This window comes from Bubalus bubalis, chromosome 1, assembly GCF_019923935.1.
Source record: "Bubalus bubalis isolate 160015118507 breed Murrah chromosome 1, NDDB_SH_1, whole genome shotgun sequence".
NCBI lineage: Eukaryota > Metazoa > Chordata > Mammalia > Artiodactyla > Bovidae > Bubalus > Bubalus bubalis.
Genome location: NC_059157.1, coordinates 200,308,777 through 200,380,865, shown reverse-complemented (window position 1 = coordinate 200,380,865; position 72,089 = coordinate 200,308,777). Strand labels below are relative to the sequence as shown.

At 41.8% G+C, this 72,089-nt stretch overlaps 1 long non-coding RNA gene across 1 annotated transcript; it reads right to left on the bottom strand.

Moving 5' to 3' along the window:
• Positions 1-33,560: 33,560 nt before the first annotated feature.
• Positions 33,561-71,636, bottom strand: LOC102405522. The gene is made up of 3 exons (XR_003111745.2): positions 71,406-71,636; positions 34,407-34,506; positions 33,561-34,051 (listed from the first exon to the last, which is right to left on the bottom strand). It is a non-coding gene; the product is annotated as an uncharacterized LOC102405522 (long non-coding RNA).
• Between the last annotated feature and the right edge of the window lie 453 nt (positions 71,637-72,089).

Below are 72,089 nucleotides of genomic sequence, written 5' to 3'. Positions count from 1 at the left end.
CAACCTTATTCATTTTTTTGAAACTGAACTTTTACATTTAAATTGATAACATAGAGATGATACGTAACCAGCTACATTAGTCCAGTTTACTTTCTTCCAAAAGGTAAGAAATTATTATTTATCTTTCCCTAGCTTTTGCTCTTGACAAGGCCACAGCATGGTATACATGTTGAGAAAGCAAAGCATGCACGCACGCGCACACACGCACACGCACGCGCGCGTGCACACACACACACATGCGCATGCACACACACACGCGCGCGCGCACACGCATGCACACAAACGCACATGCACACACACACACGCACACACGCACATGCACACACATGCAGGTGCACACACACACGCACACACACATGCGCACACACACACGCACAAAGTTTCTACAAGGCCCCTTTTCCCGTTGCCATGGTTCCCATTGAAGACTAGCGCCTATGGTGATCCTATTTGGATGATGTTCTCACTTCTGTTTGGTTGCTTATTTGTTTGCTTTAAGTTTCACGTCATCGCCATACTCTATGTCATAGACTAGGACCGGGAAGGGATTTAAAATTCTCTTCCTCGGTAGCTTGTCCTCTCACCCTAGTCTGCTTTTGAAGAAGCAGTTTACATCCAAATCCATTTCCTTACTTAATTCATAAAGATTGATGACATGTCTTGCATTATTTAGATCTTGAGCCCAACAGAAATAAGTTCTTCTCAAAGTTACAAATGAGAAAATGAGTTTGAGATTTACAGTTACACATAACTATATATATAACTGATAAACAGCAAGGACCTACTGTGTAGCACAAGGAACTGTATTCAATCTCTTATAATAATCTATCATGAAAAAGAATCTGAAAAAGAATAGGTATATGTAAATATGTAAAACTGAATCACTTTATTACACACCAGAAACTGACACAATATTATAAATTAACTCTGTGTGTGCTGAGTCGCTCAGTCATGTCCAACTCTCTGTGACCCCATGGACTGCAGCTCGCCAGGCTCCTCTGTCCATGGGATTCTCCAGGCAAGAATACTGGAGTTGGTGGCCATGCCCTCCTCCAGGGGATCTTCCTGACCCAGGGACGGGACCTGCATCTCTTCTGTCTCCTGTATAGGCAGGTTCTTTACCAATAGTGCCACCTGGGAAGCCTGTAAATTAACTATACTTCAATTTTTTAAAAATGTTTTAAGTTACTGATGAACTCTGTATTATCAAATGTAATGACTAAATCCCTTTAAATGATTCTCATCTTATTAGAGCTTTCAGCAACATTTGAAACAACTAATCACTGTTTCTGCATTAAAACATATTCTTCACTTGTTTTCCAGAAAATCACACTCTTTCTGACCCCTCCTTCTCAGCTTCACAGGCTGATACCTCCTTATCCCTCTGAGTCCCAAGTTTTAATCCATAGACCACTTCTCTAAGACATGGCCAAAGTGATCTCATCCCATCTCATGACTTAAATCACCTATCTGCTGCTCATCCTCAAATTTCTACCCCCAACTTGAAACTCTCTCTCTCATCTCCAGACTCATATATTCAAGAGCTTACTTGGTAACTTCACTTGGATATCTAATAGATACATCACTTTTAACATATTCAAATGAGGATCTTTACATGCACAAACGCACACACCCTCCTTCTCCAATCTTGCCCATCTCAACTGAAACTCCACTCAATTTGTGAATTCAATACCTGTTTACATCAATATTTTGAAGGAATCTATAGCTCTACCCATACCCTAAGAGCCATCATCAAATCATATTGTCTCTACCTTCAAAGTATATCCAGAACCGGACCTCTTACTGCCCCCATTGCCAACAACTTGATCCAGCCACCCAGTATCATCCTAACTGACATCTCTCTGTCCTCGCACTTCATCCATCTGTTCTCAGTCAACATAACATTCAGAGCCATCCTGTTAACAGGGAACTGTGATCATCTCAGACTTCGGCACAAAACCCTCCAGTGGCTTCCCACGGGACTCGGAGCCAAAGCCAAGGTCCTTTCTGTGTTTTACAAGGTCCTATGGTCTAGTGTTCACCACCCCTGTGCTGTCACCTCCTATGACTCTCTCCCTATTTTGCTCCATTCTAAGAATCCCAGCCTCTTTGCTTTTCCCCACAAAAATGTCAGGCTTGCCCCAGCCCCATGGACTCTGCACTTGCTGCTCTCGAGAACGCAAAACAGAGCTAATGCAGCTGAAGGAATCATGCTCCCTGGCTTCAGACTATACTGCAAAGCTACAATAATCAAGACAGTATGGTACTGGCACAAAAAACAGAAATATAGATCAATAGAACAGAATAGAAAGCCCAGCAATAAATCCAAGAACCTATGGTCACCTAATCCATGAGAAAGGAGGTAGGACTATGGAATAGAGAAAAGACAGTCTCTTCAATAAGTGGCTCTAGGAAAACTGGGCAGCTACATGTAAAAGAATAAAATTAGAACGTAACGCCATACATAAAAATAAAGTCAAAATGGATTAAAGACCTAAATGTAAGGCTGCACATCATAAAACTTTTAGAGGAAAACACACTCTGTGACATAAATCCCAGCAATCTCTTTTGTGACCCACTTCCTAGAGTACTGAAAATAAAAACAAAAATAAACAAATAGGACCTGATTCAACTTAAAAGCTTTTGCACAGCAAAGGAAACCTTAAACAAGATGAATAGACAACCAACCCCCAGCACAGGAGAAAACATTTGCAAATGAAACAAGGGATTAATCTCCAAAGTATTCAAACAGCTCATGTAGCTCAATATCTGTTTTGTTCTTTACTGAATCCCCAGCTTCCACGGCTGGAAGTAAGTAGATACTTAATGAATATTGGTTGAATGAATGAGTCAGTTCAGTTCAGTTCAGTTCAGTCACTTAGTCGTGTCCAACTCTTTGCAACGCCATGAACTACAGCATGCCAGCCCTCCCTGTCCATCACCAACTCCCGGAGTTTACTCAAACTCATGTCCATTGAGTCAGTGATGCCATCCAACCATCTCATCCTCTGTCATCCCCTTCTCCTCCTACCTTCAATGTTTCCCAGTATCAGGGTCCTTTCCAATGAGTCAGTTTTTCACATCAGGTGGCCAAAGTATTGGAGTTTCACCTTCAGCATCAGTCCTTCCAGTGAATATTCAGGACTGATTTCCTATAGGATTGACTGGCTGGATCTCCTTGCAGTCCAAGGGACTCTCAAGAGTCTTTTCCAACACCATGGTTCAAAAGAAGCAGTTCTTCAGCACTCAGCTTTCTTTATGGTACAACTCTCACATCCATACATGACTACTGGAAAAACCATAGCATTGACTAGACGGACCTTTGTTGGCAAAGTAATGTCTCTGCTTTTTAATATGCTGTCTAGGTAGGTCATAACTTTTCTTCCAAGGAGCAAGCATCTTTTAATTTCATGGCTGTAGTCACCATCTGCAGTGACTCTGGAGCCCAAGAAAATAGTCTGACACTGTTTCCATTGTTTCCCCATCTATTTTCCATGAAGTGATGGGACCAGATGCCATGATCTTAGTTTTCTGAATGTTGAGTTTTAAGCTAACTGGCTCCCCTGATAGCTCAGTTGGTACCAAATCCACCTGCAATGCAGGAGACCCCAGTTCAATTCCTGGGTTGAGAAGATCCTCTGGAGAAGTGAAAAAGCTACCTTCTCCAGTAATCTGGCCTTGAGAACTTGTCCATGGGGTTAGTTCGCAAAAAGTCAGGCAGGACTGAGTGATTTTCACTTTCATTGAGGCTTCCCTGATAGCTCAGTTGGTAAAGAATGAATGAGTAATGCTTAGTAAATGCAGAGATAGTTTTATCTGCTTGCTGCTTAGTCACTTCAGTCGTGTCCGACTCTGTGCGACCCCATAGACGGCAGCCCACCAGGCTCCCCCGTCCCTGGGATTCACCAGGCAAGAACACTGGAGTGGGTCGCCATTTCCTTCTCCAATGCATGAAAGTGAAAAGTGAAAGTGAAGTCGCTCAGTTGTGTCCAACTCTTAGTGACCCCATGGACTGCAGCCTTCCAGGCTCCTCCCTCCATGGGATTTTCCAGGCAAGAGTACTGGAGTGGGGTGCCATTGCCTTCTCCTAGTTTTATCTAACCCATCTCAGATATCCAAATCAAAAGAAGATGCTCTGGGAATGGATACAAGAATAGTCACTGGAGACCACACCCAATCATTACTAAAGCAATAGAAGGTATCAAACTGAAACTTATGACCTTCCAACTTTAACACGCTGCCATATGCATTAGTCCCTGGGTGCCCCTGGTTGGGAAGAAGTGGATCGCACCCGACTCGTCCAGTACGTTAGGCTGCTGAGCACTCACACTCTATTCGATGACTTGCTGCAGCCTTGCCGAGCCCTCAGCCTTTTCCCACTGGGTGAGGGTAGCAAATCTGCCATCCGTTGGCATCACTGTTACAGGACCATGTCACTGTGCCCTTCTCTATGTGAGCATACAGTTTCCTGACCTTGATATATCAGAGAATTATGTGGAGTTTTGTTCAAAAATGGAGTTTTATTAAATTGATGACACAGTAGCTCCTCCAGCATGGCCATTCAAACCCTTTGCCTGATTCCACTGCCTTTGTTTTCCTGATGTTTTCCATTCTCCTCTTTGCAAAATGTTTGTTTTCCTTTTGCTCTTATTATTATTTTTTAAATCTGAAGGTGCCTAGCAGGGATTCTGCACAGCTCACCTGAAAGCAACAGAAAATGAGTCAAGGAGTGAAAAAGTAGCTGCACTTTTATTACTCAGAAGAGACCCATTTAGACAACTTTTCAGAACTGTGGTAAGTCTTCCAATTGTGTGTGTGTTTGTCTTTCTGTGTCTCAGATTCCATCGTACCTAAGACAAGGGGGGCTTCCCTTCCCCTATTGTCTCACCTGCAGGCTTGGCGTTACCTACAGGCACTCGTGTGCATTAGCTGTTCATCTGGTGATTGGGGATATTACTATTAGGGTGTGGAAGATTTGTTTCATACAGGGAGTTACGTAGCATCTTCAGGGGATCTGAGACCTAGAAAACAGCAGTCCTATTCAAGGAAGACCATGTTACCAGGGAGTCCAGATATCCATCAATGTACCACAAAAATTAAACGTCTCTTATAACAGCAGTAGAAGCACCGTGGGCAATGAATTCTTCGGGGGTGGCAAAGCAGATGAAATCCAGTCATCACATTTTACAACAGATCTGCTGCTCGATAAAGTACAACTGGAGAGCAGGCTGTTAGCAATAAGGCCATTTCTAAGAATAAAATGAAAGTTTGTAAAAGATCCGTTTGAATTATTAGCTCCAAAAAAAGTGGCTGGAGAAGAAAACGGTTGCGCGTCTCACTGGCTGTTCTCACGCGCGTGATTAGAACAAAGGGAGGCACAGAGGAGCAGGGGAGAGCAGGCAAAGCGAATTTCCCTCCGACAGAAGGAGGCACGTCTTCACGCAGTGCCCCGTCAGGGCGTGGAGAGGCCACCCGCAGGTAAGGAGGACACCGCTGCCTCTGGAAGCATGCAGATGCGCAGGCAGGGGGAAAGCGCGCTCCTTTCCATCCAACGCGGTTCCTTCTTTCGCTTACAGAAGCATTTTGTTTTAATACCAAGAGGACACCTCTAGCCTTTACTTTATTCTGCATCCTGTGGAGTTCCCCTCGCTGCTCCAGACACCCCAATCCAGATTCCACTTCAAATGCAAGGCATTTGGAAGTCACAAGGAGACCATTATGATCTTCGCTTTGCTGATTTATTCTTGGCTGCACTGGGTCTTCCTTGCTGCGTGGGGCCTTCCTCCAGCTGCCGGGGAGCGGGGGTTATTGTCGAGTTGCTGTGCACGGGCTTCTCACTGGGGCGGCTTCTCTCGTTGGGAGCAGAACCTCTAGGGTGCCCGGGCTCGGGTGTGGCACCCAGGCTTCAATGCTTCGCAGCACGCAGGATCTTCCTGGACCTGGGAGCAAACCCACATCCCCTGCATTGGCAGGCGGACTTTTAACCCCTGGATCACCAGGGAAGCCCTTCTCTCTGGTTCTGATGGTGGACTAATTGACATGGAGTATTCGTGTTTTCCAAGTCAGTATCTGCCACCACGTTGATCATGAGATGTGCAATCTTTCATCCAAAGAGCAGAGAACCGTGTTCACAGGTCACAGTGGCCAACACCCTCCTTTCACTCCGTGAACATATTTCTCCCACGTTGTATGGAGATAAACAGACGCATCCTGACTCCAGAAAATAAGGTGCTTCGTTATGGAATCCAGTCCAGTGAAGGAAAATGAGAGCCATACTTTTTCCTGATACTGAAGATCCTGGCATGTAAAGATCCTTCCCTCTTCTGGGGGATGCTCTCAGGACCCTTCCGTGCCCTCTTTTTCAAACCTTTTGAGTAGAAAATGCCAAAATTTTCTTTGAAGAATGTATAGCAGGGCCCTCCAGAATGTGTAGGTTCGATCAATGGCAAATAGTATCAAAAGGTCATGTCAGTGTTTGCTGCTTTTCTCATTGTTAAAGGTGCATCCCTTTCTCGTATAAAGCAAGTGGGTGCAAGATACGTTTAATAATACTGAAGACCATGAGGACTAATTCTCTTTCTACTCAAAAGACGGGGAAGAGAGTATATATCAAATATTGCAGGTCTGATACGGGCACTTCAAGAAGACAATACAGGCCCAAGATAAAGGGAAAAAACTCTCCTGACTTGCTCAGTCTAAATACTTGGAGGCTGAAAGTCACAAGATCAAAGGTTATGAAATCTCCACAGATAAATAGACTTGTTTACTGTATTCTGAAAAAACAGGACCAAAGTATTTGAAAGAAGTAGTTTGGGGCTGAATTATCACAATTTTTGGTGTCGGGTTTGGGGTTTTTTCCATATCACAGGATGAATATAGATTTAGTAAGCAGGATTTTCTCTAACGTTGTATTTAAGATCCAAAGAAGATTTGGGTTCATTTTATTTTTATTTTGTTTTAGACACTTTTCTACAATTTTGGAGTTTCCCTGTTAGCTCAATTGATAAAGAATCTGCCTGCAATGCAAGAGACCCTGGTTCGATTCCAGGGTCAAGAAGATTCCCTGGAGAAGGAATCTTGGGCTTCCCTCATGGCCCAGATGGTAAAGAATCTGCCAGCAATGTTGGAGACCTGAGTTCGATCCCTGGGTTGGGAAGTCATGTCAGACTCTTTGTGACCCCATGACCATAGCCTGCCAGGCTCCTCTGTCCATGGGGATTCTCCAGGCAAGAATACTGGAGTGGGTTGCCTTGCCCTCCTCCAGGGGATCTTCCTGACCCAGGGATTGAACCAGGTCTCCCACAGGGAAACCAAGCACAGCACAGCACTATGCAATTTTTAAAAAATTAAATTATGAATCCCCACTCCGTGTGCAGTAAAGTAGGTATTCTTACTATCCTCATTTTTCAGGTAGGAACTGAGGCTCAGAGAGGGTAAGTAACCATCTTGACATCACAGAGCCCATAGGTACTAGAGTCCAGCCCCAGATCTGTGCTGGCAACGGTACCATCCACCTCTGACTCAATCACACATTCAGTGACTGTGCAGTGAGCACCTCGGAGGGGAAAGGGGCTGTGTTACGGTACTAATAAAGTAAAGAATGTCCTTTCTTCAAAAGGAAGAAGTTTTTTCTTCACAGTTAAGAAGAGAGATGAGACATGAACACAGATGCCAACATCCTAAAGAAACGTGTGACAAGCTGATAGACACCTGGAATACAGCAAGCAACCTTGTGATTCCTACGAGTGGTCCAGGGACAGAGGGAGAGGGGCATGGCAGAAGCAGTGAGAGGGAGATTTAGGAGCAGGGACCGGCCGTCACACTGGGGATCATCAGAGAGGAAGCCCGCAGTAAATACCCTTTCAGTGTTGAGAAGAGAGAGTTCCTTGTGGGAGAGCAATCAGTTCTTACAAAGGGCAGGGGTTTGCCAGCTTCAACATGCTGTTGTTTCCACGAGGCCAGATCTCTGGGAGCCAAACTCGGCTCCTGCCTTTCTTCCCACTTGGACGGTAAGGAAACTGACCAAGTGTTCACACACTTAAAATATATAATTTAGCTACAACATATCCATGAGACGGAGTAAAATTTTTTTCTTAAAAAAAGGAAGACCTGCCCGTACTGACAATACCAGTTGTTGCCAAGAAAGAGAGGCAGATGAGACTCTCATAGGTTGAAGGTGTGAGGGTGGAGAATGTTACACCTCTTTGGAAAAAGGTTGAACCATTTCCTATAAAACTCGACATACACCTACTCTATAACTCAGCAATTCTATCCCTAGGTATTTACCCAGAAGGAATAAAGAAGTCCACAACAAGGCTTGTACAAGAAGCACAATAACATAGTTGAATCTTGAAAACAGAAAGCTGCATAAAAGTAGCCAGACACAAGACTACAGGCTCTTTGATTCCATTTATACGAAGCTCTAGACTTGGAAAAATGACCACTAGGTGTTCAAGTTGGAACAAAGGCCGGCCCTGGGAGGTCAGTGCAGAAACCACTGGGGAGGAACACGAGGAGCCTCCTGGGCCACAGTGATGGTCTAGATTCTGCTGGAGCTCGGGTGGCGCAGATACATGGAGTCGTCAAAGCTAATTAGTGTCACTTAAGATTGATATATTCCATTGCATATAAATTTTACCCTGAAAGACATAAAAAGAAGTCTAAAAGATACTGAGTTCTAGTTAAAGATCTGCATGAGGTAATATGTAGAAGTGAAATGTCCTGATGTTTGCTACTTACTTTAAAATGTATCAAAAGATAAGATGGACTGATGGATTGATAAATAGATAATGTGACATATCTATCCTTCCATTATTAAAATATTAATTATAGCATCTAACTATAGATCTATGAGTGTTTAATATTCTTTCAGCCCTTCTAGATCTTTAAAAGTTTTCATCATAAAATATTGGGGAACTGTAACTCAAGAACATATTAATGCATGCATATTTTTAAAAGAATTTGGAATATTTGAATAATGTACAAATTAAAGGTAGAGTATCCTGCAGTGAGGGAAACTTAGGTTCTTATTTTGTTAAGTACCCTCCTTCCTTGAAGTGTGGTATAGAAGGAAATAACCAGAGAAGTAACACCGCTAACTACGGAACAGGACTGAAGGTCCCCAGTTTCATGACACAAGATACATGACTTTTGTGTTTCAGAAATAATTCAACTTTAGACAGCAAATGGCCTTGTAATTTAAAAAACTAAGTAGATTGACCAAGAATATTGGAATATAAATACAGTCTCTGGATACTTAAGAATTTGTTAAAGACATTTTTTGCTTTTGTGCAGAGAATTTGGAGAAGCTCATAAGTGCACAGTGAAAAGAAAGAAGCCACCCACAGCCCTATCCTCCCAGCAAAAGGAAATCACTGTTAATAGTTTGAGAAACTTATTTCTAATGATTTTTCTTTCCACATGTTAACAGAGTCAGAATGGCAAATATAATATTCTAGTATAATGTAAATATATTTCATGTAAATAAAAAATTCATAAATAATGTTAATAACTACATAATTTAATTTTAAATAGATATGTTATATGTATTTATTAAGCACATGTTGTATTATACTATGGACATGTGGGCATATATGTTATTTTATTTTATTTTGCTATAACAATGTTGAAAAAACATCTGAGTAAAAAGTTCTTAACATATTAATTGTTTTTAGGGCGGAGAGTTTCTGGAAATGTACATTTAACAGGGCATGTTAGTTGGCCTATGGGTTGAGAATAGCCCCCATGGATTCATGACAAAGTGCCCCGTTGCTGCGTGTGCTCAGTCACTCAGTCATGCCCGACTCTTTGTTGACCCCATGGACTGTGGCCCGCCAGGACCCTCTGTCCATGGGATTCTCCAGGCAAGAATACTGGAGTGGGTTGCCATGCCCTCCTCCAGGGGATCTTCCTGACGCAGGGATTGAACCCAGGTCTCCTATGTCCCCTGCACTGGCGGGCAGGGCCTCTCCCACTAGCACCACCTGGGAGTCCTATGCTGTAGACAGCTCAGCGATATTGAGTGTAAGATGGACCTCATCCTATGGTTTGTCAACATCCTAGGAGCTCATGGAGAGGGGACTGTGAACCGTCTATACCTGCGTTTCATGCAAACACAGATGTAGGCACTGGCCAGGGGATGGGACGGGAAGGAGGAGACAAGGAGCTGTCTGAAGTGTTCCTTCCAGTCCAACAAGGAGAGAAACATAATCTAAGCAGGACACGAGCCCGGTGCTAGAAGATGTACTAGAAGCGGGGCATGGGGTCAGCCTGACCTCCTCCCTCCCTGGACAGAGCGACCTCTGTAAAATCCACCAAAGCATAAAGAAACTGTATCACGGCAACAGGAAGATGGATACACCACGGTGCCTCAAGACCATCTTTAAGGAAGTAGACATAAGGCGGTTAGGTTTTCCATTTTACGGCAGAGAAAGGTGAGAAGTGTGGAGACACACTCAGAAGTGGGGATTCACAGCAAAAGAACAGAAACTCAATGTATCCTAGGCAAGAGGACCCCATGCAAGGTGAAAAAAGATCTCTTTTTCTCTCCTTTTCTGGCTCAGCCAGTGACTCAGAGCTAGGAGCAGCAGGCACCAGCTGGAGGGAAAGCTAAACACTAAGTAATCAGGAATTTTGCAAACTGGTTTGGTAACCTGAAACTGACCGTGTTGGGAGTATTTACCGCATGGAAATCAGCAAATGCCACATATCACAGCCTTTCTCCCTAGCCCTCCTGGAAAATCTGATTTACCACTTCATCATAGCTCAAACCCAAAGCTTCTTTTCTGATATCTCTCCCGCAAATCCCGGACCCATTGTTGTCAATTACATTCAGACCATCGCTACTCAGATTCATTAAGTCTGAGAGAGAACACATCATATTGTCTCCCAGGTATGACCTTACTTCTGTTAACAAGTTATCATCTTAACGTCGAAATTCAAAACCTTACAATTGTATTGCACCTCTGCTCAGTAATAACAAGAAGGGGGAAAGAGAGAAATATTTGAGTGGTATTAATTTCTTAACATATGTGTGACCTTTGTGATAAACTCTTTACAAATATTCTCACAACATCTCTTGAAAGAAGTTAATACTGCAGTTCTGCAAAGGGAAGACTAAGGTTCAGGGAAGTTTTGCTATTCACCAAAACTTTCACAGCTAATAAGTTTCAGAACTGAGATTTGAATGCAGGGCCCTCTAAGAACAAAATCTACTCCAAACACATGTGCCATATTTCTAACCAATCAATTGCTAAATTCAGCCCTTGAGGACATTTTTTCATTGTTTATATGGACGTTTCTCTTTCAATTGTTTTAAAAATATTTATTTTCTTACTGTATTATTTATTTTTGACTGTGCTGAGTCTTCTGTGCACGTGCTTTCTCTAGTTGGAGACACTGGGGGCTGCTCTCTAGTTGAAGTGCACAGGCTTCTCACTGAGGTGGCTTCTTTTGTCACGAAGCACCAGGCCGAGGGGGCACGGGCTTCCGTAGTGCAGCTCGCAGGCTTAGCTGTCCTGCAGCATATGAAAGCCTGCCAGACCAGGGATCAAACCTGTGTCCCCTGCGTTAGTAGGTGAACCCTCAACCACTGGATCACCAGAGAAGTCCCGGAAGTGTCATTCACACAGAGTGAAACACACAGATCTTAATGGGCTGTCACTGTGTTGACAAATAGATAGACACCTGTGTCAACTCACACTCTTATCAAAATGCAGAATATTTCTATCGCCCCAGAAGGTTTCTTCCTTCCTTATTCCAGTTACTCCCCATAGAGAGTAACCATTGCTTTGATTTATCTCATCAGAAGCAAGCTTTATCTGTTTTAGAACTTCATATAAATGAAATCACACAGTATGTACTCTTTTGTGGAAGGCACCTTTAGCTCACCAGTTTGAGAATTTATCCATATTATTCATGAATATCAGTATCTTTGTGTTACTATAGGTAGTACGCCATGATATCCCCTGGAGGAGGAAATGGCAATCCACTTCAGGATTCTTGCCTGAAAAATCCCATGGATGGAAGAGCCTGGTGGGCTACAGTCCATGGGCTCAGAGTCAGACATGACCAAGCGGCTAACAATGACTGTGCCATGCTATGGATAAACCAATGTTTTTTAATTGTCTTTTATTGATGAACATCTAAATAATTGGCTATTATGTTTAAGGATGCTATGAACAATCTTACACAAATCTTTTTGTTGACATAATGTGTTCATTCCCTTTGGGGTAAAACCTAAAATTATAAGAGTTAATCCATAGGTTAGGTGCATTTTTACCTATATGAGAAGTTGTCAGACTGATTTCTGAAGTGATTCCATCATTTTATATTCTGACTAGCAGCAGACGACCATTCTAGTTGTTCCGCATAATTGTCAACACTCAGTGTTGCCAGTCTTTTTAACTTTAGCCATCCACTGAGTGTGTGGTCATTATTCATTGGCTTTAATTTGCATTTCCCTAATGACAGTTCCTTAATAACTTACAATGTAGACCTGGAGATTGAAGAAAACACAAGATTATCAGAAATATATCTTTGTGACTTTAAAGTAGGCAAAAATTCCTTTGACAGGGCCCAGAAAATGCTAACTATAAAAGAAAAAATATACATATATATATATATATGACATCGTCAAAATTAAAACCTTAGAAAAAATGGATAAACAAGCCATACTCTGGAATAAGTACATACAAAGGACTTATTCTATATAAACAACTCTTTCAACTCATTTTCTTTTTTTTTTTAATCCAATAAGAAATTATGGGCCAAAGACTGCCAGGGCCTTCACAAAGGAAGATATGCAATAGCTAAAAAGCACATGAGAAAATCTCTCATAACACTTCATCTTTACTTTTTGGGGAGCCAATCATTTTGTATCTTGTACTACAATTTGCGTAAGTACAACTCACAACCCAAACTGTAAACCACTTGAAAGTAAGATGAGTATTTAAGGCGTCTTTGTACCCCGAGGTACATATGGACGTGAAGACGGAACGGGCTCATAGACACTCTTGAATGGTTGACCAAACGATTTAACAAAGTCTGTCTGAAGTCATTTTAGCTGGCTATTAACATTGTAAGCAAATGAAGCAGTCATATTAGTGCAGCACCAAGAGAGAAGAAATAAAACAGATCAGGAGAAGACTAAGCCGAAGAGGAGGAATAAAGGATTTCCCATAGGCAACTGAAATGACATTTCAAGGGTTAGTGTAAAATGTAAGAGGAAATAGCGTTAGTAGAATGAAACGACACAGATAACGTGAAACAAGTGTTTCCAAAAATAAGACACCTACTCTTTTGCCTGGGCAAACCATCTCCGCGTGGGTAATTCTGCATCTATGAACGCCCAGGGGAAGCTATCAGACCAAAACAGGAAGCTGTGCATGCGCTATCAGGCGGAAGTCTCCAAGACATGCCTCCTGTGTACTCTGAGCTGCGTCCTGCTTGCCCGAAAATGCAGATTCCTTGTCGAAAAATAGACCCAGAAGATGCCCATGGCATCAGCACTGCCCTGCAGCGGTGTTTTCAGATCCTGCTGGCACCTTGGAATTCCCAGCAGGCATGACTCCTCCAGGGTATGTTCTCCCTGAAATAAAATTTGTTCCCTGGGGCCCTTGTAACTGACTTGTGTGAAACTTGCTCATGCCCAGACTTCATGAACTATTGTTCAATATTTACAGTAACTCTGAAAGGAATTTTCTAGAAATAGAGTTACTCGAATCACATTCATAATTATTTTAAAATAAGAATGTACCCTCTGTTCCAGATGATGACGTCAAGAATCAGTTCTTTTCAGGAAAAAAAAAATCCCTGAATATATTCCAGCGATCTTATTTCAGTCCTAGATTTCAAACTAATTTGTATAGATCATTCAGTTCCCATGTATTGGTTTTTTTTTTTTTTTCTCCCTTTCCTGATCACTACTTTGACACATGGAGAAATTCTGACCAATAGGAGCAATTTTCATGACTCTTCCTTTTTGAAATTCTCAGGAGAAAAGGAAAAAAAAAAGGAAACTTACTGAATAAATTAAATTACATTTCATGGCTAGAGCAGTAAACAAGAGGATTAGAGGGACACTCTGGGTGGGGTTCATACAGGTCCTGGGAAAAGAAGGAAAAATACAGAGGCTTTTTTTTTTTCTAAAAAGAGAGAAGAGTTAAAGGATTCGGAAGACCCTAAAAAATAACATTCCAGAAATATAAATTGTGTGTGTGTGTTTATGGATGTGGAGAAAAAAGATGTATGAGAGTCAGAGAAAAGAAAACCTTAAGTGAAAAATATAGGTTTGTCAGGAAAAACCTTGGAGTAAATGTATTTATCTCTAGTCAAGCAAAACACACCCAGACAACTTAGCAGAACTTCTTAAATAATATGATCTCACCCGAGATACCACCTCAGAAACGCAACTCTCCAACTGAATAGAGCCACCTAAAACACACACACACACACACGCACACACACACACGCACACACACGCGCACACACACACGCACACGCACACACGCATGCACGCACGCACACACACACGCACGCACACACGCACACGCACACACACACACACGCACACACACACGCACACACACGCACTTCAACAGCAGACTTGACGCCAGAGTAATAAGGGTCAGTAATAAGTAGGAGAGGTGGTGGAATCACAGGAGGAAGGTGATGAAATAGCAAAATGGCAGAATCGTCTTAAACACATTGGGTGGACATACTTAACCTTCAAGCCACTCTTGATACCACACTTCTTTCCCAAGTTTTCTCAATGAAAAGCTTAAAAGAAAAGAAAGTACTGGCGGCCAGGATTGGGAGAGAACAACAACAACAAAAAAATGGTTCAAAACTCTACAATGACATCAAGGTAAAGGTACATCATTCCAGTTATTCCATTCTTTGTTCTTCCAAATGGCAAATAGACAGGATGCATGCTCAGAGCTCCTCAGCTCTCTCCCTTCCTTAGAGCAACATTGGATTAGATTTCTCAGCACATTTGATGCATTCCTATTAAAGACATATGTATACATTTCTTAGATCTGTCATATATTTTAAATGTTCATGGAGATCCTATTATGTAAAGGATCCCCCTAGTGTGTGAAGATCCAAGTTCCAATTCTGCTTCTTCAGACTCTGCTAAAATGCAGCTTGTCAGAATGGCAGTCCATCTCAGAATCACTGAATGGGTCTCTTACTCCCTAATGTCAGGCTTCAGCGTGTCATTTTTGTATTTTAATTTGCATCCCTTATGTGACTACCTATCCATTTCTAAGCTGAATTTTGCTGGGTGGTTTAAAGCATTTATATTGCTTTGCATTTCTTCTTCAAGATGCTTAGTTTCGCATCTAACATTTTCCCGGCAGGATTTTCTTTGTGCATAATTCTTTGGCACTCCAGGCGGCAGGCTCTGAAACAGTGGTTGGGCTTCTGTGGCCCCCAGACTTTCCCAAGGAATATGGGCAACCTGGGAGCCTCCTGAAGGATGTGGTGCCTGGGGTAAGGCGTGCTCTTTGTTGGGTGAATTACCACCTCAGAAAAAGATGTAAAGGTTTTCCTGGTGGCGGGAAAAGCAGAGGCAGGAAGCCTCATCAGTCTGCTTGGGGGCTCCGTCAGCACCAACCATGTTTTAGGCTCTGGTTTGAAATGGATAACCTAGATGTTTTTAGCCAGCGTGGACACTGAAGTTATGATTTAGGAGGTGTCAGTCGGAATCCACGATCCGTGTGGTTTATTTTGTCTTGGAAGATTCTCATGCCTGTCTTGCCTCTTTATACACCCTTGTAGAGATTGGAGCACAAATTTTAGGGACTTCAGTCCTGATGTAGGTTTTTTAAAAAGATGTGTGCTATGGCAATAAATCTATAATGACTATTTTAAGGTCTAAATCTGTGAGACATAAGTGGTGAAAAAGACACCTGCATTAAGGTAGTACCAATAACAGCTACCAGCTACGTGATGCTAACCAGGGTGCAGCCAGAAACTAAGCTATTTCCATATACCTAGTCTTTAGAATAATGCCACAACTTAGGTACTATTATTTATGTTTTAAATATATATACGTTACAAAGAAGTATACTGCCTTGACTCCGAAGCCGAGGTTTTTGGCTAGTGCTCTATAGCGGCACTCTGTGATACATTTAGGTATACTTGGAAAACATATCCCACTCTCCAAGTGTCAGGCGGTATTATCACGGTTGTTGGAGAAGAGTCTTAATCTCACACTATTCTCACCGCTGCTCTCAAGAGGAAGAAATGCCTTAAAGTGGTTTGAATGGTACAGCCATCCTGTGAGTCGTTTGAGTGAGTGTAGTTAGACCTTTTGGAATCAGGTACAGGAATACTTCAAAACTACTGCTTTACCATTTCAAGAACTCCAGATATGGGCCCAAGTCATCAGAAGCTGCTGTTACGCACTCCTGAGTGTGGAGAAGGAAAGGCCTCCGCAGGAAAATAACAAGCAGAACAGCTACTTCCAGGCTGGCGGTGGTCTGAGAGTCCTTCGTTTTCCTGCTGCGGAGGCAGCGGAAAATGTTTGCGTTCCGAGAGCACTTCCAAACAAGCTTAGTTACCTACTTCTTGGAAGGTCCCTGTATGTTACGGTCTCTAAGATTTTGTTTCTGTAACAATGCAAGTGAGACACATCTGTGTTCATCATCTATCGCTGTTATTTTGAAGTGAGAGATGGATTGAAGGTCAAAGGTCAAGACTCCGGAAGCACCAACCTCAAACAATATGTTCAGTATTTCCCTAACCCTCTCCAGCTTGCGTGGATGTGACATTTCGTGCTTTAAGGTTATGGTTTCCTGATATATCTCTATGGAAGAAATATTATATGTCGGCCTTCCGTAAGGTAGAAATACACATCAGTATTGAGACAGGAGACTGCTTTTGCTAATAAATTGATAATTTGGGCCGCGGTAAGCAATTGCAAGCTATCAGTAGTTGGTTTATTAAACAGGTTTCAGCAATATCTCGCCAGTAAAATGTTGCATTGATGACATCAATCCTTTTTTTTTTTTTAATTTCTTTACTGAAGTACAGTTGATTTACAATATCATGTTAGTTTCCGGCATACAGCTGTGATTCCGTTTTATATATGTTCTTTTTCAGATTGTTATTCATTATGGTTATTACAAGATATTGAATATAGTTCCCTGTGCTATACCATAGGTCCTTGTTGTTCATTCATTTTGTATATAGTAACATGTATCTGCTAATTCCACGCTTCTAATGTATGCCTCTCCCTCCGTTTTCGCTTTGGTAACCATAAAGTTTGTTTTCTATGCATGACATCAACCCTTTAGCTGAAAAGAGAAATTAATCTACTGTTCAGGCAACTAAAGGGATCTTAATTGTAGTTGTGAATTGGTAGATCTTAATTGTAGTTGGTCTCATCCATAGATTAGAGAAACTACTTTGTTGATTTCAATGGATTCCCGAATTTGCAAGGATCTGTCTTCCCCCCTCACTCTCTCTGTCTCTCTCTCTCAGTGAGAGTCCTTTACTGTCCCAACATCACCCCCAGGCTTGCAAATCAAAAGGAGCTTGCCATGGTGTGACATTATATTTAATTTGTGAGGAAAAGATGTAGGATGAAAACAGTCTATAACACAGAGCAAATTCTAAAGTCATCCCACCCAGTTGTTCATGTAAAGATCATAGAGCTATTAATACTTTGGGTTGTCACAAACAGCAAAAACACTGCAATATAAATGATTAAAAGGAGTGGAAGAATGGTCTTTGAAAATTTTGCTTAATGAAATGTTTTAAAACTTGAGACAAAATATCAAAGAAAAGAAAATAAGGATGAAATATGTATAAAAAGTACATGTCATTTAATTCAATTTTTTTTTAAAAATGCATTGAACTGTATACTTTAAAAAATTTTTTTAATTTATTTATTTTTGGCTGCACTGGGTCCACATTGGTTTGAGCGGGCTTTCTCTAGTTGCGGAGAGTGGGGGCTGCTCTTCATGGCACAGTGCAGGCTCTTCCGTGGGGGGCTTCTCTTGTTGCTGAGCTCAGGCTCGGCACACAGGCTTCAGTGCTTGTGGCCCTTGGGCCCAGTAGCTGTGGGTCCCGGGCTCTAACGCACAAGCTCGATAGTTGTGGCCCACAGGCGTGTGGGGTCTTCCCAGACCAGGAATCGAACCCTTGTCTTCTGCATTGGCAGGCAGACTCTTTATCACTGAGCCACCAGGGAAGCCCTAAATTTGATGTTTATTCATATACTCCTTGACATCATAAAAGAAATTGTTTCTTTTGTAAGACATTATTAAGTGTGACATTAAAATTAAAAATAAAATAAATGAGTCCTCAGGCCTGAGCTGATGTAGTAAATGTCTATCATTGCATTCATATGTCTACCCCAACTACTGAGCTCTGGAGCCAGCACGGTTACAGACAGCCTTTGCCACCTGAGAGGGATGCCAATCCATCTTCTTGGTAAGGTAAGATACCTGTGATCACACACCCTCAGGACAGAGCAGATGGGGCACGTTTGGGTGAAAAGATGACTGTGCCAACTTGGGCACCATCCAAGTCAAGACCAGCCCAAGAGCTGGAATTGAACCGCGGAGCAGAGCTAGCGTGCGGAGCTGGTTTCTGTCCCTTTTTGATTTTTAAATTCTGTCCACAGTCCTTTTTCGGCACTTTTTCCCTCTGCCCTAAGGAAGTCTCACCATTGCATACAGTTCTAGCTTGCTTTGTGTCCTTACCGATTTATCCCACTTTATGTTAAATTCTACTCTCTTTTGTTCTGGAGGGGAAACCTTGACAAATTCAGCCTTCCCAAGGACAGTGTGACGAGAATCCTCAGCGGGTTATGTAATTCTTATCAGCCTCCATCTAGAGACACAGTTTGAAACTTGTGTGAAGTATTATTCCTCAGTTAATGAGACAAGGGCTTTGACCAATTAACACGTACTTCTTAGCCTTTAAAACAGTGTGGGATCGTGCTTAAGAGATTTCTGACAGAAACAGCTAAAACATTGTGTGTGTGTGTGTGTGTGTGTGTGCACGCGCATGTGTTTGGGCACGAGCACACAAGTGTGCACATCCCTCAAACTTGGGTTAGAAGCTAGAAAGAGAGTTAAAAATTAAAAATAATAGGCAGAGTCTTGAAAGTCTAAGTATTGTTTTCAGCTTGAATCTTAAAGAAGGGTTTGAGTGGTTCATATTCTATCTAAAATGGCTTGTTCATAAATAATGAATACTAGAAAGAAAGGCAGAATGCTGAAAGCCCCTTTACATCCAAAAGGAAATTTATGATCCCTTCAAAATTCTAAATCATTTCAGGCTGTGTAAAAAGAATACCTTTAGGTATTATTCCTGACCTTAGTCCTACTCTGCAAACTTGATAGAATTATATTCCGTATAAGGCAGAGTTAATCAACCTCAGCATGACTGATATTTTGGACCTGATGCTTCTCTGCTGTCCGGGGCTGTCCTGGGAATGATGGGATGTCTAACAACATTTCTGGCCTCTACCCACTAGATTCTAACAGCAATCCCACCATCAGCAGTGAGAATCAAAAACGTCTCCAGACATTGCCAAATGTCCCCTGGGAAATGGAGATAGTTTTGATTCTCACAATTGATGGTGGGAGAGTTTTATGGATTACTTGTCAACTTGGCTAGGCGGGAAGGATTTTCCCAGAATATCCGTTCACTTATAGTGCTAGAGGGAAGTTGACCAAAAGTTTGCATGAGGTTTTTGAAAGGTGTAGAGGAAGCTGTAGCCATCATGCCCTGCCGGTTTTTGTAGTTAGATTGAGCAAGAGACAGACGCAGAGATGCCGATGGAGTCTGCCATGTCCCGGCTTCATCAGCACCCTGCATCCAGCTTTTCTTCCCAACGGCTGGTCCTGCTGACCAACAGCTACCCCAGGCTGGGCTCTCTGATTCTTCTTAACTTCGGCATCTGGATGTTCTAAGCTTCCAGATTTTCTGGTAAGTTATCCCTCCTCCTCGTGTACATCAGAAGGGCTGGCTGGCAGAAGGATCTATCTGATCCTTCAGCTCTTTTGGACGTCTCTCCAACTTCTCCCCATTTGTGCAACGTCTTCCTAATGATGATTCTTTATTCATATTCTTTATCATCACTATAATACTCATAGGGGGTTTGACTTCCCAGTGGAATCCTGGAAGACAGGATAGCGCAAACAGTTCAGAAAGAGGAAATGCTTAGAATAGATTTTGCTCTGGCATTTTCTATGTGATCACAGATAATTTTGAGGATCCCAGTTGGTTTGATTTCCTCGCATCTGTGATGCTGGAAAATATCCCTATGTTATCCTGTACACACAGACCCCCTCATTCCTCACTTAGTCATGGAGAAGCAGTGGATGGAAGAAAACATTAAAATTCCCCCTGCTGAGGACTTTTCTGGTAGTCCAGTGGTTAAGACTCCATGCTCCCACTGCAGAGGGCTGGGTTCCGATCCCCCCTGTTCGGGGAAGTAAAATCCCACATGTCAAGCAGAAAGGCCAAAAAAAAAAGAAAGAAATCACTCCTGTTTCTTAGTTGTTGCAGTTATAAATCCAGGAGGACGCAAGAGGTAGCAAAGGGTATTAATAAATTGTCTAGAGAGATAAAGATCTCATGGGATAAAATCAAAAGTAGAGAAAAAGTAACACTGAGTATGTGGTGAAATGAGATGATGTTTAAGGCATTTGAAGGGAGATGTAGCTCAGAAATAAATAGGTTTCAGTGCCTGCCATAAATACCAAAAAACCCAAAGAAAAATCTGTAGGCAAATGTAACCTCGAGAGGTATAAATCAGTAAAGAATAAAAAAATTTTCTAAGACAGACTGAAATGTGTCAAGGAGAAATAAATGCTACAAGTTCCATGTTTAGTAAAATTGAGCATTGGACTTCAGAAAGTATTGTATAAGCAAAAAAGTTACAGTGTTCATGGTGTATTCCACAATGGTTGTAAGGAATTTTGAAATTATAAAGATGAAAAAAAATGAGGCTGCAAGACTAGAATTCTGAACCGTAGAATTTTTTAAGCTCAGTGGATCAAGTCAAACATGTGCTACCTGTCTTCATTTGTATTTGGCTCTAAATGGTTAACTCTGGACCAAACCGAATGCAGGATGACAGAGACTCTAGGAGACGTCAGGTATCGCCTGGGGGCATGCTGAGCATTATCTGCATCAATGCTAGTCTCCCAATTCGTCCCACGTGCCCCTTCCCCTCCTGTGTCCACACGTCCGTTCTGTATGTTTGTGTCTCTCTTCCTGCCCTGCAAATAGTTTCATCAGTTCAATTTTTCTAGATTCCATAAATGTTATTATTAAAGTATAAAAGTACCACATTATGTCAGATACGACACTTTGCTGAAGAGAACATACCACTTGCTTTGTTTCAAAGTAAGATGCATGAAGCTTATTATTTGTGTGTGTGTGTGTGTGTGTGTGTGTGTGTGTGAACATCCTGCACTAATACTCCTGAGGCTGTTGGCAGCTCTGTCTGAGATGTAAAGGCACAAGCGTCTCAAATTTGCTAGCAGACCCAAGAAGATGGCCCCAGGACAAAGTAGAATTTTTGTCCCATTAGAGTATTCCTAATTCCACAGAAATGTATAACATTACCCGTGTGACTGTGTTGATCAAGGAAAATCTGTATTTTCTTTCAAATAAAGTATATTTAGGAAAATCAAGGACAACTTCAGTTCACTGTGAAGTTCACTCTGACTTTTGGCAAAAGGGGAGAATGTGGAAACATACAGCTTTTGAGAATGGTAAAGGAGTTCACATTTTGTATTTGAGGGTTTTGCAATAATTCGGATATGGAGTCATTCACACGTGCCGCCTGCATTTTTTCTGTTTTTTCACGACTGGAACCGTCATTGCACTCTGCGAGGGTGAGCGTTTCAAACGTCCCCTCAGGCATCCTGGCTGTGTAGACTCTGCTCTCTTTGAGATGCCTTTCCTGTTCCTTCGTCACGTCACCACGTCCTGCTTTCGCCAGAGCTTCAGCTCAGCCTCACCTCCCTCCGGGGCTTCCCTGGAAGCTACCCCCACCCCCCCACAGTCAGTATGGGCTTCCTCTTCACGGCCCTGTCACTCTGGCATCTGCAATGTGTGTGCCTCCACCTGCGAGTTCAATGAGATCAAAAGCTGTTTCTAAGCAAATTGTAGGGTTAAAAATACGCATAGTAAGTGGATCTTAAAAGCTGAAATTCTTAACATTTGGCAAAAAAATATCAATAACCTCAGATATGCAGATGACACCACCCTTATGGCAGAAAGTGAAGAGGAACTAAAAAGCCCCTTGATGAAAGTGAAAGAGGAGAATGAAAAAGTTGGCTTAAAGCTCAACATTCAGAAAACGAAGATCATGGCATCTGGTCCCATCACTTCATGGGAAATAGATGGGGAAACAGTGGAAACAGTGTCAGACTTTATCTTCTGGGCTCCAAAATCACTGCAGATGGTGACTGCAGCCATGAAATTAAAAGACGCTTACTCCTTGGAATAAAAGTTATGACCAACCTAAACACCACATTAAAAAGCAGAGACATTACTTTGCCAACAAAGGTTTGTCTAGTCAAGGCTATGGTTTTTCCAGTGGTCATGTATGGATGTGAAAGTTGGACTGTGAAGAAAGCTGAGCGCCGAAGAATTGATGCTTTTGAACTGTGGTGTTGGAGAAGACTCTTGAGAGTCCCTTGGACTGCAAGGAGATCCAACCAGTCCATTCTGAAGGAGATCAGCCCTGGGATTTCTTTGGAAGGAATGATGCTAAAGCTGAAACTCCAGTACTTTGGTCACCTCATGCGAAGAGTTGACTCACTGGAAAAGACTCTGATGCTGGGAGGGATTGGGGGCAGGAGGAGAAGGGGATGACAGAGGATGAGATGGCTGGATGGCATCACCGACTCTATGGACGTGAGTTTAAGTGAACTCCGGGAGCTGGTGATGGACAGGGAGGCCTGGCGTGCTGCGATTCATGGGGTCGCAAAGAGTCGGGCACGACTGAACAACTGAATTGAACTAAACTGAACTGAGTGAATCCTAATGGCATCACTGACTCAGTGCACATGAGTTTGAACAAACTTCGGAAGAGAGTGAAGGACAGGGAAGCCTGGCGTGCTGCAGTCCACGCGGTCTCAAAGAGTTGGACATGACTGAGCGACTGAACAACAGCAACAATGAATTGTAACATTAGTGCCTGAGTGTTGCATGTATACAAAAAACCAGAAGGTCATTCATTGCAAGACGTTTATCTACATCAAAAGAATTGAATATAATAACATGCTGCACACCCACATCAGGAAACAGGGACATGGACACTTTATAAGTAGTATGACCGATGGCCTGCCGTGTTGAACTGCTACAAAGTGTGATCAGAATGTGTTTTCCCTATTACACTGCAAAATACACACACACACACACACACACACACACACACAAAGGCAATACGATTCTCTGGCCCTTGTGTTTGCTCTGTCTAGCACTCAGCACAGAGCTGAGCAAATATCCATGTTCCTGTTTCCTTTGCCCTTCTTACTAGGAACAGGTTACTACTATTCTCTGAGACAAGTACAGATTCTCTGATCCAAAAATAAGAAAACAAGTACTTGATTTTCAAAGAACAGGCATAGAGTATTTCTTTTCATTGATTTATTTACTTAAAACACAAATTTATCACTTAATTAACGCTGTTTATTTGGGAACAATTTCACATCTGATTTTACTGTTCAAAACTTTTTTAAGGTGCAGTTTACTTATTTTGTTTTGTCTTCTTTTCTCCTACCATGAGTTGAGCTGTGCAAGGCCAAACTATGATTAAGAAAATGAGTTTTGCTTTTAATCAATCAAACTTAAAAGTTGTCATTTGAAGCTCATAGCTACTTAAAAGAATGACTACATAAAGAAGAAGTGGTTTAATATTTAAACAGTGAGACAATAATCAGAAAATAATGGAAACAGATAACTTTACATAAAGTGACAATCCTATATAACGCATAGGGTTTCTTCCAATAACTTCCAAAATCAGTATCTCACAAATGAGTGCAAATCACTTACTCAGTGCAATCAGACTGAACCTGCTGTCTGACTATAAAGCTATCGTTGTTGAGGTATTTATATCCTAGCAAATAAATATTGTTTGGGTAGGAAGATGAACACATGAGGAAAAAGAAATTTGTACATATTTCAAATGAAAAACTGTTCACTGAATTAAAAATATAAAGAAGACATTAAATATTTTGAACCCTTCATTAACCCCCAAGTCCCTATATCATTTTATTTTTAATCTTACTTCTTAATTCTTAATCTTCTATCTTAATTCTTAACCTTACATCAAAAATTTATTTTGTCAACACAAATATTCCTGAGATTTCTGTACATTGTATTATAGAAACTATTTCTTGCCTCATAGTTTATAGACCTAAAGATATGCATATGGAGAAACTCATTTTTACAAGAACATCTTAACAAAATACATGACTGACGAAACTGTGTTTACTTTGCAATAGAAATTTTAAATCTGAAATCTCTGCCATAAATTTTACATTAAAATTTTTTCTTCTTTTTTTCCCAGTTTTATTAAGGAATAATTGCTACATAGCATTGTATAAGTTTAAGGTATATAGTATAATGATTTGACATATATATTATGAAATGATAACCTTATATGAAATGGTTACTTATATTTTATAACATGAATTTAATTATCCATCATCTCATAATCTTTCCAAAAAAAAGAAAGAAAAAACTTTTTCTTGTGATGAGAACTGTTGGGATTTACTCTCCTCACCACTTCAAATACACTGCACGCCAGCGCGAGGCACGTCATCCTGTTGTACGTTATATCACCAGCTCCCACTCCTGGGAATCACCAGTCTGATCTCTTTTCCATGGGTTTGTTTGTTTAGACCCCACGTATAAGTGAGATGATGCAGTGTTTGTCTACCTCTGACTCACTTCACTTAATGCCCTCAGGTTCCACACTATTGCAAATGGCAGAATTTCCTTCTTTAACACTCCAAAATCATGGGTTCCAAAATCACCGTGAACAGCGACTGCAGCCATGAAATTAAAAGAGGCACGCTCCTTGGAAGAAAAGCTATGACCAACCTAGACAGCATATTAAAAGGCAGAGACATTACTTTGCCAACAAAGGTCTGTCTAGTCAAAGCTATGTTTTTCCAGTGGTCATGTATGAATGTGAGAGCTGAACCACAAAGACTGAGCACTGAAGAATCAATGCTTTCAAACTGTGGTTTTGGAGAAGACTCTTAAGAGTCCCTTGGATTGCAAGGAGATCAAACCAATCAATCCTAAAGGAAATCAGTCCTGAATATTCATTGAAAGAACTGATGCTGAAGCTGAAACTCCAATCCTTTGGCCACCTAATGGGAAGAGCTGACTCATTTGAAAAGACCCTGATGCTGGGAAAGATTGAAGGTGGGAGGAGAAGGGGATGACAGAGGATGAGATGGTTGGATGGCATCACCGACTCAATGGACATGAGTTTGGGTAAACTCCGGGAGTTGGTGATGGACAGGGAGGCCTGGTGTGCTGCAGTCCATGGGGTCGCAAACAGTCGGACTCAACTGAGCGACTGAACGACAATATATTCCACAACTTCTTTATCCATTCTTCTGTCAATGAACACAGGTTTTTCCCCCCATATCTTGGTTATTGTAAATAATGCTGCAAGAAACATGGGGGTTCAGATATCTTAGTGAGTTAGTGTTTTCACACATTGTTTTGAAAGAAACAATTGAAAGACACACGTTCGTGACTCACTTCGCACACCCATTTCCTTGACGAGCCGGCCCACCAACCACTAATCTATTGCACCCATAGCACTAAGTCGTCCTTTCAAATTTCAGTACCTGCTCCATATCTCTTGCCAAGATGATCTCAGTGCTTCACCATACATAGGACTCTTGAGCACAGCAAGTGTTTTTGTTACTTTTATTATTACACTTCTATACATTTTCCAAGTAACTTTTATTATTGCTGCTAAGTCACTTCAGTCGTGTCCAAGTCTGTGCGACCCCATAGACGGCAGCCCACCAGGCTCCCCCGTCCCTGGGATTCTCCAGGCAAGAACACTGGAGTGGGTTGCCATTTCCTTCTCCAACGCATGAAAGTGAATAGTGAGTGTGAGGTCACTCATTCGTGTTCGACTCTTCGCAACCCCGTGGACTGCAGCCTACCAGGCTCCTCCGTCCATAGGATTTTCCAGGCAAGAGTACTGGAGTGGGGTGCCATTGGCTTCTCTGAACTTTTATTATTACACTTTTATCAATTTTCCCAGTTTGATCTTTCTAGTCAGAGAAATGTGACCTTGTCTATTGATTCTACTACTGTAGTAATGGGGATGTCCTTGACCTTTAGGCCAAGTTCTTCCCAGGAACATGGTGTGTGACTACCCAGCATGAATTTCGGAAAGAACTGAAAAGTTCACCTTGGAATTTAGGGCTGAAATGGCGTACCCTTTCAATATCACACCTGGCTACTTGAGTTCATGATTTGAAATGGAGACCACGATTCCACACCACCAGTATTCAAGGAACCACACAAACGTAATATAGCTTTGTCTTCTAGGAGCACTGTGAGTCATCTATTACACAAGAAACAGGTGATCCGACTCCATCAACATATTAAAGTCACAGAAATGTACTGGCTCACAGTGTGGGTAAGAAAAAGGCCACAAAGCAATACCAAAAGGTGACCACTGTGATTGTTGGCCAGTGGGGCAGCTCTTTACATGGGGTCTCGGGCCATTTTTAATAAAAGTGCATACAGGTAAAGTACTGGGCCAGGTATATCATGCCCCTCCTCCTGTCTGATGTCAGTGCAAAAGTTCAGGTGAAAATGATCAGTCATCTCCTAAATGACTTCTCTTTCCCAGCCCAGCTTTTTCCTTATATCCTCCATAATATTGACAAAAATACCTTCCTAAAAACTTTTAATCCCTTGTTAGCTCCCTACTGCACATAAAGTCCTAACTCCTCTGGAAAGTACACAGAAAAAAGCATTAATGATGCAACACCAGCATGTTCAGACCGCACCTCTCTCCACTGTCCCCTGCCGTCTCCTGTGCACCCCAGAGGGAGATGCTTAGTGCAGTAGGTGGTTATGAGAGTCCACCTGACTAGGAGCGCTGTGAATGTGCTTTGTCCATCCAGCGACTGACATGGAACTGACATATCAATGCAGTTCAGTCACTCAGTTGTGTCCGACTCTGTGCGACCCCATGGACTGCAGCACACGAGGCCTCACTGTCCATCACCAACTCCCGGAGTTCACTCAAACTCATGTCCATTGAGTCGATGATGCCATCCAACCATCTCATCCTCTGTCAGCCCCTTCTCCTCCTGCCTTCAATCTTTCCCAGCATCAGAGTCTTTTCCAAAGAGTTGGTTCTTTGCATCAGGTGGCTAAAGTATTGGAGTTTCAGCTTCAGCCTCACTCCTTCCAATGAATATTCAGGACTGATCTCCTTTAGGATTGACTGGTTGGATCTCCTTGCAGTCCAAGGGACTCTCAAGAGTCTTCTCCAACACCACAGATCAAAAGAAGCAATTCGTTGGAGTTCAGCTTTCTTTATAGTCCAACTCTCACATCCATACATGACCACTGGAAAAACCATCGTTTTGACTAGGCAGACCTTTGTTGTTAAAGTAATGTCTCTGCTTTTTAATATGCTGTCTAGGTTGGTCATAGCTTTTCGTCCAAGGAGCAAGTGTCTTTTAAGTTCATGGCTGCAGTCACCATCTGCAGTGATTTTGGAGCCCCCCAAAATTAAATCTGTCACTGTTTCCGTTGTTTCCCCATCCATTTGCCATGAAGTGATGGGACCAGATGCCATGATCTGTTTTCTGAATGCTGAGTTTTAAGCCAACATTTTCACTCTCCTCTTTCACTTTCATCAAGAAGCTTTTTAGTTCTTCTTCGCTTTCTGCCATAAGGGTGGTGTCATCTGCGTATCTGAGGTTATTGATATTTCTCCTGACACATATCAGACATTAAAAAACAGAGTCCAGATGCAAGATGGTTGATGAAAACTTTTAACTTCCTTTCTATTCCAAATTACAGAGGGGGAAAAAATGAGGGTGAAACGTGTCCATGGCAGCACTGGAAACACAAGAAGAGTATAGACAGTGAGCGAGCTCAAGCAGGAACCGGAGGAGGAGATCAACGCTGGCCAGCAACACCTGGTGTGGCTGAGGAACCTATGAGCTCAGGCAGGAACCAGAGGAGGAGGTCAACGCTGGCCAGCAACACCCGGTGTGGCTGAGGAACCTATGACCCTTGTACATTTTTAAAAGGCTCTTATAAATTTTCATGATTTCCAGTTATTCAGGAAAATCTATTTTTAGTATGGACATAAGTGGTGAACAAATCAGTGACCTAGAAGACCAAGCAGAACGATTCTCTCACAAAGCACTGAAAAGATAGAGCTATTGAAGAAGGAAACGGCAACTCACTCCCGTGTTCTTGCCTGGAGAATCCCAGGGACAGATGAGCCTGGCAGGTTGCAAGAGTCGGACGCGACTTAACACCTAAACCACTCCCACCATGGAAGGCATGGGTGTGTATTTCTACTAGGAGAAATAAGATTAGATTAGAAAGAATAGATTCAGAATTTCCAGTTCCCATTTAATAGGGATTGCAATTCCAAGGGAAGAAGAAGATGCAGGGTTGGAATAATTAAAACATAATAGAAGAAAAGTTCTCTGAGCTGCGAAAGAAAAAAAATAGAAGATGTAAATCTTTGGTTTGAAAGGGTTGATATTGCCAAGCTGGAAAATTCTTAAGTTAGTGAAAATTCTGCTTCAAAGGTAAAGAGAAAAATCATAACGCTGAAACTGCAAAAATATGAAAAGAATTTCCTTCAACTTCAAAGGAGTAGAGTTAGAATGAGAATGCTGATGTGTCATATGCAAATCTGGATGCTGGAGTGGAAAAAAATTCCTCTGGGGTCCTGAGATATAATTATTTTGAGCCTAGAATTCCATATCCAGGAAAATTATGAACCAAGTATAAGAGCAAAGGAAAAATATTTAGGGGCCAAGGAAGACCCAGACAGCTTAAAATCCACAAATTCTTTCTGTAAGAGTTACTCAGAGCACTACTGAGACGAGACAACCAGTGATGTGTGTAATAAAGGGAAAAGCACAGCCCAAAGGGAAAAAATAAAAAAGGCAGCAGGTAAACTCCTTATTTCATTCCCATAGCTATGATTATGGTTGACTAAGATATTGAAGAAAATTCTATAATTCCTGTGCTCTAGTGATTCCTAAGAAAAAAACAAAACTTTGAAAAGAGCAAATGGAAAAAAAAAAAGCATCAGAGAATACTATATATTCCTTTATATCAATATTTTGGTAAGTTTAGAAATCTAGATTCTAAAACCATAGATTCTAGATTTCAGAGGGCCCATCGTCTTGGATTGTAAAAGAACTTATGTCTCTATCTCCACTTGCCTCTGACTGAAATTTTGCGTGACCTTCAATCATGAACTTTGCCAAGAAACACAGCGGTGTAAGCAACACCTATGACTGTCCTCTGTGCAAATCATAGAAACGTCTGTATCACTTTCCTGCTGGTGCAGGTAACAAAAATATCATTAATAAGAGTCATTGAATCAGCTGTAGATTACACATAATCCCCAAGTTCCCTCTACAGACGACCCTGCAAATGGGCTGACCATTTTTAGAATACATAGGGAGAGAAATGATCCTTTCTTTGCAAGTTTGGTAGCAGCATTTTGGCTGCTACCCACTCCCCCACCCCCGCCCGCTCCCCCGCCCCGGCAAACGTGCAGTTACCCGTTCGGTGACTGTCACCTGGTTACTCTCTGATATTCTTATCTCCCTCTGTTCAATAGTTGAAAGGGGGTGAGCTTTTCCCCTCACTTGGTAAAGTTTTGTAAAACTGGACAGCTGGACAGTGTAACTCTCCATAAGGCAGGATGGTGTTCTGTAATACAGACAGTATAAGCCTTGCAAGTGCAAACACATCATACGACTGAGATAACTACTGAAGTATTATTTAAAGCAACTTATTAGTAGTCACAGATTGTGCAGAGATACAGGCCATGCGTGTTACAAGTACCAAGAAGCAAAAGTTCTTTTCTTTATTTGGATTCCTCTTCAGTCCCCATTTTGTTCTCTGTTGGGAAGCTAGGTTCTTACTATAAGCTAGCCTCTTAACATATTATACAAGCAGGCTTTGTGCATTTTTATTCCATTAAAATACTGCGCATGTTGAGAAGAACACTGTGAGAACCTCCTAAACATAATCGGGAAAAAAGCCCACACACATTATTTGCAGGAAGGCATGGAAGGTCGTGTGACTCTGCTCACAGTAGAAGTCAAATTCCAGGAAGAACAGTTTTCAAAAAGATGTTAAGAAGTGGTCCATATAGTTCATCAAATGGCAAAGGGGTTTGAGGCATTTAAAAAAAGAAAAAGGCAAAGACTCCCCGATCCAGATCAAGCTGATGTCTTGCATTAAGATAAACATTTACCAAAACGAAATCAAGAAACAAAGGAGATGGACTAGACCAATAATTATAGGAAAACCTGAAGGGTAAGCAAAGATGTACATATCCACCTCTCATCACCCTTACCACCCTCATGACTACCAAAGATTTGTGCCAAAATGCTGCTACCAAACTTGCAAAGAAAGGATCATTTCTCTCCCTATATACTCCTAAAAAGAAGATCAATATATATTCAGATTCATATGTATTCAGATATATGTTTCAGATTCTTATCCATTTTAGGTAACTACAGGATATTGAGTAATTTCTGTGAAAGCAAATCACATTTGTGTACTGTTTATAATCAGCTTTTCCCACCTTTTCATAGCATTAAATATTTCTATAGTATCATTTTTAAGGGCTAAATAAAGACTTGTTATTAAATATTTATGCTTCATTCAGTTCTTGTTTCTATCAAAAACACTTCCATAAAAATCTTGTAGCTCTAATTTTGCAAACATCTATGACTATGTTCTTAGTATGAATCCCCTAAAGTAAACATGCTGGTTTGAAGGTTGTAATGCAAAATTCTGAGGCATTCAATAGCTATGGCCAAACTGCCTTCCAGAAAGATTTTAAAAATTTACACTCTTACCAACAGCATATGACAGTGTCTCTTCTCATGCCATTTTGCCAGCAATGAGAATATGATATTTTTCATCTGTTTTTAATCTGAGGTCCATAAAACTAGATTTATCATAAAATTAAGATTTTTTTCTACTCTAACTCTATACTAAATTGTATTTTCAAACTCAAGTATCATATTGATAATGACCTGAAAGCAGCTTCACTGTGATATAGAAATTAGAACATTTATTTACCTCTTACAGACTTTTTTCCCTAAGCTTCCCTTCTTTGTCTATCAGTTTTACTAAAAGATTGAAGATTAGGTTTTGAGAGTTTGCTTTTAACTGCCTCCAATGAGTAAAATTATTAAAATTTAAATATAACTTTAAAAACCATGCATTGGACCTTTGTGCCACTGAAGAAGGTCAAGTTCAAGCCCCTTATTTAAAAATACCTCTCCCTGAGAGATCACAGAAGGAAGTCTATTAACATTACATCTTTCTCCTTTCTTTTCCTCTTTGTTCATTTTAAAACAAGGCTGGTACTGCCTGAGAGCAAAGACTGCAGGAAACTTGTCATGACTTCTGCTATGTTGATCTGGCATCAAGACTGCGCCTGCGTTCACTGAAGCCACTACACAATCATTAGGGCAAATCCTTGACGAATTATCCATCTAAACAAAGCCTAGCTATTTCGTTCTCTAAACAATCCTGGAAAGGACTCATCCAAGATTGCCAACTTGGGCGTTTTGTGTTTTTATTTTCAAACAAGCAATTTAGAGTTTGGTATATTTGGAGTTCGGTTACTAAACATTTTCATGTTCCTGTAAGAGACAGCGATGAGTTTTCAAACAGAAATGATGTTTGAAATGCTTTGACACTAAACTTTCAGACTGTGAAATGGTCTAACATTTTAAAATTATCTCTTTTGGAAAGAAAAAGAAGAAATTCGCTTGCTCTGGCTCCAATTGTGCTGCAGACATGCAAATAAAACAACCTACTGAAAAAAACTTGAAGATGATGGTTGCAAGTGATTTTATGTGTAGATGCAGCCATATTCTTCAATTAATTATAACAACAGTGTTAACTTTATTGTTCATTCTCATATAAAAATTGCAAAAAAAAAATGCTACAATGCTGAAAAAAAAGAGTAGTTGAGGGAGATCAAAGCAGATCAAAAACAATCGAAACCTCTGTTGTCTTAGCAGTTATCAAAGGAAATCACACAGCTCTGAAGACATCTAATACTTATTTATTTCATTAAAACCCATACAGTTGAAGTCAAAAGAGAAAAAGAAAAAAACCAAGATAGCACAATAAAACATGATTTTTTTTTCTGTAGCTTCACCCAGGATCTTTTCAAATATTTGATGGCCTGCATATCTTATTTAGAAAATAATTACAAACCCTAAAACCTAAACGTTTGCTTTACATGCTATTTGCCCGGACATGGACCTATTTCTTTCATTGCCAGGCTCTAGTGATAAAAGGTCCATATTAGCCATGTCAGTTTTATTTCTTCCCAGCTCAACTTTTTGTAATATATCAGCTCAATGAAAACATTAAGTCTGTAGTTTCCAGTGAGTCACAACAGTAGAACGAGGTCACGTGACAAAGGAGGTGCTAGACCATAGGAAATTTACAAAAGAGAGGCGCTGACACTTGGTTACATGCTTCCTGGAACCCCTGCCTTCTGCAGGCTTGTCAGTGGGGTCAGGGGTGGGAGGTGAAAGAGGAATTTTGAGGGGAGTAACTTGGAAGAGAACTCTAGAGTCTAGCTCACAAGGGGGAGAGACAGACCCCACCACTACCCACTACCCCAGACCTGACGACAGGGCCTTCCGTGAGACCATTCTTATAGGCTGTTTAGGCTCTTTCTTGACACGTATTCTTTGCAGCTGGGGAACTCAGAGGTCCTTTGCTGAACTCCTACAGGGGAAAGCCAAAGGATCTGTGGATGGCCAGCGAGGGGGTCCATTGCTGATCTGGGACATAAACTGCACTTCCTGTGGACAATGGGCTCAGCTCAGTTCAGTCGCTCAGTCGTGTCCGACTCTTTGCGACCCCATGGACCACAGCACGCCAGGCCTCCCTGTTTATCAACAACTCCCAGAGTTTACTCAAACTCATGTCCATTGAGTTGGTGATGCCATCTAACCATCTCATCCTCTGTCATCCCCTTCTTCTCCTGCCCTCAATCCCTCCCAGCATCAGGGTCTTTTCCAATGAGTCAGGTCTTCACATCAGGTGGCCAAAGTATTGGAGTTTCAGCTTCAGCATCAGTCCTTCCAATGAATATTCAGGACTGATCTCCTTTAGGATGGACTGGTTGGATCTCCTTACAGTCCAAGGGACTCTCAAGAGTCTTCTCCAACACCACAGTTCAAAAGCATCAATTCTGCGGTGCTCAGCTTTCTTTATAGTCCAACTCTCACATCCATATATGACCACTGGAAAAACCATAGCTTTGACTAGCCGGACCTTCGTGGGCAAAGTAATGTCTCTGCTTTTTAATATGCTATCTAGGTTGGTCATAACTTTTCTTCCAAGGAGCAAGCGTTTTTTAATTTCATGGCAACAGTCACCATCCACGGTGATTTTGGATCACCGGTTAAAGATGCACAAACCCCAGAGCAGGTGATCAGACTGGAGTCATTCAGGCTTCTTCCCAAGATGGCCAGGCAGAGGATGAGGAGCAGACTGATGGAACCAGTGGTGGAGGGGGGTGGTGAGGGGGTGGGATGCTGCCAAAGGAGACCTATCACATCAGTGTGGTTGCAGTCAGAAAGGCCCAGCAAAGGAAACTTGAAAAGACCTGACCAAGTGTCTGACAGCACGAGGGTCAGCAGTGAATGCCTCCCAGGTCCAGAGAGGGTCCCGTCATCTCGAAATGGTACCCAATACCTGCGCTTCCTGCTTTTCCTTCTGTCTCTCTGCCCCAATCCTGGTGGGTCAACAACTGCATAGCCATCTGGAAAAAGAAGAGGGGGAAAGAAAGAGTCAACTTTCAACTCAGTAGGATTCATATCAGGACTGAATGATCTACTTTCTGAGATGAGATTGTGGCTACAGCTGGCCAGAGGGCTCCTGGTTCTATGAGAAGGACCAGCAGGGTCAAGGAGCCTCTCCAGGTTTCCACCCAGGAGCAAGGAAAGGCTACCACTCACCCAAGAAGGCTTAGAGGGCTTGAGCAAAACAAACGTAGCTGGTTTACTGTAATTGCTCCCTGTGAGCCCCAAATATTCTTCTGCTTTTAGAAATCACTTCTCCAAAATGGTCAATAATCTTTAAAAGGCAATATAATATCATCAGAAAAATAAATGGACCTGTGATCCTGAGATCTGAAGTCAAGCTCTGAATTCACAGTCAAATAGCTGAGTGGGCTTGGTGACATCATTTAGTCTCTCTGAACCTCGTTTTCTTCATCTATAAATGTAAGAGGTTAGAATAGTTAATCTCTAAAATTATTTCCTGCTTTTTAAATTGAATTATAGTTGATTTACAATGTCATGTTAGTTTCGGCTATACAGCAAAGTGATTCAGATCTATCTTTATCTATCTATATACTTTCTCAGATTCTTTTGCTTTATAGGTTATTACAAAATGTTGAGGAGAGATAAGTGAGGAGGTTGTAATGAGCATAAGCACATACACTGTATATAAAATAGATAACCAGCAAGGACCTACTGTACAGGGAACTATACTCTTTCTTGCTTTTTAAAATATTTTTGTTTACTTGTCTGCACCGGGTCTTCGATGCTGCATGTGCAATCTTTGGTTGCACGTGGGATCTAGTTCCCCAACCAGGAATCAAACTCAGGCCCCCAGCAAGGGGAGCCCAGAGTCTTAGCCACTGGACCATCAGGAAAGGTTCCCTTTCCTGTTTTTGACACTGTTTGTCATGGTTGGGAGTCTCTAGAAACAGACTCCCACACAAGGATTCTAGTGCAAACTGAGGGGGTAATCCCAGGAAACTCAGCAGAGAAGCCAGAAAGAGAGAAGGAAAGGAAGCCGTAAAAAGCGTGTTCAGCTTCTCTAGTGACTCAGGGGCAAGGAATCCACCTGTCCATGCAGGAGACACGGGTTTGATTCCTGGAGCAGGAAGATCCCCTGCAGAAGGAAATGGCAACCTGCTCCAGTATTCTTGCCTGGGAAAGCCCGTGGACAGAGGAGAACCTGGCAGGCTACAGTCCACGGGGTTGAAGAGTCGGACGTGACTTAGTGACTAAACAACAAGAAAAAAGCGGGTCATCAAGCTAGTTACCACGGCGGGCACCAGGGGGTCAGTCCCCCTGAGACAATGTGAAGGGTGCACCACACTGGCCAGGAGATGTATGAGGCATGCCCAACTGGTAGTTTTAAACTTTCTAGTATCAACATTTAAAAAGTTAAAAAAGATAAAGCTAATTTTAATCATCTATTCTACCTATCAAATTCAAAACATTACATTTCAACATATAAACACTATTGAGATATTACTTTTTTTACCATGTCTTTGAAATCAATTTTATTTCAACATGTAAACACTATTGAGATATTAATTTTTTTTTACCATGTCTTTGAAATCAATTTTATACCAGATTTGGGCACTAAAATTTAATCCTGATGTCTGTTTAGAATCTGTAAAATTTGCAGTTGAAAAGTAGGTTTATGTAGCCAAGTTTTTCCAAATATAAAGGCCTTCCAGTAACTGAAGAGTATCATGTTTTAACTTTAAATGAATGAAAATGAGATAAAATTGAAAATTCCTGCTCCGTGACACTAGCAACATTCCGAGTGCTCAGGAGCCCACCTGCTCCCGTGGCTGCTGCCCTGGACGGCACAGCTCAGTTATTCCACCTGATGGACAAGAAGCGTGGGGCACTCATCCACATCATGGGCCTTGGTTGGCTGATGGTTTCAGGGACCACTGACAACTGGGCACACAAGCGAGTTAGACACCAGAAGAAGCTTCTCGCAGAGAGGTCCAGGTGCTCACAGTAAGAAGCCTTCTGCACCTCGAGATGAACGCCACGGGAACGTAGGCGGAGCGTGGACGGCATCTACTGATGCGCAGGGCCTCCATCTTGCCATGTGTTGCCATGCTCATCAAGTCCTTTTTTGATATCTTGGAAGGAGGTGATAAATCTTTTTTTTCAATTATCTCCCACAGGCAGATATCACAGTGGTGATATCTTCCATCACCACTGGTGGTAGACCGTGTGTCTGAGGACTCGCCTTCACCAGCAGGGTGTGAGACACAGCATCCTCCTTACAGTTATTTGCAATTATTCAGGCATGAGGGTGGGTGCTGCCATATTTGGGGCTGGTGGGATTTCTTATGTTGCCATATCCAGCTTAGTTTCTAAAACCAAATCTGATTTTCAGTTCAGTTCAGTTCAGTTCATTTCAGTCGCTCAGTCGTGTCCAACTCTTTGTGACCCCAATGGACTGCAGCACACCAGGCCTCCCTGTCCATCACCATCTCCCGGAGTTTACTCAAACTCATGTCCATCAAGCTGATGATGCCATCCAACCATCTCATCCTCTATCATCCCCTTCTCCTCCTGCCTTCAATCTTTCCCAGCATCAGGGTCTTTTCCAATGAGTAAGTTCTTCACATCAGGTGGCCAAAGCATTGGCGTTTCAACTTCAATATCAGTCCTTCCAATGAACACCCAGGACTGATCTCCTTTAGAATGGACTGGTTGGATCTCCTTGCAGTCCAAGGGACTATCAAGAGTGTTCTCCAACACCACAGTTCAAAAGCATCAATTCTTCAGTGCTCAGCTTTCTTTCTAGTCCAACTCTCACATCCATACATGACCACTGGAAAAACCCTAGTCTTGACTAGACGGACCTTTGTGGGCAAAGTAATGTTTCTCCTCTTTAATATGCTGTCTAGGTTGGTCATAACTTTTCTTCCAAAGAGCAAGCATCTTTTAATTTCATGGCTGCAGTCACCATCTGCAGTGATTCTGAAGCCCAAAAAATAAAGTCTGTCACTGTTTCCACTGTTTCCCTATCTATTTGCCATGAAGTGATGGGACCGGATGCCAAGATCTTAGTTTTCTTAGTTTTCTAAAACCTGATTTTAGGTAGAAAGAATTTAACATCCAACTTAATATTACAGGACTTGGTATTTAAATCTCTCTCCATTCTTAGTTTAGAGCTTAACCATCAGACCCATTCAAACTTGTGCCATAGTTTGATTGGTTGATTCTGTGGTCCGGTCTCTTTTTCCAAGGCCCAGCTTGGCTAATGGCTCTATTTCCTAACTTCAGGCAGAATACAGTCCACCTACTCAGTTCCCCTGGTTGTGTCCTACGTGCTTGCCTAAAGTGTCTCTGGAGGCCTTGTGCTTCTGTCCTCTCCCCCGTCATTCCTCAGCGCTTTTTGGTCTCCATTATGCTGTGCTTTCTGGGCTGTGCAGCGCTAAGACCTGTTGTCCCCACATGCTGCCTGCCAGACCGCATCTCCTCCCAACCCCTCCTTCCCGGTCTGTGCCATCTAACTGGAAGCACCTTGCTTCAGGTTGCTGTCTCCATCACCATATCCCACACCACCGCGCTCGATCAAGTCACAGATACCACAGAGCATCCATGAACATGTGTCAACTATTATTACTTCTCTTTCGTTCTGACCTATTCTGCATTATGGAGTCTGACTCATTTCTTGAAATCCTGTATTCAAGATGCCAAAACTTGCTAAAGAAAATCCATAACTGTCCTACATGGAGTCAGATGCCAGGAGACAAAAGGAGATGACGATGCTCTGAGCCTCAAGTAGTTTCACGCAAAGTAGAGGGAAGACTCATAAGCATGACCGAGTTAGAGAACAGCCGAGACTGGCAAACTTCATCTATGAAGGGCCAGGAAGTAAAGTCTGTCAGTCACTGTGGGATGTGTGTTTTTTGTTGCAACTCCTCAGCTCTGTCATAGCGTAAACACAGCACAGACCACAGATGGGCATGGCGGTGTTCTAATAAAACTACTGGACACTGAAAGGGACACTAGCTTTGAATTGCACGATTTTTCCACATCATGAGATACTATTGCTCTTTTTTGCTTTTTCCAAATATTAAAAATATAAAATTAAAATGAACACACCATTCTTAGCTTGTAGACTATACAAAAACAGGCAGTGAGCAGGTGTGCTTAGCTGGCATAATTTTCCAACTCAAGAATGTAATTGAGAAGTTAGTTGGGTGGCTCAGATCCAATGGTACACAAGTTTAAGGAAGAGAGGGGATCACTGAGATCCCTTTATCAGAAAGTCAAAATGCAAACTGAATCTAGAAGGTAGTAAAATCAGTCGGATGATGAAAGGAGGGGAGAGTATATTCAGTCATTGACAGTGTAATCCAGGGAGATGAGCTGACTGTGGTATGTCAATGATTAAGGAGCTAATGCTAAAAAGGCCCTTGATGTGCTGTGCTGTGCTTAGTCACTCAGTCATGTCTGACTCTTTGAGATCCCGTGGACAGTAGCCCACCAGGCTCCTCTGTCCATGGGATTCTCCAGGCAAGAATACCAGAGTGGGTTGCCATTTCCTCCTCCAGGGGATCTTCCCAACCCAGGGGTTGAACCCAGATATCCCACACTGCAAGTGGATTCTTTACCATCTGAGCCACCAGGGAAACCCAAGAATACTGGAGCGGGTAGCCTATCCTTTCTGCAGGGGATATTCCTGACCTCGGAATCAAACCAGTCTCCTGCACTGCAGGTGAATTCTTTACCAGTTGAGCTAACAGGGAAGCCAAAAAGGTCCTTATGATTCACCAATTGTTGGGTATCTGTTGATTATGTACACTTGGCCATAAAGCTGAGAAGACAAAACGAAACATTGCTTCTTCTCTCTATCCTCTCCTTGTAGAATGGCTTTTAGAAAAACACTGAAACTTGTTCTAGCCTCTGCAACTTGTAAACTCTCGCAATTATTTTCTTCTCCATATGTCTTTGATCGTTATTCTGGATACCTTTCCTGAGATCTGTTTTCTATATCTAGAGCTTATTCTCAATAGTGTCTAATCTGCTCTGGAACACTTCCACCAAGATTATAATATATTGATATTTGGCCTCTAGGTTATTTTAAGAATTCTGTTTTCTTAAAACTTCATTTCCTGGTTTTATAATGACCTTGTTTTGAGTGCAGTATTATAACTCAGTTTTCTCTTTAAGCCAACTAAATATTTTATAGTATACTTTGGACTGTTTTATTTTCTCTAGGTTTTAGGGTGTAGATTTTATTGTTTCTCATGATACTTTGTTTCTTTGGGCAGGGTATAATTTCTGATAAAAAGTGCCTATTTAGTGGGGTTTTTGCCTGAGAGACCTTTATGAAAGTGCCCTTCCAAAGTGGTTTTGCTTTTGTATTTGCAAAGCCCATAGAGGCTTTACTCATTCCATAACCGTTTCTACATTAATGTCTTACCTTCTGTCAGATCAGATCAGATCAGTCGCTCAGTCATGTCCGACTCTTTGCGACCCCATGAATCGCAGCACGCCAGGCCTCCCTGTCCATCACCAACTCCCAGAGTTCACCCACACTCACGTCCATTGAGTCAGTGATGCCATCCAGCCATCTCATCCTCTGTCGTCCCCTTCTCCTCCTGCCCCCAATCCCTCCCAGCATCAGAGTCTTTTCCAATGAATCAACTCTTCGCATGAGGTGGCCAAAGTACTGGAGTTTCAGCTTTAGCATCATTCCTTCCAAAGAAATCCCAGGGCTGATCTCCTTCAGAATGGACTGGTTGGATCTCCTTGCAGTCCAAGGGACTCTCAAGAGTCTTCTCCAACACCACAGTTCAAAAGCATCAATTCTTCAGCGCTCAGCCTTCTTCACAGTCCAACTCTCACATCCATACATGACCACAGGAAAAACCATAGCCTTGACTAGATGAACCATTGTTGGCAAAGTAATGTCTCTGCTTTTGAGTATGCTATCTAGGTTGGTCATAACTTTCCTTCCAAGGAGTGTCTTTTAATTTCATGGCTGCAGTCACCATCTGTAGTGATTTTGGAGCCCCCCAAAATAAAGTCTGACACTGTTTCCACTGTTTCCCCATCTATTTCCCATGAAGTGATGGGACCAGATGCCATGATCTTCGTTTCCTGAACGTTGAGCTTTAAGCCAACTTTTTCACTCTCCACTTTCACTTTCATCTATACCATATGAGTAATATAAATTTAAATCCCACAACCACAAAGAGTACAGGCTTAAGTTTGCTATCTTATGAAGTAATGATTTTCCCATTCATGACCCAAGCATAAGACACGTTTTCCTGACACCTTCCTAAAGCTACTAGTTAGAGTTTTCTAGTCCCTCAAGCTCCTTATCCAGCATTAGCCTAAACTTTCATTTCCTGTCCCAGGCACTACAACTTGAGGCCCCACTGTAAATCGTGGGTCTCATACATCCACGGATCATTGCTCTCTGTTCCGTCGCTGTGGACGGCCCCTCCATTTGAGTTCACCTGTGTATTTCACACACGTCATTATATTTTGTCTAACATTTCTGTCCTTGGAAGGCAAAGGGAGCCTTACAATGCACTTTAATCCAACAAATTCTCCAAAAGACCCAGTGGTTTTTGCATTTAGGATGAGGACATAAAAATATGTGAGGATCAAGAGGATGAAGATTTTAAATGTGGACAAAGAGCATGTGAAGGATTTAGAGAAGGAAAGTAAGATTCCTCCAGAGACACAGAGGACTGAGACATCTTTGGGATATACACATTTTATTTATTTTTAATTGTTAATTTTCAAATAATTTTATATTTACAGAAGATCTGCAGAGATAGTACAGAGGTGCCGTATACTCTTCACCCAGCTTCCCCTAATGTTAGCATCCATATAATGATGGTGCAGTGGTCAAAAGTAGGAAATTAACAGTTACAATACCAGTCACGACATTACAGACTGTATTCAGATTTTACCAGTTTTCCACCAATGCTCCTGTTTTGTTCCAAAGTCCACTCCAGGACCCACATTGTATTAGATGTTATGCCTCCTTCTCCACCTCCAGTCTGGGACATTCCCTCAGTTTATCCCAGTGTTTCATGACCTTGACACTCTTGATGAGTACTAGTCAATTATTTTGTAAAATGCTCCTCCGTCTGTGCTTGTTTGGCGGTGTCTCAGCAGCAGGTGAAGGCTGGGCACTGATAGGGTTGACATCACAGAGCTGGGGCCCTTCCGAGTGCACCCTGTCAGGGCTCCATATCCTGGGGCTGTTAATCACTAAGTCGTGTCCCACTCTTTTGTGACCCCATGGACTGTAGCCTGCCAGGCTCCTCTGTCCACGGGATTTCCCAGGCAAGAGTACTGGAGTGGGTTGCCATCTTCTTCCCCAGGGGATCTTTCTCTTGCATCACAGGTGGATTCTTTGCCACTGAGCCTCCATATCCTATCCAAGTGATATTAAACTTGATCACTTGGTTAAGCTGGTATCTACCGTGTTTGTAGCTTCAATAAAGTTAGTCTTTTTCCCTTTGCAAATAATAAATATCTGAGGAACAATATTTTGAGACTATGCAAATATCTATTTTCTCTTTAAACTTTTGCCCACTCATTTTAGCATATATAGATGAATCCTGCCTAATTTTTACTAATCTTGCCTTATTTTTACTAATTACTAACATTTTAACTCATGTTCTAGTGGTCTACTGATAACTTGCTATTTCCTTCGTTCCTTTTTCATTTATTAATGGAATTCTTCTGTAAGAAGGAGTTATCCTTTCTCTATCATTTACTTATTCAATCATTTATCTATGTCAGTATGGACTTCTGAGTATCCACTTCATTGTTTCATAATCCAGTGTTTTATTTCATTACTGAAATGGTTCTTGCTTTGGTCGCTGAGAGCAATTTCAAGCTGGCACCGTGCCCTTTCCACCTGCTGGCATCCTTAGTGTTCCCTTACACTTTGGTAACTACGGGATTCCCCAGACTCAGCTTGCACCATCCCTGCCCGCGCCCCAGAATCAATCTCTTCTCCAAGGACCTGGGTAGATGTCTTAAACCATAGGAGTGGGTAGTTTAGAACCCTCCACTTTCATCCAGGGGATGAACATCAGAAATTGGGTCAGAAAAGAAGTCGGAAGGAATTTGGGGAAGCCCAGCATTCAGGGCTTGAGTAGAGAAGATTCTCAGAGAAGAGAGAGTAAACTAGAGCTGGATGTCAGCGAAGCCATGAAGACAACTCCATGGAGCATCCTACCTGGTCACCTTCTCTCAGGATTTCCCCTTCCAGCCAGACCGCCAGATAGCTTCATGCCCTGGGTGCACCAGACTCTGAGGAATGGCGGTAAACACATGGACAACTAACAAATTCAGCCAGTGGACTGTAGCCCTTCATCTCTCCAACTGAAATGTTTTCCCATACTTTATCAGGCCGATTCCCACTCATCTTTCCAAAGCAGGGCAAGCTGCACCTTTTCAGCCTATATTTATCATTTGCTTTATACAAATACCTTGGCTCCTATCTCTTCAGTCAATTGATGTTTGGATTATATTCTTAAATTTTTTTTTCCCATTTGTTTCATGTTACTTGTTCCCCCAAAATACTGTAGTTCCTTTAAGTCAGGGGCCAGACCTCACACCCTCTGGTATTCTCAGTAGTCAACAATATCTAAATACCAAATAAGCATTTAATAAATATGTCACTTAATATTCATATTAATAAATCAAATGGTATGTTGAGTCATCAAAGAAATAGTTGAGCACTGGGAAGAGTCCAGGAGCTATCTTATCTATGCAGGAATGTTAAAAACTACTCCTTAAAGATGCAAAGTTAGAATATTTATTACTTATGGCTTTGATGATATTCCAAGAAAATATAATCCTGAGCCATGGCAATTCTTATTTCTCACCAGGAAATAACTCATTAGGCTATTTATGGCCTACCTATTAATAAAGCAAGTATTTTATATGGCCACTTCTTGCTATTTTTTTTAATAAAAACTGTCTTCTCTATTTCCATTTTTAAAATCAAGTACCTGTTAGAGAATTACTAGTATATAAAGCTATCAAATTTTCAAAGGACAAATAGGGGCATATTGATAAAATTAATTGTTTTTTTAAAAAGATAAATAACATTGTTTTTCATATTAAAATAACATGTTCAGTTCAGTTCAGTCACTCAGTCGTGTCTGACTCTGTGTGACCCCATAGATGGCAGCCCACCAGGCTCCCTTGTCCCTGGGATTCTCCAGGCAAGAACACTGGAGTCGGTTGCCATTTCCTCCTGCAGGGGATCTTCCCAACCCAGAGATCAAACCCATGTCTCTTAAGTCTCCTGCATTGGCAGGCAGATTCTTTTCTACTGCACCACCTGGAAAGCCCTTTGTAACACTATCTATCTATCTATCTATCTATCTATATATAGTCTGTAAAAATTACTTTGTATTTTTTTCATTTAATGTTTCCAATTTTTCACATCATTAAATACTTTCTACACTATTTCTTTTGTGATAGTAAATGGAATTTTATAGATTTAATTTATTATATTACACTAGTTTCTATGCTTTGACATCAGGTGCTTCCAATATTTCCACAATATATGCTGCACTGACTGCTAAGGCGCTTCAGTCGTGTCCGACTCCGTGCGACCCCATAGACGGCAGCCCACCAGGCTCCCCCGTCCCTGGGATTCTCCAGGCAAGAGCACTGGGGTGGGCTGCCATTTCCTTCTCCAATGCATGAAGGTGAAAAGTGAAAGTGAAGTCGCTCAGCCATGTCCGACTCTTAGTGACCCCATGGACTGCAGCCCACCAGGCTCCTCTGTCCATGGGATTTGCCAGGCAAGAGTACTGGAGTGGGATGCCATTGCTTTCTCCATGTACAGTGTATAAATAATGACAAATAAAGAACCAATGATCACACTTCTACAGGGAAATATTTTTTAAATAGGACAACTATCCCTCAGTTATTTGTGTACATAAAACTGCTGTCAGACCCTGATTCCTTTTTCACAAGAAAAACTGGTGAATCTGAAATAAAAGTGCAGAAGATTATCTTTCATGAAAACGTACTGATAATACCAAAGAAAGCAAGACAACTTACTTAAAAAATAATTGTTCTTGACAAGGAATTTACATGTAGGAGCCTAATTTATAAATTTCATGTTTTGTTCTTCCTGCCTTTGCCTGTGCCCTTGAACTTTTTTACTTCAGATGACCTTGTACTTTCTTTGCGACTCACACTCAATAATGTGTGTCATTGTGCATTTTTTATAGCAAGAAGCAAAGTATTGACAAATTAATCAAAGTTTCAGGGAAAATGGCACTCCCATAATAGGAAAAAGAAAATGTAGCTTTATTTTAGCACCTTTTTGGAGACTCTCAAGAGAGGAGAAAAGTTCCTTTAAAAATATGAGATGATATACTATTTGATAGTTGCTTTAACTACTGCTGATTGAGATAGTAAATTGGAACAACAGGTGGTGATGGAATTCAAAACAAAAATAAAAAATCCCACAAACTGTGTATAACTATTCACAATATCACTTTTAGAAAATTGTGCAAAGGAAATATGGATGTGTTCACAGTTATATATAGGAATGTTCAATGCAGCATGGGAGAAGGCAATGGCAGCCCACCCCAGTGCTCTTGCCTGGAAAATCCCATGGACGGAGGAGCCTGGTAGGCTGCAGTCCATGGGGTCACTAAGAGTCGGACATGGCTGAGCGACTTCACTTTCACTTTTCACCTTCATGCATTGGAGAAGGAAATGGCAGCCCACCCCAGTACTCTTGCCTGGAGAATCCCAGGGATGGGGGAGCCTGGTGGGCTGCCGTCTGTGGGGTCGCACAGAGTTGGATGTGACTGAAGGGAGTTAGCAGCAGCATACACTGTACAAATACCAATAAGGCCAAGAGAAAGGAAAATACAAATTTATGAATATCACAGTTCTGCCTGAACTTCAAATTTAGTTTCATGAATTATCCTTTTCTGTTTGGGACATAAGTCTTTGTTGCTGATATACATATTAGATTTATGTAATGTGCAACATTAAGATGACAATTCAATAATTTTCAATGATAAATTTTTATGCCAAGAAACAAATGAACACAAGCCCTTAAAGAAAACAATAGCTGATATATACACTTCCTCATTTCTATAGCTAAAAGCCTGAAGAGCAATGTAGTTTCACTTACTTTCAAAAATTTGAATAGTTTTCAGGTACAATCTACTTTCTCTCCCCTTCGAGATCTGAAAGGCTGGGGACGAAATCAACCTACGTTTTTTCCTGTTCGTCCATCAATCATGGGTGAGAAAATCTCTACAAGTTCGCTTTAAACTGAAAAGTCCTTTAAACTAATAGTGAATTCTTCAAGTATAAAGGAGATGAAGTTGGTGTGTAGGGAAAAAGAAACTCTACTGATCCCCAAAAAGACACGAAGAAAGCCAAGAATTACATAAGCAGTCTATTTGGCACTGGCCATAGCGCAGGATTTGATTTAGGTCATACCTGAATGGTCTAGTGGTTTTCCCTACTTTCTTCAATTTAAGTCTGAATTTGGCAATAAGGAGTTCATGATCTGAGCCACAGAAGTGAGAAATAGATTTAAGGGACTAGATCTGATAGATAGAGTGCCTGATGGAGTATGGAATGAGGTTCGTGACATTGTACAGGAGACAGGGATCAAGATCATCCCGATGGAAAAGAAATGCAAAAAAACAAAATGGCTGTCTGGGGAGGCCTTACAAATAGCTGTGAAAAGAAGAGAAGTGAAAAGCAAAGGAGAAAGGGAAAGATATAAGCATCTGAATGCAGAGTTCCAAAGAAGAGCAAGAAGAGATAAAGCCTTCTTCAGCGATCAATGCAAAGAAATAGAGGAAAACAACAGAATGGGAAAGACTAGAGATCTCTTCAAGAAACTTAGAGATACCAAGGGAACATTTCATGCAAAGATGGGCTCGATAAAGGACACAAATGGTAGGGACCTCACAGAAGCAGAAGATATTAAGAAGAGATGGCAAGAATACACAAGAGAACTGTACAAAAAAGATCTTCATGACCCAGATAATCACAATGGTGTGATCACTGACCTAGAGCCAGACATCCTGGAATGTGAAGTCAAGTGGGCCTTAGAAAGCATCACTATGAACAAAGCTAGTGGAGGTGATGGAATTCCAGTTGAGCTATTCCAAATCCTAAAAGATGATTCTGTGAAAGTGCTGCACTCAATATGCCAGCACATTTGGAAAACTCAGCAGTGGCCACAGGACTGGAAAAGGTCAGTTTTCATTCCAATCCCAAAGAAGGCAATGCCAAAGAATGTTCAAACTACTGCACAATTGCACTCATCTCACACACTAGTAAAGGAATGCTCAAAATTCTCCAAGCCAGGCTTCAGCAATATGTGAACCGTGAACTTCCTGATGTTCAAGCTGGTTTTAGAAAAGACAGAGGAACCAGAGATCAAATTGCCAACATCCGCTGGATCATCGAAAAAGCAAGAGAGTTCCAGAAAAACATCTATTTCTGCTTTATTGACTATGCCAAAGCCCTTGACTATGTGGATCACAATAAACTGTGGAAAATTCTGAAAGAGATGGGAATACCAGACCACCTGATCTGCCTCTTGAGAAATCTGTATGCAGGTCAGGAAGCTACAGTTAGAACTGGACATGGAACAACAAACTGGTTCCAAATAGGAAAAGGAGTACGTCAAGGCTGTATATTGTCACCTTGTTTATTTAACTTCTATGCAGAGTACATCATGAGAAAAGCTGGGCTGGAAGAAGCACAAGCTGGAATCAAGATTGCTGGGAGAAATATCAATAACCTCAGATATGCAGATGACACCACCCTTATGGCAGAAAGTGAAGAGGAACTAAAAAGCCTCTTGATGAAAGTGAAAGAGGAGAGTGAAAAACTTGGCTTAAAGCTCAACATTCAGAAAACGATGATCATGGCATCCGGTCTCATCACTTCATGGGAAATAGATGGGGAAATAGTGGAAACAGTGTCAGATTTTATTTTTTGGGGCTCCAAAAATCACTGCAGACAGTGACTGCAGCCATGAAATTAAAAGACGCTTACTCTTTGGAAGGAAAGTTATGACCAAGCTAGAAAGCATACTCAAAAGCAGAGACATTACCTTGCCAACAAAGGTTCATCTAGTCAAGGCTATGGTTTTTCCTGTGGTCATGTATGGATGTGAGAGTTGGACTGTGAAGAAGGCTGAGCGCTGAAGAACTGATGCTTTTGAACTGTGGTGTTGGAGAAGACTCTTGAGAGTCCCTTGGACTGCAAGGAGATCCAACCAGTCCATTCTGAAGATCAGCCCTGGGATTTCTTTGGAAGGAATGATGCTAAAGCTGAAACTCCAGTACTTTGGCCACCTCATGCGAAGAGTTGACTCATTGGAAAAAGACTCTGATGCTGGGAGGGATTGGGGGCAGGAGGAGAAGGGGATGACAGAGGATGAGATGGCTGGATGGCATCACTGACTCGATGGACGTGAGTCTGAGTGAACTCCGGGAGTTGGTGATGGACAGGGAGGCCTGGCGTGCTGCGATTCATGGGGTCGCAAAGAGTCGGACGTGACTGAGCAACTGAAGTGATAGCGCAGGAAAGAGCTCTCAGTTCTAAGTAGATCTGTGCTTCCCAGGATGTAGGAATCTACACACAGGATCTCCTTTTGCTGTTTTCCATAGTATTTATATTTTCTGCAAGTTGGATACTGTGTATTGGTAAGATAAGCAATGCCGCTTCTTCCACGAAGAAGTAGTGGGTGGAAGATGTGATGAGTGATTAGCAGACTCAGGTCTACTTCTGACAAGTACATCACAGTGTTTGTAAATCACACAGGCGATTGCCAGTGTGCCTACAGGACAACTGAACGAATCTTCCAGAAAAATGCCTCACAGTTTCTATGCTGGGAGAGGGACTCTAAATGCACGGGGAAGAACTCACGGCAAGGGGGTAAGAACATGCACAGAGCACGCAGAACACTGAACTCTCCTTGCAATGTTCCAAATTCTAAAAATGCGTTTTTTAACTGGCGTGAGTTATCTCTATGATACCGGCAAATTACCTGTTTTTCTAGCTTAAATTTTTGGAAGAGCTTTTTCGTAGATTGAGTGTGTACTGAAAAAAAAATGATCCATTATTTTCCAGAAACCATAATCATCAGAAACTTTTGGAGGAGGGAAGAGATTTGTGTAAATTGGCACTTGACAACTCAGTACTTTTGAGAGCTTTCCTTCCTCCTTAATAGAAGATGTTGAATTTTTTCTTTCTAGTGAAAGGGTATAACTAGATACAATGACTCTTATTTGGGGCCTTAAATTAAACTTCAAAAACAGCTTCGCTAATATTCAGTGAATGCCTGAATGGTCCATCTTTCACTCCATCTCAATGTGTGTAATAATGTCATATTTTGATGCGTGTGCTTCTTCTTGTTTGTTTTATTTCTGGTCTTGCGGAGGTACTGTGCATTTCCTATGTCTTCAAAGCTCTGATCAATAAGCACTTTCCCGATGTTTCCTGTGCTAAGGGAAACAGAGATACCCCAGAAAGAGCCCTGACTCTTTCTACTCAGACACCAGCAGCAAAGCATCATCAGGGAGTTGATATTAATCTACCATCTACGTCATGACTTCCTTCACTGTCCAAGGAAGTCCACTTTCAGGGGATGGTGATGTTTCTGTTGTTGTTGTTACAGCAAGATTGTAAAGACAAAGGGAAATAGTTAATGTTCAGACTGTTGTCATTTAGTCTCAAAATTGGGTCTGACTCTTTTGGGACCCCATGGATGGCAGCCCAACAGGCTCCTCTGTCCATGGGATTTCCCAGGCAAGAATACTAGAGTAGGTTGCCATTTCCTTCTCTAGGGGATCTTCCAGACCCAGGGACTGAACCTGCATCTTCGGCATTGGCAGGCGGATTCTTTACTACTGAGCCACCAAGGAATCCCAGTGTTCAGCCTACAACATCCACAGTAAAATGTTTTATCCTGCAAAAGTTAAGACTTGAAGGCCAGGCTTTGTTAAGAGAAGATTTTCTACCAGCCCCATCTTTCCCTGTTTCATCTTATCAAGAAGCAGGTGAATGCAGAGCATAAGATTTTTCCATAGAGTAGAAATGATCAGTATTCCACCTGTTACTTAGACTGTGAAGTTTTCCCTTCAGTGTTTATTTATTTATTTGGAAGTGACTACATATTTACAGAATAGCTACAAACAGGGTACCGAGAGTTCTCCTGTACCCTTCCCCCAGCTGTGCATAATGATTAAAATTAAGAAATGGACATTGGCACCATACTCAGACTTTATTTGGATTTCCTGGTTTTCTACTAATTTTCTTTCTTTCTTTCAATTCATGATATCACCCTGAATCTAGTGCATGAGTATCCTCTAAGCTAAGTCGCTTTAGTCGTGTCCGACTCTGTGTGACCCCATAGACGGCAGCCCACCAGGCTCCCCCGTCCCTGGGATTCTCCAGGCAAAAACACTGGAGTGGGTTGCCATTTCCTTCTCCAATGCATGAAACTGAAAAGTGAAAGTGAAGTTGCTCAGTCGTGTCTGACTCCTAGCAACCCCATGGACTGCAGCCTATCAGGCTCCTCCACCCATGGGATTTTCCAGGCAAGAATACTGGAGTGGGGTGCCATTGCCTTCTCTGGAGTATCCTCTAAGCTATGATTATATACATATCTTAGTTTTTCTTTGTCTTTCATGATCTCTACAGTTTTTTTGTTTGTTTGTTTGTTTTTGGCCAAGCCGTGTGCCATGTGGGATCTTAGTTCCTCAACCAGGGATCAAACCCCCAAGCCCTGCCTTGGTAGCACTGAGCCTTAAACCACTGGGCTGCCAGGGAAGTCCCATGATCTCTATAGTTTTAAAGCAAATGGGATAGAGATTTTATAGAATGTCCCTCAATCTGAGTTAATCCAATATTTTCTCACAATAAGGCTAAATGTATATGTTTTGGGGAAAAATACTGGAAAGGTGATGTTAAGCCATGAGTGGTATTCTTAATGAACAAAGACAAGATGTGGAGGAAAGAAAAGGCCAGAAGTTTGCTGCTTCTGGTCCCAAGAGAAGGTAGGGAGAGAGGGAGACAGAAGTAGAGGAAATAGATAAGAGGGTAATACGGGATCGACTTTTCAGTATCTCCTCCACACACTTTTTGGGGCTAATCGTCAGGGCAAGGGCATCTTTGTAACATCTAGGTAAGTGTAGTGTGAGATGCCATTTCCTTCTACAGGGGATCTTCCCAAACCAGGGATTGATTTTGCATCTCCTGAATTGGCAGGCAGATCCTTTACCAGTAAGCCACCTGGGAAGCCATAACAAATATAGATAATAGTAAAATGCAGTAAAACAATAGAAAGTGATGATTCTGAGTATTAATCAACTCGGCTTTTAATATAATTCGTTTAAAGATATATTTATATCATTTAACTTGTAACAATGGCTCTGTTTCACTTAGAGCCACACATCCTGGAGTGTGAAGTCAAGTGAGCCTTAGGAAGCATTACTACAAGCAAAACTAGTGGAGGTGAGGAAATTCCAGCTGAATTATTTCAAATCCTAAAAGATGATGCTGTGAAAGTGTGGCACTCAATATGCCAGCAAATTTGGAAAATTCAGCAGTGGTCATAGGACTGGAAAAAGTCAGTTTTCATTCAAATCCCAAAGAAGGGCAATGCCAAAGAATGTTCAAACTACCATATAATTGCACTCATTTCACATGTTAGGAAGGTAATGCTCAAAATCCTTCAAGTTAGGCTTCAACAGTATGTGAACTGAGAACTTCCAGATGTTCAGGCTGGATTTAGAAAAGGCAGAGGAACCAGAGATCAAATTGCCAACATCTGTTGGATCATCAAAAAAGCAAGGGAATTCCAAATAAAAAATTTACTTCTGCTTCATTGAATACATTAAAGTCTTTGACTATGTGGATTGTAACAAACTGTGGAAAATTCTCCAAGAGATGGGAAGACCAGACCACCTTTCCTGCCTCCTGAGAAACCTTTATGCAGGTCAAGAAGCAACAGTCAGAACCAGACATAGAAAAATGGACTGGTTCCAAATCGGAAAAGGAGTACAACATGGTGGTGTATTGTCACCCTGCTTTAACTTATACGTAGAGTACATGGTGCAAAATGCTGGGCTGGATGAAGCTCAAACTGGAATCCATATTGCTGGGAGAAATATCAACAGCATCAGATACGCAGGCAACACATCCTAATAGCAGAAAGTGAAGAAGAACTAAAGAGCCTCTTGATGAAAGTGAAAGAGGAGAATGAAAAAGTTGGCTTAAAATTCAACGTTCAAAAAACTAAGATCATGGTATCCGGTCCCATCACTCCATGGCAAATCAATGGGGAAACAGTGAAGACAGCAACATACTTTATTTTCTTGGGCTCCAAAATCACTGCAGATGGTGACTGCAGCCATGAATTAAAAGATGCTTGCTCCTTGGAAGAAAAGCTATGACAAACTTAGTATATTAAAAAGCAGAGACATCACTTTGCAGACAAATGTCCATATAGTGAACACTATGGTTTTCCCAGTAGTCATGTATGGATGTGAGTTGGACCATAAGAAAGCTAAGTGCCAAAGAATTGATGCTTTCAAACTGTGATGCTGGATAAGACTCTTGAGAGTCCCTTGAACAGTAAGGAGATCTAATCACCCAATCCTAAAGGAAATCAGCCTTGAATATTCACTGGAAGGACTGATGCTGAAACTGAAGCTTCAATAATTTGGCCACCTGATGTGAAGAGTTGACTCATTGGAAAAGACCCTGATGCTGGGAAAGATTGAAGGCAGGAGGAGAAGGGGACAATAGGGGATGAGATAGTTGGAAGGCATCACCAACTTGATGGACATGGGTTTGAGCAAGCTCCAATAGATAGTGAAGGACAGGGAAGCCTGGTGTGGTGCAGTCCATGGGGTTGCAGAGTCAGACATGACTAAACAACTGAACAAACACAAACAGAAAGAGTTGGAGTGCAAATTGCCAAAAAAAAATTGAGTTGCACGCTCCCTCCAGCATGTCCCTACTTTTGGGGATTCTGAGCATTTGGCCCAGCACCATATCCCATGTAGACCAGAAACAAGAATGCAGAGACAGCTGTAGAAGGTACATAGAACTTAGAAAGTGGTCCTGTCTCCTTGAGGCCTTTGTGTGGGAAGCAGGGGCCTCTGGAGTTTCTCACTTCCCCATTAAGACCATTGGTGGACTAGCAGAGGTCTAAGGTCCAAGAAAGAGACCATGGGTTGGGGTGGGGGCAGGTGTGGAACTTTGACAGTAGGGGAAAAATCCAAAGTTACAGCAACAGAAGTGGCCGGCACACATCATCTCGAAAGATCAGTGGAATCTAGTCACATTTCAATGATCTCAATTTCAGGCAGAAGATGAATTAAGCTCTTCTATAGAAAAAATTTTTTCTATAGAAGGGCTTCCCTGGTGACTCAGATGGTAAAGCGTCTGCCTGCAATGCGGGAGACCTGGGTTTGATCATGGGTTGGGAAGATCCACTGGAGAATGAAATGGCAACCCACTCCAGTACCCATGCCTGGAAAATCCCACAGACAGAGGAGCCTGGAAGGCTACAGTCCATGGAGTTGCAAAGAGTTGGACATGACTGAGTGGCTTCACTTTCTATAGAAAAAATTTGGAGCCTCCAGAAAACAATGCATAATCCAAGGATGCCACAAGTGTACAAAAACACCCCCTTGTATACCCAGGTGCCATCTCAGGAAAGAGACAGACAAGGGAGAAAGAGAATCTGAGAGTTATCTCAAAATTACATAAAGCTATTCAAAAGGCAGTCTATCAGCAGGGCCAGTGTGTTAGCTACCTGAGGTGAGATACATACAGGCGAGTCATGTTCAGGAATTTGTGTCATGAGATGACATTGCCTTGACATCCTAGCGTGTGATCAGTGGATGAGGATTGTTGAACAAGACATAGACCAGTTCAGGTGCTGACTTGTGTGGCCGGGTGCTCTCAACATAAGCTGCATCCTCATCCTATACTGGAAGACCATGCATTGGGTCCATGATCCACTGGAAAGATCAATCAATTTGAGAAGCATTCTTCTCAGAGAGGACGGTTTTGAAATCACCACCTTTGGATGGGAAGACGATGCCGAGTCGTTTGAATGAGAGGTTGTCGGCGTGTCTGCCTTGGACCAGTAATATCAGTGTCATCCTCAAACACCTTAGAAACACAAAGTTCAAGTCTCCACCCAATGCACTGAATCAGAAACCCTGGAGTCGGGCCCAGAAAGCTGTGTTTTAACAAGCCCCCTAGGTGATTCAGTTGCAAGCCTGCATTTAAGAGCCACTGGTTAGAATGTTTTAAGTGAAAGAATTATGTTCAAGCTGGAAGAAAATGAAACATGATTAATTAAGTGCAAATTATGTCCACTAGAATGGAGAGCTGGAGCCCATGAAAAAGAACAGATCAGGTAGAGGAGAAAACAGAGAAAACAACTTCCTTTGCATATCAGAGTGATATGCAAATAGTAAAGCTGAATACTTTTAGCGGATGATGATTTTTCACTTTTCTCTACAAGCTTAGCAACAGGGCTGCGGTTCCACATTTCCAAGTATCACTTATCCCCTGAGGCTTGATTTTAACCACAAAGGGTCACAGTACTAGGAACAGAAGAGAGTTTGCTTCGGCTTTGCTCTCACTATTTCTGGCTTTCCTCGCATTCCCTACAATTACCATTTTTAATCGCTCAGGAGGCCCCTCTTGGCTGCTTTGGGTCATCCATCTCTTCCCTCTCTGCTGTCTGTTCTGGATACTCCAGCATCTCATCTTCCCTGATGCTTCTGTTCCTTCTCTGGATGATTGATACGGTTTTGGCTTCAAATCTGGCTGACCTGGACATAAACCGTATCACAGCCAAGAAATTCCCTACACTTTCCATCAGCGCTACATTTTCTTATTGGGGGAAGCCACCTGGAGCTCACAGGATCTTCTAAGGCTGTCTTTCTCAAAATGATGTTTTGCAAATCACTCAGGGCTCCTGTTCTAGTACAGGTCTAGTCCTGCAGGTCTAGAAGTGAGTGAAAGTTGTTCAGTTATGTCCAACTCTTTGTGACTCCATGGACTGTCCGTGGAATACTCAAGAAAAGAATACTGGAGTGGGTAGCCATTCCCTTCTCCAGGGGCTCTTCCCCACTCAGGGACTGAACCCAGGTCTCCCACACTGCAGGTGGATTTTTTTTACCAGCTGAGCCACCAGGGAAGCCCTGAAGCTGCACCTCTAATAAGCTCCCAGGTGATGCTGCCTTTGCATCTGCAGACAGTTACTTTGAGAAACAGCTTTAGAGCAGTACTTATTCTGCTTTCACCACATCTTCTCCCCAGGCCTTTAATATAGGTTAGGGAGTGTAGCCACGGGGTGACCAGTTGTCCTAGTTTGACAGGGCTTGTCCAGTCTGGGGCAAACCTAGTGACTGGTCATCCCCAAAGCCCCAGAACCTCTCTAAATAGTCCTCATTCTGCTTCTCCCTAACTTCCTCCCCATGCAACCCTTGGATTTTGGCTTCTTGACTCTTAAATGTTTTTTCTTTTGAGGCTCTTCATTTCTCTTCCATGAGATGTCCTGTCCTTTGGCAGACCTGTCTCCACCAGCCCTGAAGACAAAACTGATCTTTCACCCTGTGTATTTAGTTAGCCAAGTCTCAGGAAGAGCTGCCCATGTAACTTGGTTTGGAAGGTCCCACGTAGCATTTCCCCAGAGTTCATCAGAACTAGGAGGCCTCTCTGAGATTGGCTGGGCCCCATTTGGACAGTTAATTTCTGTGCTTTCACATAAGCATCCTCATCCCTTCTGTCTCTGCAGACCCAGCAAGCTTGCCCTGTGCCTGGGAGCAATGCGTATTCTGTTTTGCTGCTTAGGTGACAATGTGGACGTTATCTGCAATTAGAAAAAAAAAAATATTCAACTCTGAGGATTGGAAGATACATGTTTTCCAGTATTGCTTCTAGTCCTTTGTACATTGAAACCATGAATTCTTCTAGGCACAACTTCATGCCTTATCATATCAGAAATACAGCTCTGATTATGTCCATCAATAGCTAACCACCTTCATTAACACTGAATTTCCAGGAGAGTCGCTTCTAAAATCCCCACAGAAGTACAAAGCAATGGTTCTCAAAATCTACTATGCATCATAATGACCTAGAGGGAATGATTGCTAAAACACAGATTACCAGCCTCACCCTTGAGTTTCAGATTCAGTTGGCCTGGCTGGGGGCCCAGAAACTTGCATTTTTAACTAGTTCCCAGGTGATTCAGATGCTGCTGGTTTGCAGACCACAGTCTGTGGACCCAGCCTAGTGGACCCATTCTATCCCACCACAGACTGCTGTCCTAACACCCAGCGACAGGACATGTTTTCAAAGGCAGCCCTTGATTCCCCGTTCATGCTGTAGCTTTCCTACTCTGTGCTATCATTTCATTTCATTCCTGGATTCACTCATTCATTATCTTAATCTGCCCAGGCCGCTATCACAGAATACCACAGGCTGGGTGGCTTAAGCAACAGACACTTATTTCTCATCTCTCTGGAGGCTGGTAGTCAATGGTCAAGGGGCCAGCAGGTTTGCTTCTTGGTGAAGACATTCGCGGGATCATTGAAAAGGCAAGAGTGTTCCAGAAAAACATCTATTGACTATGGCAAAACCTTTGACTGCGTGGTTCACAATAAACTGTGGAAAATTCTGAAAGAGATGGGAATACCAGACCACCTGACCTGCCTCTTGAGAAATCTGTATGCAGGTTAGGAAGCGACAGTTAGAACGGGACATGGAACAACAGACTGGTTCCAAATAGGAAAAGAAGTACATCAAGGCTGTATATTGTCACCCTGCTTATTTAAACTATATGCAGAGTACATCATGAGAAACGCTGGGCTGGATGAAGCACAAGCTGGAACCAAGATTGCCGGTAGAAATATCAATAACCTCAGATATGCAGATGACACCACCCTTATGGCACAAAGTGAAGAAGAACTAAAGAGCCTCTTGATGAAAGTGAAAGAGGAGAGTGAAAAACTTGGCTTAAAGCTCAACATTCAGAAAACGAAGATCATGGCATCCAGTCTCATCACTTCATGGGAAAGAGATGGGGAAACAGTGGAAACAGTGTCAGACTTTATTTTTCTGGGCTCCAAAATCATTGCAGATGGTGACTGCAGCCATAAAATTAAAAGACACTTGCTCCTGGAAGGAAAGTTATGACTAACCTAGATAGCATATTAAAAACCAGAGACATTATTTGGCCAACAAAGCTCCGTCTAGTCAAGGCTATGGTTTTTCCAGTGGTCATGTATGGATGTGAGAGTTGGACTGTGAAGAAAGCTGAGCACCAAAGAATTGATGCTTTTGAACTGTGGTGTTGGAGAAGACTCTTGAGAGTCCCTTGGACTGCAAGGAGATCCAACCAGTCCATCCTAAAGGAGATCAGTCCTGAATATTCATTGGAAGGAGTGAGGCTGAAGTTGAAACTCCAATACTTTGGCCACCTGATGTGAAGACCTGACTCATTTGAAAAGACTCTGATGCTGGGGAAGATTGAGGGCAGGAGGAGAGGGGGCTGACAGAGGATGAGATGCTTCGATGGCATCACCAACTCAATGGACATGAGTTTGGGTGAACTCTGGGAGTTGGTGATGGACAGGGAGGCCTGGCATGCTGTGGGTCATGGGGTCACAAAAGTCAGACACAACTGAGCCACTGAACTGAGCTGAAGGCATACTTCGGGCTAGAAGACCACCCCTTTTGCACTGTATCCTGTGTCTTTTCCTCTTTTTCTAAGAGGCTCCACCTTCATGACCTCATCTAAACCTAATTACCTCCAAAGGCCCCACCTCCTAATACCACCACACTGGGGATTTCAACATATGACTTTGTGGGGGGTGCAGACATTCAGCCCAGAGCACTCATGGAGTCATTCATTCAATCAATAGTTCTTTATTTCATAAAAGTTTTTTACTCTCAGTTTTATTGAGGTATAATTGAAAAAAAATTGTAAATATTTAAGACTTACAATATTTAAATTAAATATTTAAAGGCTAAAGGAACAGGAGAAAAGGAAAGATATACTCATCTGAAGGCAGAGTTCCAAAGAATAGCAAGGAGAGATAAGAAAGCCTTCCTCAGAGATCAGTGCAAAGAAATATAGGAAAACAATAGAATGGGAAAGTCTAGAGATCTCTTCAAGAAAATTAAAGATACCAAGGGAATATTTCATGCAAAGATGGGCACAATAAAAGACAGAAATGGTATAGACCTAACAGAAGCAGAAGATATTAAGAAAAGGTGACAAGAATACACAGAAGAGCTATACAAAAAAGATGTTAATGCCCAGATAATCACGAAGGTGTGATCACTCACCTAGAGCTAGACATCCTGGAGTCTGAAATCAAGTGGGCCTTAGGACGCATCACAACAAACAAAGCTAGTAGAGGTGATAGAATTCCAGTTGAGCTATTTCAAATCCTAAAAGATGATGCTGTGAAAGTGCTGAACTCAATATGCCAGCAAATTTGGAAAACTCAGCAGTGGCCACAAGACTGGAAAAAGTTTTCATTCAAATCCCAAAGAAAGGCAATACCAAAGAGTGTTCAAACTACTGCACAATTATACTCATCTCACACGCTAGTAAAGTATTGCTCAAAGTTCTCCAGGCCAGGCTTCAATAGTATGTGAACTGAGAACTTCCAGATGTTCAAGCTGGATTTAGAAAAGGCAGAGGAACCAGAGATCAAATTGCCAACATCCGTTGGATTATAGAAAAAGCAAGCGAGTTCCAGAAAAACATCTATTTCTGCTTTATTGACTATGCCAAAGCCTCTGACTGTGTGGATCACAACAAACTGCGGAAAATTCTGAAAAAAATGGCAATATTAGACCATCTGAACTGCCTCCGGAGAAACCTGTATGCAGGTCAAGAAGCAACATTTAGAACTGGACATGGAACAACAGACTGGTTCCAAATTGGGAAAGGAGTACGTCAAGACTGTATATTGTCACTCTGCTTATTTAACTTATATGCAGAGTACATTATGAGAAATGCTGGGGTGGATGAATCCCAAGCTGGAATCAAGATTGCTGGGAGAAATATCAATAACCTCAGACATGCAGTGACACCACCCTTATGGCAGAAAGTGAAGAAGAAATAAACATCCTCTTGATGAAAGTGACTCTTGAGAGTCCCTTGGACTGCAAGGAGATCCAACCAGCCCATTCTGAAGGAGATCAGCCCTGGGATTTCTTCGGAAGGAATGATGCTAAAGCTGAAACTCCAGTACTTTGGCCACCTCATGCAAAGAGTTGACTCATTGGAAAAGACTCTGATGCTGGGAAGGATTGGGGGCAGGAGGAGAAGGGGACGACAGAGGATGAGATGGCTGGATGGCATCACTGACTCAATGGACGTGAGTGTGGGTGAACTCTGGGAGTTGGTGATGGACAGGGAGGCCTGGCGTGCTGTGATTCATGGGGTCGCAAAGAGTCGGACACGACTGAGCGACTGAATGGAACTGAACTGAACTGATGAAAGTGAAAGAGGAGAATGACAAAGCTGGCTTAAATGTCAACATTTGGAAAACTAAGATCATGGCACCTGGTCCCATCACTTCATGGCAAATAGTTGGGGAAACAATGGAAACAGTGACAGACTTAATTTTCTTTGGCTCCAAAATCACTGCAGATGGTGACTGCAGCCATGAAATTAAAAGATGCTTGCTCCTTGGAAGAAAAGTTATGACCAACCTAGACAGCATATGAAAAACCAGAGACATCACTTGCCAACAAAGGTCCATATAATCAGAGCCATGGTTTTCCTGGTAGTCATATATGTATGTGAGATTTGGACCATAAAGAAGGCTGAGCACCGAAGAATTGATGCTTTTGAACTGTGGTGTTAGAGAAGACTCCTGAGAGTCCCTTGGACTGCACGGAGGTCACTCCAGTCAATCCTAAAGGAAATCAGTCCTGAATATTCATTGGAAGGACTGATGCTGAAGCTGGAACTCCAACACTTTGCCCACCTGACGAAAAGAACTGATTCATTGGGAAAGACCCTGATGCTGGGAAAGATTGAAGGTGGGAGAAGGGGATAACAGAGGGTGAGATGGTTGGATGGCATCACTGACTTGATGGACATGAGTCTGAGCAAGCTCGGAGGGCTGGTGATGGACAGGGAGGCCTGGTGTGCTGCAATCCATGGGGTCACAAAGAGTCAGACACAACTGAGCAACTGATGAAGGTTTACAATATAACTTTTTGGTAAACTCCATGGAGCATTTTTTAAAGGCTGACACAGTCAGTCCTGTCCATTGCTGTCATGAAGTTTATGGGCTAAGAGAAGAAAAAAATGTACTGTCTTCCTTCACCAAGTGCTTCATGGTTTCCAAAGAGTTTCCACACTCAAGCTCCCATTAGATCCTCTCCAGAGCCCTGAAAGACCAGTGGGTGCAGATCATTGCACACATTTCACAGATGAAGGAACTGAAGGGGAAGCAGTCCAGCCAAGGTAATCCCAACCTAGGTCTTGCCAGCCCCAGGTCAGTGTTTCCTCTGCTCAAGTCCACAGCTTTAGTCTTGGCTCATTGCATCCCCACCTTCACTGTTGTCTGAACTGTACCTCTTCTTTAAAGCCCAACACTACCCTACCTCCTCCATGAAGCCTTCCCTGAGAACCCTAGTTGATAAAGTTTCTCCTTCTAGAGAAACTCTAATTTTAAAAGATACATGCCACCACTGTTCACGGTGGACTATTTACAGTGGCCAAGACATAGAAGCAACCTAAATGTGCACTGACAGATGTAAAGATAAAGAAGATTTGATACATATATATGACAGGGTATTACTCAGTCATTAAGAAGAAAGAAATGATCGTATTTGCAGCAACATGGATGGACCTAGAGATTATCACACTAAGTGAAGTAGTCTGTGCTTAGTCACTTAGTCATGGTTGGACTCTTTGTGACCCCAGGGACTGTAGCCCACCAGGATCCTCTGTCCATGGGATTCTCCAGGCAAGAATACTGGAGTGAGTTGCCATGCCCTCCTCCAGGGGATCTTCTCAACCCAGGGATCAAACCCAGGTCTTCCACATTGCAGGCGGATTCTTTACCATCTGAGCTACCAGGGAAGCAAGTGAAGGAAGTCAGACAAAGACAAATACCATGTGAAGTTGCTTACATGTGGAATCTAAAAAAAGATACAGATAAATTTATTTACAAAAAAGAAATAGACTCACAGACATAGAGAACTTCTGGTTACCAATGGAGAAAGAGGAGGAGTGTGGGATTAACACATACATAGTACTACATCTCAGACAGATAACACGGACCTGCTGTATAACACAGGGAACTATATTCAATACCCTGTAATAACCTACAATGGAAAAGAATATGAAAAAGAATATACATGTGTATGTATAACTAAATCACTGGGTTGTACACTAGAAATAGACACAGCATTGTACATCAACTAACTTTAATTGAAAAACTAATAATTTCTCCTCCTTATAATGGTAGTACTTTACTTTGTTTCTCTACTGGCATTTAAAAAGTATGTAGCCTCCCTTTCTCGACCCCAGTCTCCTTGGTAACAGGATTGATAGTTCACTCTCCTTTGTTGTCTTCCAAAGTAGTCAGTTCTTACGGTAGATGCTCATTAAAGCACTGAAAAATGAATCAAGGCATGAAGGCTAGAGAGATGGGAACTTCACCTATCTTCAGAATCCACAGCTCTATTCATATGATAATCAATTTAGAATATATTTGAAGATGAAACCTGAGTTGTGTGTTAGCTACATAAACAGGGATGGGGAGGACCAGAATTTATTAAGTGACTGCTGGGTACCAGGAGTTTTATGGTATGACATGTTGCTCTCATAACCTATTAAATACCATTGTTCCTATTCTCAAGTGGAGATACTGAGGCCCAGAATTGTTTAGAAATTTTCCCCAAGTTCAGACACTGATGGTTGGTTAAAGAGAGGACCAAACTCAATTCCATTTCACCTCATGTGGTAGCATAAACACAAGAAATCCCCTCCAATTGTACTATAAGAATAAGAAATTGTCTAGCATTTGGCTATGTAAGAAACTAGTTTAAAATATAGTAATAATCTTGAGATCACCTTTTAGTAACATAGTCTGTCACCCTGTCATTCACTTGGTTTAGCATTTTCTGGGTGAATCCAGGACAGCCAACCAGTCCATCCTAAAGGAGATCAGTCCTGGGTGTTCATTGGAAGGACTGATGTTGAAGCTGAAACTCCAATACTTTGGCCATCTCATGCAAAGAGCTGACTCATTTGAAAAGACCCTGATGCTGGGAAAGATTGAGGGCTGGAGGAGAAGGGGACAACAGAGGATAAGATTGTTGGATGGTATCACCGACTCAATGGACATGAGTTTGGGTAAATTCTGGGAGTTGGTGATGGACAGGGAGGCCTGGCGTGCTGCAGTCCATGGGGTTGCAAAGAGTCGGACACGAATGAGCGATTGAACTGAACTGAACTGAACTGAGTGAATCCTTTAACCCATTTCCCCAAAAGAGGACATGGATTTCACGGTTACTATCACTGTTACTATTTTCTTGTTCTTCATGTGGTCAATCCTCACTAATTGTGAAATGCTACCTGCTGACTTAGCAAATGTCTTCAAAAGTGGTATTGTGTGCTAATAGAACCTAACTATTAGAAGAGAGAGTGTGAAAGGCTTAAGGAGGTGGAGGCGGATAAACCCAAGCCTGCCTTCATGAATCAAGGTGATAACAACACCAGCAAAAATGAGCAACTCAGCATTAAGGCAGTTTGTTAGGCATTACCACTTTATAGAGCTGATCATTATGAGGGAGTTTAACCAGGGGATATTATTCGTGAACACCGTATGGCCTGGGAGAGACAGGTAAGGAGAGTGCTGGCATTAAGCAGACCGCCGCTCACCTCGGAGGGTTCACCCCGGGGTGCTTACAAGCTGTAGGCTCAGAAGAGCAGAGGGCAGCTGCCCTGAAGCCCAAGCAGATACTGCAGAGGGACTGCTCCTCCAGATGTGCAAAATGCCAATTCTCACCTTTCCTCTCGCAGGCACCGCGATACTTTACCTTGTCAACACCTGTCACTATGTTTGGCAGAGGTCATTATAAGGTCTCGTAGCTCCATCAGCCCATTAAGATAGTTAATGCATCCTGGCATCTTAACAGTTGTTGGGCTTTCTGGTTTGGTTTTTTGTTTTGTTTTTATTGTTTTACTTCACTGTTTCAAGTTGTGAATAAATTCTACCAAAATCTAAATTCTTTGGATCTGCCGAGTGGGATAACGTTTCAAGGCACATCTTCAGGCTTTATAGGGTGTGCGATTCATAAAACTCAAGTCACAACAAATGTCCCATTTCTTAAACAGCTGTCTACTCTCAGATCAAGGAGCTGGAAAGAGTCACGCAGCTAGAGGAAGGTGAAAACCGGGGAAGTAGATACATATTTTCTATAACTCAAGGCTGGTGAAATTAATGTAATCCTGGCTTCAGTGGGCAGTTTCGATTGCTCATGCCCATGTCCTCAGAGACAGACACAAGCAGAGAGATTGAGTTTCTTGAAAGTGGAAAAAAAAATAGAAATTTGATTTTTGACAATACTCCTTGGAGAGAATTCACAAGTGTGCCTTCAACCAATAGTAGGTAGGTTTCTAGAAATCTCTGCATTGGGTAATTCATAGTAAAGACAGAGTACAATCTATATATAAATATGAAACTTGTTACTAATGGATGTGCTATCTAAGGACCAGCTAAAGGGAAATGCTATCTTGTCTGGTCACTAAGGAGCTGGGGAGCAGTGAGGTTTATTTGTAAATTAACAATAACAATACTAGATGACACATATTTAAGTTCCACACAGTGTTCTAAGCACATTTAATCCTCTCAATCACCCAACGAGGTAGGTACTGCAATTATCCTCATTTTACAGGATAAACTTAGAAACAGAAGTTCAACAACGTGCCCACAGTCACACACCTGATGAGCGCTGACACAGGCCGCCTGGCTCCACAGCCCAGACTCTTACCCAATAAACGCTGCAAGTTCTTATATTTAAACAATGGTATATTTTTTAATATAAGAAATTTTATCCAAAGTTTGAGAATGTGAGAAATGGAAGAAAAGAAATAGAACTGTGCTACAAACTGCCCATAATTGATTGGATGTTATATTTTCTTCAACAGTTTCTTATTGCTTTCTCTCCATCTTGCCTGTTGCATGGACTATGTCTTATTTATTTTTATCTTCCACAATTATTTATAAAACAGATATTATGTTTCTTAATCAATTAATATCTATAATAAATTGTTCACAACGATCTTTAAATACATTCTTACCTGATTATTTAAAAAGAAAGCAAAACTTTTAATGATCTCTTTTGTTTTGTCCAGTTTCTCTTTCCACATTGTGATCATTAGCTACAGCCTCTTTATTTAAAAATTTTAAAACCTCCTTTTCAGAATTATTTTATTGAAAACATTGCTTCCTTAATAAAAAAATCTAGTCACCAGCATCAATTCTTAATCACTTCAATGTTCACTATACTTTATTCATTTATTACTTTATCTTTACCTTCAAGCCTTAGTTAGCACTAATCATTTTCCCTGAAATTTCCTATACTTGAATTTTTATATTGTCTCACTTCTTAGTCAACCTGAAGCTATATCTTTGCAATTTGTACAGAAAATACTCTTAGTTGTTCTATTTTCTGATACTTTGCCGATTTTAAAATGTTCTTCTGTTGTTTTTACACATAAGGCAATAATTGGGTAGGCATAAACTTGCAGAATCAAACTTTTTTCTCCAAAATTGTGTAGAAATTGACCAATGGTCTTAAAAAAGTTCTTGTTCTAAATAAGAAATATGAAGGTAATCTACAAGGGTGTGTGTGTGTGTGTGTGTGTGTGTGTGTGTGTATATATAATGTATTCTTAGATACTTGAAGGAATTTTGTTTGTTCTAAAATTTAAAAATTAACCAGCCTATGACCAGACATTTATCTCCATTCCTTAATTTTGCCCAAAAGAAACCTTACAATATCATTATAGTTTTTATATAGAGAAAATGTTCTTCAGTTATAACTTTTTTACTTCTGATCCACTTGCTTTATTTTCAAGGAAACATCCATTATTTTATTCACAAATTTAAGAAATATTTATATAACACTAATAGTATATACTATGTATTAACTGCTCTGTTAGGGGTAGGCTTACAATAAGATGTTTATTGCTCTCAAGAAGCTTACATTCTAAGTCAGAGCTCCATAATTTGCCCATTTTTCTCTTATCCTTTGAACTTTTATTCATTTTCTTTGGATGTTTAGACTAGTTATGGTTTTTCTTCTGTATCCCTTATTTCCACTTTTCCAAAACAGAAATTTCATCTAATGAATTCTTTATTTAGTCACAATCTATTCATATTTTTACCTGTTTAATTAAAAACAATACAGTCTGTCCTGCTATTTCATTATAATTCATTCCTAAGAAGACTTGTATTATCAAAAGGCTATTATAAAAACAGTTATTTCAAGGAGAAAAGGGACTAGGGGCTGAACAGTTTCAAATGCACAAAAATAAGATGATTTTTACCACAGTAATGTCAATAAGTGTGCTTTTATATCTCTGTTTTTAACTCAAACTATGATTAATAAATTTTTCTTTCAAAATCAATAAATACAGTTCTCAACATTACTGACCAAGTAATGTTAGATTTACAATGTAAAGTAAGACCACATTTTAGATAAGGGGTTTCTAGGACCATGAAATAAATTGTTACAGTTTGCAACTATCCAAGGTGAGGAAAGAACTATAACAGCAATTGAACAATGAGCCATTCAAACACATCTAATCCAACTATTTGTATGGAATAATTTGCTTCCATATGTATAACTCAGGTTCTAAATATGCCATCGGTTAAAACTAACAATGGCCAGTAAAATGCAAAGAAAAGTGAAGTTGTTCAGTCGTGTCCAACTCTCTGCGACCCCATGGACTGTAGCCTACCAGGCTCCTCCATCCATGGGATTTTCCAGGCAAGAATACTGGAGTGGGGTGCCATTTCCTTTTACAGAGGATCTTCCTGACTCAGGGATCGAACCCAGGTCTCCCACATGGTAGGTAGATGCTTTACCATCTAAGCCAAGTGGTTTTCCCTTGGAAAAATGCATAGATTATCTTAATTTATTAGTGGTGTTATTTCCAATTCCACCTACAGAGGAAAAGCTCCCATGCCTCAGTGTACTTCCATGCAATTCCCCATCTCCTATAAGCTGACAGAGTCAACTGTTAGCACTTACAAAGAAAACAAAGGAGAAAACAAAAAAGAACGAAGGAGCACATTTGGGGATGCTCATATATTTCAAGTCATTCATGCACAAGGCCCAAGAAGTCATCAAAGGGGAGTCCTGTGTTTGACCATTAAAATGCAATTCTGCCCAGGAGTAACTTTTACTCTGCTAGCATAGGAAACTCCCAAAGTATGCCAGGGCAGGCAACACAGAAGGCCCAGAAACAGCTTACAGTAGGAATGTGACAAAGTAGACTCTTCACTCCTTCCAATATCTGGAATACACTTCTCTCTCATATTTTTATTGTTGATGCACAAAATTCTTTTGCAGATGGTTTTAAAGCCTTTAAAAAAGTAATTTGCTGGAGGAGTGTATTCATATATTGCAACTCATTCGGTGTCTTCACAGAAGTCCCCCAAATTGGAATCTTAAAATATGCATATTGGGATGAAAAAAAAATCCAGCTTAAAAACAGTTTTGTTAAATGTCTGTTTTTCTAATCCAATGAATGATTTAAAAAATTAACTTCATTGTTTTTTAATTTACCATCTGTTAACTCAATAAATATGAATTCTTAAAGTTAACCTAATTGTCTTGAAATTTGCTGTTTTTGAAGCTGATTAAAGTTATTTAAATTAATTTTATTGCATATCCAGACTAGAACAAAGCATGTCTGCATTTGGATAGATCTTGGCTAATAATTCAAAAATAAATTTGCCCATTTAAAAAATAAACTAATTTTGTTTATGGTCTTTAATATGTATCAGTCAACTGGTAGAAACGCAGAGATGCTGAGATTAGATAACCAAAGAGATAGTATATCAACACATTAAAACTTGCGGTCCTTAAAAACTGACCAAGTACAAACTTCATCTACTCTGACTCTAGTGCTATAAAGAGGGAATGTGAGGTGAACGTCAGCTGAAATGCAGTTTCTTTTCGCCCTGCCACCTCAGAGATGAGAAGAGCTGCTGTGTTTCCTTAAATACAGTCCTTTGGTCAGTCTGTTGGACCAAGGGTGGTCATGGCCCCAGGTGGAGCAAGCAGACTCTTCCCTGAGAACTGTGGGAGACAGAAAGACAGTCCTGTCTCTGGGTGGCTCTGCTGGGATATCCAAGGCTCAGTAACAACCTGCAACCATGCTCAGCTACATAAGCAGGAGAGGAGCAGCGGGACAGCCATAGGAAGAAAGACAAAGGGGAGGTTCGGAGAAAGGAGGCTGATGGGCGCCCTTCAGCGCTTCAGCACTTCCTGTCCTGGTGGCCCCATCACACCCCTGACTCTGGATCTCATGAAAAGCCCCAGAGGGCTTTTCCATTTTCTACTCAAGCTCAGAGTCTGTTCTAGCATTTACAAGTCAAACCAGTTTGAACCAAGGCACAAGAGAGGACATCCTCTTGACGGCGACCCTTGCTTAATCATGGATTCCCAGGCTTTCCGTGCAGTTCAGTCGCTCAGTCGTGTCCAACTCTGTGACCCCATGGACCCCAGCACGCCAGGCCTCCCTGTCCATCATCAACTCCCAGAGTGTACTCAAACTCATGTGACTCAAGTCAGTAATGCCATCCAACCATCTCATCCTATGTCGCCCCCTTCTCCTCCCACCTTCAATCTTTCCCAGCATCAGGGTCTTTTCCAATGAGTCAGTTCTTTGCATCAGGTGGCCAAAGTATTGGAGTCTCAGCTTCAATATTAGTCCTTCCAATGAATATTCAGGAGTGATTTCCTTTAGGATGGACTGGTTGGATCTCCTTGCATTCCAAGGGACTCTCAAGAGTCTTCTCCAACACCACAGTTCAAAAGCATCAATTCTTGGGTACTCAGCTTTCTTTATAGTCCAACTCTCACATCCATACATGACCACTGGAAAAACCATAACCTTGACTAGACGGACCTTTGCTGGCAAAGTAATGTCTCTGCTTTTTAACATGCTGCCTAGGTTGGTCATAACTTTTCTTCCAAGGAGTGTCTTTTAATTTCATGGCTGCAGTCACCATCTTCAGTGATTTTGGAGCCCCCCAAAATAGTCTGCCACTGTTTCCACTGTTTCTCCATCTATTTGCCATGAAGTGATGGGACCGGATGTCATGATCTTAGTTTTCTGAATGTTGAGCTTTAAGCCAAGTTTTTCACTCTCCTCTTTGACTTTCATCAAGAGGCTCTTTAGTTCTTCTTCACTTTCTGCCATAAGGGTGGTGTCATCTGCATATCTGAAGTTATTGACATTTCTCCCAGCAGTCATGATTCCAGCTTGTGCTTCTTCCAGCCCAGCGTTTCTCATGATGTACTCTGCATATAAGTTAAATAAGCAGGGTGACAATATACAGCCTTGACAGACTCCTTTTCCTATTTGGAACCAGTCTGTTGTTCCATGTCCAGTTCTAACTGTTGCTTCCTGACCTGCATACAGGTTTTTGAGGCTTTAGTCTTTCCCTTTTCTTTAATGAGGAGAATTTTTAATATGTAATTTATCTAGTTTTTTTCTTTATGATTATCATTTTTCAGGCTTTTTTAGGCAAACTTTGTCTATGTTCAATGTATGCTTTAAAACATAAAGCTCTAAAAGTTCAGGGTTTTAGCTTTCACATTTACAGCTGTAATTCATTGCTGATGAGCTGCTGTGTATGGTGTGAGGCAGGGATCAAGGGCTTCTAGTTTGTTTTCCCTGTGAATGTCTAGTCATTCTAGTACCACAGGTTGAAAACACTTCCTCTGGCACAATGGGCTGCTTTGGAGAAGATGAAACCAGGAAGGGAGGGCATGGAGAGACCATCTGAACCTGAATTAATGACAATACTGAAATGAAGAGGTAGACTTCGCTTATTTTACTCATCTTACCGAGTTTAAGAAAACATAGTAGTCTCTTCACTTAAGAAATGAATGTATAGAACAGTCTTTTGGACTCTGTGGGAGAGGGAGAGGGTGGGAAGATTTGGGAGAATGGCATTGAAACATGTATAATATCATGTATGAAACGAGTCGCCAGTCCAGGTTCGATGCACGATACTGGATGCTTGGGGCTGGTGCACTGGGACGACCCAGAGGGATGGAATGGGGAGGGAGGAGGGAGGAGGGTTCAGGATGGGGAACACGTGTATACCTGTGGCGGATTCATGTTGATATATGGCAAAACCAATACAATATTGTAAAGTTAAAAAATAAAATAAATAAATAATCCAAAAAAAAAAAAACTACTCAGAAAAAAACAGAAAGAAAGAAATGAATGGGCTGACAGTCCATTCATTAGAATTCCCTTCTGCCATGAACTTGCACCTAATCCACCTGAAACGCGTCCGATGGCCAGGAGTTAGCTCAGTTTTCTGTCCTATGCTGTTGCCGGCGTATCCTTCTGCGTTGTGTGCATAGCGTGCATCCCTTAGTGTTCCAGACATTAGCTGAGATCGAGAGGAGGACTGTTCCCGTTAGGTGGGATAGACTGTATCTGCCCAAGAATATTGAGTAAAACCAAACTGAAAACCAGGTCAAAGCAGGAGTAAACTGCTGGTCCTGCCTGTTCATTTGCTCTGTCCCACTTTTTTGCAACATCACTGGAGCTTTTATTGTCCTTTCAGTTGGATAAATCAACGCCTAAGTTATCTTAGAATAATTACTCAGATCTTAATAACCTTAATGTGTTAGAAAGGACCCCAAACTATGAATGATTCTCAAAATCCATTGATTTGCAATATGCAAGTCACAGGTGAGTTGCATATAAATCATCCTTGTGGAACACATAGAAAATGTTTCATATCAGCCAAAAACACTGGAGATCAAACCAGTCAATCCTAAAGGAAATCAGTCCTGAATATTCATTGGAAGGACAGATGCTGAAGCTGAAACTCCAACACTTTGGCCACCTGATGCGAAGAACTGACTCACTGGAAAAGACCCTGATGCTGGGAAAGACTGAAGGCAGGAGGAGAAGGGGACGACAGAGGATGAGATGGTTGGATGGCATCACTGACTCAATGGACATGAGTTTGAGCAAACTTCGGGAGATAGTAAAGGACAGGCAAGCCTGGCGTGCTGCAATCCATGGGGTTGCAAAGAGTCCGACATGACTGAGCGACTGAACTGAACTGAAAAACACTGGGGTAAATGGATGAGGCAACTGGGTCAGGGACTGTAATAACTCAAGCCTTTCCCAGGCCCTGTTGGATCTCCTGGAAAGCTGAAGGCCTCAGTGTATCGACACATATGTTGTCTGTCTGTAACAGAGCAGTTGGCTCATTCTCATCTGTTGCTGCTGCTAAGTCGCTTCAGTCGTGTCCGACTGTGTGTGACCCTATAGACGGCAGCCCACCAGGCTCCGCTGTCCCTGGGATTCTCTAGGCAAGAATTCTGGATTGGGTTGCCATTTCCTTCTCCAATGCATGCGTGCATGCTAAGTCACTTCAGTCGTGTCTGACTCTGTGCAACCCCATAGATAGCAGCCCACCAGGCTCCTCTGTCCACAGGATTCTCTAGGCAAGAACACTGGAGTGGGTTGCCATTTCCTTCTCCATCATTCTCATCTAAGTGCTTCCAAAAAATGTAAGGTAGTGGCTGGAAATCTACAGTTCTGGTCAATTTGCATCCATTTTTCCTGTTTCTGGAAACATAATCCCATTTATCTTGGAGAATCATATCTCCCTAACTGCAGACTACTTGATTTGGGTAGGATGGCTACATTCATGAATCCAAGGTGGGCATTTGACCCAAGACTAGTGAGTCGGAGTACCACAGCCCTTGACCAGGGTGATGAGTCCAGGTCTAGGTATAGGATGTAAGTTGATCCAGTCACAGCCAGGTATAATTCTTTAGCTCGAAACTTTGAGAAAGAGGGAAGCTCTTTGGGCTGGGGTTCCCATGTCAGAAGAATGCAAGCCTGGAAGGGTAGCTTGCTCCAGTGAAGGGACAATCAGACCGAGAATCAAGTTAAAACAGAAGAAAGCAGAACCAAGAGATAGTTGGTGACACCGTTTGAGCAGCTGGATCTACCTATGCCAAAAGCAGTCCTCACACAGCATTTTCAGCGTGTGGGTGCGAGTGAGAATGTGTATGTACCAGGGAGAGTAAGCAAGGAAGTAAGCGCCTCAGTTTTGGGTTGCATTTTCCCCCTTACAGCCCTCATTTCTCAAATCCGTGGGGATTGCTGGATCCCAGCTTGTTTCTACTGAACCTGAATGCACGGACTTAGAGCCGAGGAACCTGCATTGCAATGAGCATTCTAGCTAATTCCTGAACACACTCAAGTTTGAGATCTGCTGTTCCAATTTTATGGCTTAGGAAACTGAGATAATGAAGATTAGGTGTCCATCACAAGCTCTTTCAACAGCACGTGTTTATTCTAGGTATGTGGGAATGATAGTTGGGAAGACATCAACAAACGAGCTGATGAGTTATAGAACCAGAACTAGAATTCTGTTCCTGATGACCTGACCTTTCCAAGCTTCTTCTTTAATACATTTCTTCCTGATTTTTCATCTAAACTGTGAACGCTGACTAATGGCAAAGATTCTGCATTTGGGCAGCATTCACGGCATATAAAAGTAGGTGTTCTAACCACCTTGAGGTAAATGCTACTAGGTGGATGGTCTGAAATTTGCAAACGTTTCCATCAAAGCAATGGAGGCTACAGAGCAGCAGAAAGAAACAAAGGCAGTCCCCACGCAGGTCCCACCCCTCCCTGTCCAAGTCGCAAAGACACTTCTTTTCCTTAAAAATGCATGCAAAACGTTGTATTCAGTTCCAGGGTATGTAACAGAAAAAGAATTTCTTCCAAAATATTTAAGTAAAAAAATAAATATTCCAGAAGCAGTGGCCATCATTATTCCGGGGCTTTCCTTACCCCTGGCACACCAGCAAGTCACCCAGGAGGGACTTGCTCCTACCCCACTTACATTCCAGTCAATTCATTTTTATTTTTCTTTAAACCCCAGGATTTCTTTTCTACTAGAATTATTCATAATGAAAACATTAACAAAAGCAATTGTGAGCCTTTATTGAGTACCAGCTGTGTTGAAACACTGGGCATATACTTACCAGAGGAAGTGGTTAAAATGGTTATTTCCATCACAAGGATAAGACAGTTGAGGCAGAATATTAGGAGACTTGCTCTAGGTCATACAGGTAGTTGAACCAGGATTAGAATCTAGGTAGTCAGACACCCAAGGCTCAGTTCAGTTCAGTCACTCAGTTGTGTCTGACTCTTTGTGACCCCACGGGCTGCAGCACGCCAGGCTTCCCTGTCCATCACCAACTCCCAGAGCTTGAACTCATGAACATCTAGTCAGTGATGCCATCCAACCATCTCATCCTCTGTTGTCCTCTTCTCCTCCTGCCCTCAATCTTTCCCAGCATCAGAGTCTTTTCCAGTGAGTCAGTTCTTCACATCAGATGGCCAAAGTATTGGAATTCCAGCTTCAACATCAGTTCTTCCCAAGAATATTTAGGACTGATCTCCTTTAGGATGGACTGGTTGGATCTCCTTGCAGTCCAAGGGACTATCAAGAGTCTTATCCAATACCACAATTCAAAAGCATCAGTTCTTCGGTGCTCAGCTTTCTTTATAGTCCAGCTCTCACATCCATACATGACTTCTGGAAAAACCATAGCCTTGACTAGACGGACCTTTGTTGGCCAAGTAATGTCTCTGCTTTTTAATACGCTGTCTAGGTTGGTCATAGCTTTTCTTCCAAGGAACAAACATCTTTTAATTTCATGGCT